We start from the raw sequence: 68,325 nt of genomic DNA on the forward strand, positions 1-68,325 counted from the left end.
AGGCAAATGGTCTGAGGTGCCTGACGTCCAGGCATTCTTTTACACATCAGTCCCTTCCTAGTCTCTGTGCCCAGTGCAACTCATCCCAAATCTTCCTTCTTTCCCTCCTGCCTGTCCCCTCAGTACCAAACCCAAGCGTCGCTGAGTCTTTCTAATCTTCCTTTTCTACAGACCCATCTGACCTCTCCCTTCCTCCCCAGGCTGCTCCTCGCCAGGCCGAGCTAGGTCCCAATTCTTCCTCAGCCTCTGCTCCTCCACCCTATTATCTTTTTATCACCTCCCCTCCTCACACCTGGTCCGGCTTACAGTTTCGTTCTGTGACTAGCCCTCCCCCTCCTGCCCAGCAATTTACCCTTAAAAAGGTGGCTGGAGCTAAAGGCATAGTCAAGGTTAATGCTCCTTTCTTTTTATCCCAAATCAGATAGCGTTTAGGCTCTTTTTCATCAAATATAAATATCCAGCCCAGTTCATGACTTGTTTGGCAGCAACCCTGAGACACTTTACAGCCCTAGACCCTAAAAGGTCAAAAGGCTGTCTTATTCTCAAAATACATTTTATTACCCAATCTGCTCCCAACATTAAATAAAACTCCAAAAATTAAATCCAGCCCTCAAACCCCACAACAGGATTTAATTAACCTTGCCTTCAAGGTATACAATAATAGAAAAAAGTTGCAATTCCTCGCCTCCACTGTGAGACAAACCCCAGCCACATCTCCAGCACACAAGAACTTCCAAACGCCTTAACCGCAGCGGCCAGGCATTCCTCCAGAACCTCCTCCCCCAGGAGCTTGCGACATATGCTGGAAATCTGGCCACTGGGCCAAGGAATGCCCGCAGCCCGGGATTCCTCCTAAGCCACGTCCCATCTGTGTGGGACCCCACTGAAAATCGGACTGTTCAACTCACCTGGCAGCCACTCCCAGAGCCCCTGGAACTCTGGCCCAAGGCTCTCTGACTGACTCCTTCCCAGATCTTCTCGGCTTAGCGGCTGAAGACTGACACTGCCCGATCGCGTCAGAAGCCCCCTAGACCATCACGGACGCCGAGCTTCGGGTAACTCTCACAGTGGAAGGTAAGCCCGTCCCCTTCTTAATCAATACGGAGGCTACCCACTCCACATTACCTTCTTTTCAAGGGCCTGTTTCCCTTGCCTCCATAACTGTTGTGGGTATTGATGGCCAGGCTTCTAAACCTCTTAAAACTCCCCAACTCTGGTGCCAACTTAGACAATACTCTTTTAAGCACTCCTTTTGAGTTATCCCCACCTGCCCAGTTCCCTTATTAGGCCGAGATATTTTAACCAAATTATCTGCTTCCCTGACTATTCCCGGACTATAGCCGCATCTCATTGCTGCCCTTCTTCCCAATCCAAAGCCTCCTTTGCGTCCTCCTCTTGTATTTCCCCACCTTAACCCACAAGTATAAGATACCTCTACTCCCTCCTTGGCGACCGATCATGCACCCCTTACCATCTCATTAAAACCTAATCACCCTTACCCCGCTCAACGCCAATATCCCATCCCACAGCACCCTTTAAAAGGATTAAAGCCTGTTATCACTCGCCTTCTACAGCATGGGCTTCTAAAACCTATAAACTCTCCTTACAATTCCCCCATTTTACCTGTCCTAAAACCAGACAAGGCTTACAAGTTAGTTCAGGATCTGCGCCTTATCAACCAAATTGTTTTGCCTATCCACCCCATGGTGCCAAACTCATATACTCTCCTATCCTCAATACCTGCCTCTACAACCCATTATTCTGTTCTAGATCTCAAACATGCTTTCTTTACTATTCCTTTGCACCCTTCCTCCCAGCCTCTCTTTGCTTTCACTTAGACTGACCCTGACACCCATTAGGCTCAGCAAATTACCTGGGCTGTACTGCTGCAAGGCTTCACAGACAGCCCCCATTACTTCAGTCAAGCCCAGATTTCATCCTCATCTGTTACCTATCTCGGCATAATTCTCATAAAAGCACACGTGCTCTCCCTGCTGATCGTGTCCGGTTAATCTCCCAAACCTCAATCCCTTACAAAAGAACAACTCCTTTCCTTCCTAGACATGGTTAGTGCAGTCAGAATTCTTACACAAGAGCCAGGACCACACCATGTAGCCTTTCTGTCCAAACAACTTGACCTTACTGTTTTAGCCTAGCCCTCATGTCTGTGTGCAGTGGCTGCGGCTGCTTTAATACTTTTAGAGGCCCTCAAAATCACTAACTATGCTCAACTCACTCTCTACGTTTCTCATAACTTCCAAAATCTATTTTCTTCCTCATACCTGACGCATATACTTTCTGCTCCCCGGCTCCTTCAGCTGTACTCACTCTTTAAGTCCCACAATTACCATTGTTCCTAGCCTGGACTTCAATCTGGCCTCTCACATTATTCCTGATACCACACCTGACCCCCATGACTGTATCTCTCTGATCCACCTGATATTCATCCCATTTCCCCATATTTCCTTCTTTCCTGTTCCTCACCCTGATCACGCTTGATTTATTGATGGCAGTTCCACCAGGCCTAATCGCCACACACCAGCAAAGGCAGGCTATGCTATAGTACAAGCCACTAGCCCGCCTCTTAGAACCTCTCATTTCCTTTCCATCATGGAAATCTATCCTCAAGGAAATAACTTCTCAGTGTTCCATCTGCTATTCTACTACTCCTCAGGGATTATTCAGGCCCCCTCCCTTCCCTACACATCAAGCTCGAGGATTTGCCCCCACCCAGGACTGGCAAATTAGCTTTATTCAACATGTCCAGAGTCAGGAAACTAAAATACCTCTTAGTCTAAGTAGACACTTTCACTAGATAGGTAGAGGCCTTTCCTACAGGGTCTGAGAAGGCCACCGCAGTCATTTCTTCCCTTCTGTCAGACATAATTCCTCAGTTTAGCCTTCCCACCTCTATACAGTCTGATAACAGACCAGCCTTTATTAGTCAAATCGGTCAAGCAGTTTTTCAGGCTCTTAGTATTCAGTGAAACCTTTATATCCCTTACGGTCCTCTGTCTTCAAGAAAAGTAGAACGGACTGAAGGTCTTTTAAAAACACACCTTACCAAGCTCAGCCACCAACTTAAAAAGGACTGGACAATACTTTTACCACTTTTGCTTCTCAGAATTCAGGCCTGTCCTCAGAATGCTACAAGGTACAGCCCATTTAAGCTCCTGTATAGACGCTGCTTTTTGTTAAGCCCCAGTCTCATTCCAGACACCAGACCAACTTAGACTGTGCCCCAAAAAAACTTGTCATCCCTACTATCTTTTGTCTAGTCATACTCCTATTCACCATTCTCAACTACTCATACATGCCCTACTCTTGTTTACACTGAGGGTTTACACTCTTTCTCCAAGCCATCACAGCTGATATCTCCTGGTGCTATCCCCAAACTGCCACTCTAAACTCTTGAAGTAAATAAATAATTTTTGCTGGCAGGACTATGCTGAATCTCCTAAGCACTCTCTAATCAGATGTCCTAGGTCCTCCCAATTCTTAGACCTTTTATACCTGTTTTTCTCCTTTTATTCCATTTAGTTTCTCAATTCATCCAAAACCGTATCCAGGCCATCACCAATCATTCTATACGACAAATGTTTCTTCTAACAACCCCACAATATCACCCCTTACCACAAGACCTCCCTTCAGCTTAATCTCTCCCACTCTAGGTTCCCACACTGCCCCTAATCCCGCTTGAAGCAGCCCTGAGAAACATCGCCCATTCTCTCTCCATACCACCCCCAAAAATTTTCACCACCCCAACACTTCAACACTATTTTGTTTTATTTTTCTTATTAATATAAGAAGGCAGGAATGTCAGGCCTCTGAGCCCAAGCCAAGCCATCGCATCCCCTGTGGCTTGCGCGTATACGCCCAGATGGCCTGAAGTAACTGAAGAATCACAAAAGAAGTGAAAAGGCCCTGCCCCGCCTTAACTGATGACATTCCACCATTGTGATTTGTTCCTGCCCCACCTTAACTGAGTGATTAACCCTCTGAATTTCCTTCTCCTGGCTCAGAAGCTCCCCCACTGAGCACCTTGTGACCCCTGCCCCTGCCCACCAGAGAACAACCCCCTTTGGCTGTAATTTTCCATTACCTTCCCAAATCCTATAAAACGGCCCCACCCCTATCTCCCTTCGCTGACTCTCTTTTCGGACTCAGCCCACCTGCACCCAGGTGAAATAAACAGCTTTATTGCTCACACAAAGCCTGTTTGGTGGTCTCTTCACACAGACGCGCATGAAAAGAGGGACCTTGTGAGAGGTAATTGGATCATGGAGGTGGTTACCCTCATGCTGTTCTCATGATAGTGAGTAAGTTCTCATGAGATCTGATGGTTTTATAAGGGGCTTTTCTCCCTTTGCTCAGCACTTCTCTCTCCTGCCACCATGGGAAGAAGGACATGTTTGCTTCCCCTTCTGCTGTGATTGTGAGTTGCCTGAGGTCTCCCCAGCCATGCAGAACTGTGAGTCAATTAAACTTCTTTTCTTTATGAATTACTCAGTCTCAGGTATTTCTTTATAGTAGCATGAGAACAGACTAATACGTCAACCATTTCAAAAGACCACCCACTGATATTAACCAACCACCTGAAGCTGCCTTTCCTTTTACCAGTTTCAGCACAACTAACCAGCATTTCTTCAGGAAGACTGAGTAAGGAAATGTGTTAAAGAAAAAATTATCTTGACACTTGTTAAAATGATAAGGAATATGCTATTCAGGACTATCTTTTAATAAGGAGAGAAATGAGGCTCAACTCCATTACAACAAGTGGGAATGTGCAGCCAAGAAGCAGATTGGAGGGAGTCAGATGGACAATTACTAAGAGAAGACATCAAGAGCAGGGGTTCTTGCTAAACTGACCTAACAGGATTCTTGCTGAGGGCAGGTAATATTGTTTGGATATGTGTTCCCACCTAAATCTCATGTTTAATTGTAATCCCCGATATTGGAGGTGGGGCCTGGTGGGAGGTGACTGGATCATGAGGGTGAATTTCTCATGGATGGTTTAGCACCATCCCCCTTGATACTGCACTTGTGAAAATGAGTGAGTTCTTGTGAGATCTGATGGTTTAAAAGTGTGTAGCATCTCACCTCCTCCTGCACTCTCTCTTGCTCCTGCCATGTAAGATGTGCCTACTCTTCATTCACCTTTTGCCATAAGTGTTTTGAGGCCTCTCCAAAAGCTAAGCTGATGTCAGCATCATGCTTCCTGCATAGCCTGCACAACCACGAGCCAATTAAACCTCTTTTCCTTATAAATTACCCAGTCTCAGATATTTCTTTATAGCAATGCAAGAATGGACTAATACAGCAGGCCAGGGTAATCACATATTAAGAGTAGAAGGATTCTCTCTAAACTAACTTAGCAGGATTCTTGCTAAACTGAACTCTTCAAGAGTAGACACAGAAGTCCAAGGACGAGGCTAAGAGGAGAGTTCAGAGGGGCCTGATAAAGTTTGGTTGAAGAGAGAGCCCTCATTACTGAACAAGGGACAGGTGATTGAGGCCCAAGCATTTAATATGAGCATAAAAGACAAGGATGGGAATTGGAGTGTCTGTATTCAAGAATTCCTTTCACTATTAAATTGTGAGCTGCCCTAAGCAAAATATTCTCTTCTATGGGACCAAGTTTTCTTATTGGTAAAGTAACTGTAATAAAACACAATCAGCATAACAAATAAAAGTAAGATAAATATGTGAAAACAATTTTTTAACTTGATATAAATTGAAGAATAACAAGTTTCAGAAATTTGGAAAGGGGAGCTTTATTCTCAGAAAGGATTTGCAGCCTTCAGGTTGGCCATTCTGACCGGCTGGGAAGTTTAGCCTCCAGCCAGAAGCCAGAAACAGGCACTTCAAAGGAGGGGCAAAGGGAACAGAAATTTATGCTGGGAAGGGTGGCCAAATATACATATTTCATAAGCTGCAGGAGAAGTCATGAATATTTATCAAAGGAGAAAGATGTACATAAGAGCTTCATGCCCATTCACAGGTCCCCTGTACAAGAAAATAAAATAAAATAAAAAAAGGCTGCATTAGCATGATTTGAGGGTGGAGTCTTTGGCTGTCCAATATCAAAAGGATAAGCAGAGGACACAAAACCCCTTACTGTACATGCTCCATGGGCTGGCCAGAACGACTTCTCTGCTTATTAAAAGATAATCCTGAATAAAGGTTTCCTTACCATTTTAAAAAGTGTCGAGATAATTTTTCCTTTAACACTAGTTTCCTGCCTCAGCCTCTACCTTGCTCCCTGGCTCCAAACATTCTACTTCAGGGTCTCTGTAGGGCCTTTTGCTCACGTTTGATTTATCTTTGGGCTTTCAGTTTTCAGCTTTCACTGAGAGCTTTTATCCAAAGCTCTCAGTGGCCATGTGGAACTGACCATGGGAAGGACACTCTGCAGTCCAAGAGGGTGACCAATGGCCCACAGAGGTGTGAGGACAGCCCTGCCTAGATCCCAGGGTTCAAATGGGCCCTGCCGTAAATGCAACAGCCTTGACTTAGCGCAGGAAGCAGAAAGCCACAGTGAGATGGCTGCTCCTCTAGTAATGGCTGTGTTTATCTTACCTTTTAATTCAAAATGTCTTTACTGAGTCAATATATAGACTGGAGTAACCCAGATTTTATAGTTGGACAGAAGTGAGTCTAAATCAATGACTACTTTAACTGTGAGGCCTGGAATGCATTGCTAGGCTTTAGTTTCTTCACATGTACAATGGAGTCAATGATATTTGCTTCATAAAATTATTGTGAAGATTAAATTATCAATGAATAATAACTAATTCTTGAGGGCCTGGGACATACAGTGAGATTCTGGGGGTCTGGATCTCACAGGGGGAGGCAAGAACACCACCTAAGAATGCCCCATCTGCTGCTGAGCTGTTGATCCCTGGGGCCCAGCACGAGGCAGCACAATAGAGGAAGACGTGTGGGTTCTAGGGTCTGCTTGGGGAGACGTGCTGCAGAGTGAAAGGACAAACGATTGGGTCACATGATTTGGTTTCAAATTCTGAATTATTTCTTTACAATCCAGTGACCTCATCTCTTTGAAGAACTGTATTTTTGCTGGGCATGGTGGCTCACACCTATATTCCCAGCTACTCTAGAGGCTGGAGCAGGGGGATCTCTCGATTCCAGGAGTTGAAGACTGCAGTGAGCTAGGATTCTGTACCACTTTACTCCAGCCTGGATGGCAGAGTGAGACCTTGTCTCTTAAAAAAAAATTTTTTTAAAAGAGGAACTCTATTTTCCTCATTTACAAAACTATGGTGATAATACATACTTCAATGTACTTTTTGCATAGAATAAGCAAGTAATATATTCAAAGATGACAGGTAAATGGTGCATAGTAGGCAACCAGTAAATGGCTAAAATTAACAATAGTTATTTAGAAATAACCAAGGGAAAAGTTTGCAGAAATATTAAACTTAAAAGAGCCAAAATATAATGGAGAAACTGAACTCCCCAGGCCTTAGAGGCTGTTTTCAAGCTCCGAGGCTGGGTTGGAGATGTTCTGACGTAGATGTAGAGTTCAGGACACACACTAGACCTGCAAGGCACCGCCAGCAGGAAAACAGTGACAGGCCTCTCCTTCCAGCACCAATCTATTGTTGATGAGACTGAAAATAAAAATGTGCCTCCCTCAAAAATTAATAATTGTTCAGCAAACCCTCTCCCAACACTCTAAGAACTAATTAGGTCTTTCTTATGCAAATCTAAGTTCTGATGAGCAAAATAGAGAATATTTCAGTCTGAAAGGACAATTTAAACAAACTTATCAACCCCTCCCTCCCATGTATTAGATATAGGGAAACTGAGGCCCAAAGAGACGAAAGGACCTGCCAGGGCCAAAAAAACAATCAAATGGAATTGGAGCTTCTAACTTCCAACTGCAGTACCCATTATGTTGATGGTTACAAAGGCCACCTTTATGATTAATTTTTTCTGGAGCACATGAGATTAAAAGAAAGCTACAAGGAAAGAAGGAAGAGAGGGAAGGAAAGGAGAAGCAGGAGATCAGGTACCTCTAAGAAAAAAATGCTAAGTGTAAGTATTTTTGCAGAGGCTTTCAGCAGGAGAGAGCTCCCAGAAGATAGCAGCCTACAAAGCCTCTTGTCTTCTTGTTCCATATTTTGCTCTCTGATTTCATCTCCTGCATGCACCCTTCCTCACCTTCTGCTCTGTTGGCAGCTCCCAAAATAGACACTGCTACCTGGCTTTTGCACATGCTGATCCCTTGCAGTGTTCACCTAGATCATGACAATGGACCTCCATGTCTCAGCTTAGGCATCTCTGCCTCCCCTGTGCATCCCAAAGGACTCTGGGCTTCAAACCCTTAGCACTTTCACACTGAAGCATAATGATCTGTTTGCTTGTCTTTCCCACCACTAGACTAGGAGCCCCTAGAATGCAGGGCTGTGTCTTAATATCTTTATTTCTCCGGTGACTGCCACTTTAAAAAGTTTGCTTGGTTAGATGAGTGAGTGAATCCATGTCAAACACGAAGGAACACTTATTTCAAAAATGTTCTTGCTAAAGTCTTACGGGTATCATCTTAAATCCTTCATACATAATGCAATGCTCATTACATTAAGAAGTTCTATCCTCAGATAAGACTTCACCTATATTATCCCATTAAATAAAATAGTATTTATAAGTTATGGATGAGTAGTATTCATACAGTACAGAGATTGTTACTATGTACCTGTGATAGGAACTACTGAAAAATAAACATATAACCTCATTGGAGGCTACAAGGCCATGCTGGATTCTTACCTTTGCTCTCTCCTCCTCTCCTCCTCTTTCTCCCACTCCCAGTCCTTCCCTCACTTGAGCATTCTTCTCCTTCTCTCTCTTTACTTATTCTTGACTCCCTTATTCCCTGTTCCTCCCTTTTCCTCTCGTTCTCTCTCCTCTTATCAGTCCTCCCTCTTCCCATCTCTCTGCATACTCACCGTATGCAGTCTGGAAGCCAATACTGTAGCAGTAGCCAGTGGCCCAGGTACTGTACTTTGAATAGTCCTACTGGGGGTTCTGGACTCTGGACTGAACTCTCAGAGACATACTTGGGGCTGCCTGCTAGCTCTTCCTAAGAGGTACTTTTATAATTGATCTGTGATTTTACCATCGATGCCCAGGAGGAGGTGGGCTAAGCAGGAAGAAGCTTTCCATAGCCCTGAGGGAGTATGAGGCTACTTATTGGGCTCATAGCCATAGATTTCAGCATTTTTGAGAAACCTTTACGTAAATGAAACACTTGTGAAGGCATATCGTAGACTGCTAACCAATCATAATAGTACCATTATTTTTTCACTACACTGTAAACCTCTTTGCAGGAGGGACCTCTCGCTCATTAATTTTTGAATGCTTAGCATGTGGCTTAAAGTAAATCATACTTAAAACATGCATTAACAAAGCAATGAATGAGAACATGAAGAGTTAAGAGCTAGCACGAGCCATGAGTAAGCACCATGATTTAAATGCAACAGCAACACTTGGCCTGGCACTCGGGGCCTTGTATGACTACCAGTGGTCTGCAGGTGTGCAGGCTGGGCTCAGGAAGCTATCCTGGGGAATTTTTGTTTTAATTGTGTGAGAAAATGATTAGGCTTGATTATAACCTGTCTTTAGTTAAATAAGGCAAAAAATGAAAGTTATCAGAAGACAGAGCTAAAGAGTATGTTGTGTTCTTTTATTCTAAGATACGTATTTTCTGATCCAGGATTTTTCTGATTTTAGCACTAACATGCTCTGGCATTCAGTGACACAGAGCTCCACACGGCTGGTTTTGATGGTTTGCCAGAACAGCTGAGTAGGGTCCATGGGCCTGTGTACCAGTATCTTCAGGATCTCACTACAATGAGAACTGAGATTTATCTCAGAAAAGACAAAATATTGGCCAGGTGCAGTGGCTCACACCTGTAATCCCAACACTTTTGGAAGCCCAGGCAAGTGGATCATTTGAGGTCAGGAGTTCAAGAGCAGCCTGGCCAACATGGTGAAACCCCATCTCTACTAAAAAATATACAAAAATTAGTTGGGTGTGGGGGCATGCCCCTGTAATCCCAGCTACTTGGGAAGCTGAGGCAGGAGAATCACCTCAACCCAGGAGGTGGAGCTTGCAGTGAGCTGAGATTGTGCCACTGCACTCCAGCCTGTGCAACACAGGAAGACTCCATCTCAAAAAACAAACAAACAGGGCCGGGCACAGTGGCTCGCACCTGTAAGTCCAGCACTTTGGGAGGCTGAGCTGGTCTCAAACACCAGAGGTCAGGAGTTTGAGACCAGCCCGGCCAACATGGCAAAACCCTGTCTTTACTAGAAATACAAAAATTAGGCAGGTGTGATGGTGCGTGCCTGTAGTTCCAGCTACTCAGGAGGCTGAGGTAGGAGAATCGCTTGAACTGGGGAGGCGGAGGTTGCAGTGAGCCCAGATCTCGCCACTGCACTCCAGCCTGGGCAGCAGAGTGAAATTCTGTCTCAAAACAAACAAAGAAAAGAGAAAACATCAAGACAAAAGAGGACTGCCCTCGCTTCCTGAGCTGCACAGGCAGGTGCCTGGATCGTCTTCTGCCTCCCTGGGCTTGCCACTCTGGGTTCTGGAGCTAAAATCACAGATTCGTATTGGCTGTAAGAAACTACCTCAGGCTTTCTAGGATATGAGAACATCCTCGCACAGCACTGATTGTCCATGACAGAGGAAGAACAGCCCTCAGGAAGTTGCTGGATAGGGGAGGGGGGAGCATGGCCTTGGTCTGACATTTCAAGGTTCGTGAGAATCATGTATAAAGTCTGCAGCCAGGAGCTCCTGCCCCAAGCTCCTACTTTCTCGATGATTTGAACAGCAGGATACCAATTACGGGTTATTTGCAAAACTCCTTAGACCTCACTGTGTCTCTGTAGGCACTTACATTTTATTTGATGACAGTGACATTGATGCATAATGGTTTCCACCCCTGCAAACAATTATAGATTCTATAGCTCATATAGGAGAGAGATTTGCTGCAAAATTTAACAGTTTACACTAGAAAAGAAACGCTGTCCCTCGTGTGCAGTTTGTACATTCAAGATCTTATACCTCATTCCTCCATTCTATTCTCTTTATTTTATTAAGTGATCAACATTTAGGGAAAGGCTGTCAGGAATTTTGCTGTAAAACTCCATTCATCCTCTTTCCATCTGGAATACAGAAACCAGAAACAATATCAGAGAGTCACTAAACAGGTAGTACATGCTGTAGTCCTCACCACGCACAGAAAGTGTAAGTAATGTTTCCAAGATTGCACAGCTGGAGATTGATGGAGGCTCAGATTACAATACAAGCAATTTGTAACCATTGCACCAGAGTCCAGCAGGAGGGAGAGTAGTTTAGGCAGCAGGAGAAGCACTAGGAGACGAAACTCCTGGATCCATTATCAACTCTGCCTCTAATGACCTGAAGTAGCTAGGGGCACACCACTGCATTAATTTGCTCAGACTTCCATAACCAAGTACCACAGATGGATGGCTTAAGCAACAGAAATTTATCTTCTCAGAGTCCTGGAGGCTGGAAGTCCAAGATCAAGGTGTTGACAGGTCTGATTTCATTCTGAGGATTCTCTCCTTGGCTTGGAGATGGCCACCTTCTCATTGTGCCTTCACATGGGCATCGCTCTGTACATGTCTGTGTCCACGTTTCTTCTTCTTATAAGGATACCACGCATATTGGATTAGGGCCCACCCTAATGACCTCATTTAACCTTAATTATCTCTTTAAAGACACTGTCTCCAAATACAGCCACATTCAGAGGTACTGGGGGTTAGGATTTCAACCCATGAGTTGGTGGGAGGGGACATAATTCAGCCAGTAACACAGGCTAAAATCAAGGTGTCAGCATGGCCGCATTGCCTTCTGGAAGCTATAGGGGAGGGTCTGTTTCCTTGCCTCTTCCAGCAGCTAGAGGCCATCTGCATTGCTTGGCTAGTGGCCCCTGTTTCCGTTTTCAAAGCATTGCACTTTAACCACTGCTTCCATCGTCCTTCCCTCACCCTAGCTCTGTTCTTCCTTCCTTAAAAAGACCCTATGATTTTAATAAGTCCACCTGAATAATCCAAAATGGTCAAAGCCTTTTACCACATAAGGTAACATATTTACAAGTCCCAGGAATGGGGGGTCTGGGGGGTACAATGCAGCCTGTAATAACCACTTTATATTTCCAGGCCTTTGTTTGTAAATCTATAAAATATGAAATAGCCAGCCCTGCCAATCACGTAGTCCTCTTATAAGGATAAAATAGTATATTTACTATAAAAATGTTTGGGGCTATCAGGGCCACCACATATGTGAGGTACAACTAATCACAAATGTTTATAGTTTTCATTTCTGTACCCTCTGACTGTCCTATACCTTGTACAGATTAGAAACACAAGTATTTAGTAAATTAAATGCATATAATATTGTTTATTAATTCTCTGAACACTCAAAACAATGTAACAGAAGTGATGCAGGTATTTCACAAAAGCTTATTAATTTGGTTTATGTACCCTTTTCTAGCCAAGAACTTCATTTTTGCTCAACCGGTACTTCATTTTTGTTTACAACAGTGTTTGCAAACAGTAGGTGCTCTCGTCTATGGAACCCCATTCTCTAGCAAGCTCACCACTTCTGAGTGCATCAGAGAATCAGCAAAGAAATGCACACAGTCACTGAAGATCCAATGTGGATCACAATTTTCTTGCCCTTTACCCAGAGCATTACATTTAAGTGACCATTTGAGACTTATTTAATCTTACTTTATTATCTATGCTGTTTTGCTTTTCTGTTGTTACATAACAAACTACCCCAAAACTTAGTGATCTAAAATAATTGCTTTCTTATATTGCATGATTTTTTAGGTCAGGCATCCTGGCAGAATGCGATTGACTAATTCTGTCCCCTGTGCCACCAACTGGACTCCCTGGGCAGCATTCAGCTGGTGGCTGGCCTCTTTGCTGAGTCCAAGATGGCTTCATTCTCTAGCCTGGGGCCATGGTGGGCTGGCTGATGGTCTGAGCTCAGCTGGGATCCTCCTATGATACAGGAAGTCTCTAAGGCTCTCCTCTGTCTCTCTAGCAGGTACGTGGGCTTCTTACCTGATGGTTTAGGGCTTCAGGAGAGCTACAGGGAGCAAAAACCATCACTTAAGCCTGTGCCTGGAAACTCACATGGCCAGGCCTGCAGTATTCTAATGGTCAAAACCATCACTGATGATGTCCAGATTTAATAGGTAGGGAAAGAGACCCATTTCTTAACGTGAAAAGCATCAAAGAATTATCAGCTTTATTTAATCTGCCACAAATGCTAACAAACTTGTGTTCCTTTTCCTCTACTCACATGAGATCAAAGGCAGATAGTCAGAAAGGAAAAGATACTGTCACAGGCAAAGCTGTTCAATATTTTGATCATTAGTCCTACCAGGCAAGTCAACTGCACAGAAAAAAGACATGACTGGAATGATCATGGGAGAAGCAAGAAAACTACCAGAAGGTGACACAGCATTTCCAAAGGGACAGCCACCTGAAGCTGGCATGTGTAGGGTCAGCTAGCCAGAAGAAGGCTGGGCAGCCCTTGAGGGCACAACAGCCACAGTAGAGAGTGATAAGAAATGCTCAGCCACGTATCCATTTATTCAACTTAACATTTACTGAACATCTACTGTAAACAAAGCACTGAGCTGGTCATTCTAGACATAAAGATCCTTGTCTTCCAAGGGCCTAGAGGCTCCTGGGGAGGAAAGATGTGGCAATTGTTAAATACAGAGTAAGATGATAATGCTAAGAATTACATTCTCGGTGAAGACCTTCAGTTAGCAAAATTACATTGTACTAACCCAAATTACTTGAAAAGTGCAAATAAATAAATAAAAATACAAGTCTTATATCTAGTTACCTTTGCAATGACTCCTTAAAATATATCCATCCAAGGGAACTTAATTGCTGAGTTGCCCTAATCTGAGAAACTCCAATATCAGAAATCACATTTTTGCAATGCATATTACTATTTACCAGTGGATTTTCCTGTCCCGTTCATTACCCAATATGGATTGAGGGCCCATGATGTCCCTGGCACAGTGCTGGGAGCTTGTGTTACACATATGACACAGTCCCAATCCCGAGAGCTTGTCCTATTTGGAGAAAGAGACACAAGTCAACTCCTCATCCATTGCTTTGATGTCCATCTCATATCATTCAACAAATGAGAGCCCTCTGTGTGCCACGTGCCATTCTAGGCAGCAACAGACAAGACATACTGAGTTCCTTCCCTCTTAGAATTTATATTCCTGGGGAGGCTAATAATAAAGAAGTAGACAAGTTTGTAAATAATAGGGTTTCAGAGAGCCATAAGTGGTAAGGAGAAGGAAAAGCAGGGGAAGAGGCCAAGGGCACAAGGGGCAGAGAAGGTGAGCTGAGGGACCTATTCTAGATGAGGTGGTAAGGGCAGGTCTATCTGTGATAGTGACATTTGCACCATTTTTAAATTCCCTGGGTCAATAAAACTCATTATATACTTAGCCTAGAGCTTGAAACACCCGACATACTTAACATTACAATGTGTAACCCTCACCATAGCTTTCCTGATATAGTGGCACTCATAGAATTGTCTCCTACTAGTAGAGTAAGTGCATTATGAAGGCAGAGACCATGGCTAATCAGCCAATAAAACATAAATGGTTGGTGAAGTGTTGCACCCACCCCTCCAGCCCTGAGCAATGTTCTAACTCTGGGGCCGCAGAGTGCCTTAAAATTACAAGAAAGGAAGAGTTGGGAATAGGTGCCCCAAATCTTTTTATCTAAGATTTTGCTTGGACATGTAGAGAATGTGGCAGGGAGAGAACCTACACTGACAGAAATTTGATTGTCCTCCTAATCTGGTCACTGTTTTGTTTATTTGCTGGTTTTGAGGTAGGAAGTGTTAATTAAGCAGGAGCACCTATGCAATTCCAAGGCTGACTCATATGCTTGTGTAAGGAATTAACTCCTCAGAAACAATTCAGGACTTAACCTGGGGTGATTTGGTACTAACTGTCTTAATCTGTTTCGTTCATATATTTAAATAGCAAAGAATTGTCTGCACTTAGGAGAGAGGGGACAAGGGTTAGAATTCTGTCCATGGGAAGAGAGTCAGAGCTTCATTCTCAATCACAGACCAGCCACGAGAAATAGCCAAACATGTGCTGACCATGTACTATGCAGTAGTTTCTATTAGCTAATTTATAAGTATAGTTTCATTACATGTTTTGAGAACCTGAAAGACAGTTTTCATATCTAACAGGCAACGTAACTTGTTCAATATCACACAGCTAGTGGGTGACAGCCTAGACTTGAATTTAAGGCTGTTTGACTAGAATATGGGTGTGTTGTTTATTTGCTTCCATTTTACCAGCAGCAAAAGCTGTTTAGTGAACACACAGCTTGACTGCACTTCATTTCTGTATTAGTCCATTTTCACACTGCTGATAAAGACATACTTGAAACTGGGCAATTTACAAAGAAAGAGGTTAATGGACTTACAGTTCCATGCAGCTGGGGAGGCCCCACAATCATGGCGGAAGGCAAGGAGGAGAAAGTCACATCTTATATGGATGGCAGCAGGCAAACAAGGAAGAGAACTTGTGCAGGGAAACTCCCCTTTTTAAAACCAACCGATCTCATGAGACTTATTTACTATCACAAGAACAGCATGGGGAAGACCTGCCCCCATGATTCAATTTCCTCCCACTGATCTCTCCCACAACACATGGGAATTCAAGATGAGATTGGGTGGGGACACAGCCAAACCATATCAATTTCTTTGAAAATTAGTGATCTGTGACTGTCCAGTTAGCTTTTGCTGCATAAAATACCACTCCAAAACTAAGAAGCTTAAAAGATGAATGTTCTATTCATCTCATGGTTTTGTGCATCAGCTGGTGGTTCTCAAGGCCTGAGCCAGTTCAGCTGATGTTCACACCAGGTATTGTCAGGTACCTGGCTCTGCTGGCAGGGTAGGGCCTCTCAGTCCTCTGTTTCACCACTCAGCATAACAGTGTGGCTCAGGTCATTCCCATGGTGGTCTGAGAGTTCTGAGTGAAGAGGGAGAGGGGAATCCTCTATTAGCCCTGCAGAGATGACTGTGTCATAGTCACTATCGTCCCACAGGCCATGACAAGCCACACAGCCAAACTCAGTGTCAGTGTGGGGAAAGTCACCCAAGAGCATGGATACTAGGGAGAAATTACCATGGCCATTTTTTCATGCAATCTAGCACACTGCTTTTGGCAGACTGTGTTCATTTATTCATTTACTCAGCCAACTTTAGGAAGTGCCTCTGTGGCCAGGCTTATTCTGGACAGAAGCAGACTTCGGTCTATAGTTTCCAACCTAACAGGAGAGACAAGCACATGAAAATATGGGCCATGCATCATTGAGTATCATGTGAAGGGGGTGTCCTAGTCAGCTGGGGCTTCTAAAACAAACCACCTTAGACTCAGAGGCTGTGAACAACAGAAATGTATTGTTCACAGTTCTGGAGGGTGAGAAGTCCAAGATCTAGACATGTGTAGGTTCTGTGTCTACTATGGGCCTGCTTTCTGATTCATAGATGGCATCCTCTTACTGTGTCCTCACAGGATGGAAGGGTTGAGGCGCTTGGGCCTCATTTATAAGGACACTAATTCCATTCACAAGGGCTCTACCCTTACAACCAAATCACCTCTCAAAGCTTCCACCTCCTAATACCACCACTTCAAGGATAGAATGTTAACATGTGAATTTGTGGGGAGACACACAGATTCAGTTCATAGCAAGGGGTAAATAAATTTTCCAGGTAGTCTAGACAGCCAAGAAGTTCCAGCAGGAAAAGCTCGTGAAGGAGGTGACATTTATCTGGACCATGAAGAATGGGTCTGAGAGAAGGAGTGACATCAGTAGGCTACCTTCCAGTTCCTTGCCTGAAAGCGGGGAGCAAGCTCTTAACTTTCCTGTAGATTCAATGGCTTTACAAACTTGCACTCTCATGTTTAATACCCTGCAAGTTTCTAGAGCCCTCTTCTTTTAGAAATTGTTGAGTTTCTCATTTCACTTTCCAGCTACATTATCTTGGCACCTGGGATGTTTTCCAGGCATTAATTTGGCGGAAATTGAGGAGGGAGGAGGAGTACAATGTTTTAAGTAAATTGTTGATCCCTGAGTTTCTAACTGTAACTCAGGTCCAGGAAGACCATTTCCAAAAAAAAGGACATACCAGAGCAAGATGAGCCAGGAAAGTGTTGATTCCAAGGAGGAAGAGATAAAAATCAACAGAAAGGAGATACTCAGGAGATACTGGAGTCAAGGAACAGCAAGAGTCAAAACTGACTCTGAGATTTCTCACTGGGAATAGGACACAGGGGGAGCCATTGACAAGGCAGGAGGGTGAGGCAATAAGCCTGGTTTGGGATGTGCTGAGTTTGATGTCTTTGTGTCACATACAGAGGAGCTATCTAGTCTGTTGTTGGACATTTACATCTGGATAGTGGGGAAGGTTGGAGACTGGATCAAGAATCTTCAGCAAGGGAGATGGGTGGGGAAATCATGGGTCCATGTGAGATAACCAGGAAAGGAAGGATTTACCAAAGAAAGAAGAGAGAAAATAAGGAGTCTTCTAAGTAGCAGAAGAGACAGAAAAGGGACAGAGGGAGGGAAGCACTAAATATAGTAGCTAATGCATCATCGTCACACATCTGTCTAAAACCAGCCATGATTGCACATCAAAAGCTCAGGGTTGGAACATCATGAGTAGAGAAACTATGTTAACTGTGATTGAGTAAGATTTCCTAAGTTTTTAGACTATGTTCTCTTCTGGCTGTGAGTGGCGGCATGGTGCGATGATTAAGAACACTGACTTTGAAATCAAAACTGTGAATTCAAGTCTTGGCAGTTCTCCATGACTTCGGGCAAGTCCCTGAGCCCTTCTTTGTTTTCTTGGTAAAGTGGGGATGGCTCCCACCTTGGAAGGTTATCCTGAGGGTTACCGGTGTTAATGTAAGTTAGGTCCTGAGACCTGCATCTGACATAGAATAAGTGTTGTGAAAGTGTTAGATATTTATATTTATGGATATACACCCAGATGGAAAGAAAATGATTGGAACATTGTGCCACCTCATGCACAGTCTGGATAAAAATGGCCAGGATTGTTGACTACACAACGGATGTTCCAATCAAGAAGTTTGAACAGACAGGGACTCAGGGATTCATGGCACATGCTGGCTGGGTGAGGTGGAGGTCACAGTAATATGGGGAGAGATCTATGTGGTGCAAATAAGGTGACATACATGGAGTGTGCAGGCTGGGGAACTGGCGTCTCTCAGGCTGAAGGCAAATGCCAAGTGCAGCTAGGTTTGTAGCATTAACCAGGCATTGGCTGAGATGGCAAAGAAATTAGTCACGCAGGACAATGGAGCCCCTGCAGTGCAAATAGCACATGACTTGATGCTATAAACGAAAGAAACAGAGATGATGGATTTGAAGATACTCTGTGTTGACTGTGTTCATCTGCTTCTAGACACCCTGGAGGGCTGACTACCTCTGCCTTTTTCATGCAGGGAAACTGTGAACACTCCGCAGAATTCTGTAACACTTACGTTGCAGGGAGTGTATGGAAATGTAGTCCCTAATGAAGGCCGCAACTGACATGCAATGTCAGTAAGTGCTGCTGAGCACTACTCCTTGAGACTTTATCACACACATACACATACAAACACACACACACACACACACACAGTCTTACAATGATCTCTCTCTCTCCCTTTTAATTTGTGCATCTGATTCCACATTGCCAGTGGGATAGAGTCCCCCCCTTAGTATGGCATTCGAGGCTTTCCATGATTCAGCCCCACTCTCCTTTCATTCCCCAACTCCTGTGATTTCCTCAGCTCTGTCCAGCAGCTAAATAGATGCCAACTCATTTCTTGAGCATGTCACAAATGCTTATACTTAGCTACTTTTAATAATTTGTTTATTTAATACATTTTGAGGAAGTCAATTAATTTCTTCACCTTTTAATTTAATTTTTGGTAAAACAGATACAGTAATACATATATAATGCTAGGCTTTGTAAGGAAAGTACTTTAAATATAGATCTCTTTCTTATATCACCAAACGTACTGTAAGCACTTAATAAAAATAAGTAATATTTATTTTATCATTATTTCTGTCATCAACAAAATTGTTGTTAATTGCAAGAGTTTTTGATTATTATGAAAGTTAGGAAAATATAAAGAAGAAAATTAAAATGTCTCCAAATTCTATCTTTCTAAAATATTCTGATCATTTTCTCAATCACATATATAAAGAGATCTTTCCACAAATTTGTGAGTTCATGCTGCATATAATTTTTGTAGTTGATGTTATTGTTTTAGAGACAGAGTCTCACTCTGTCACCCAGGCTGGAGTGTGATGGTGCGATCATGCTCACTGCAATCTTAAACTCCTGGGCTCAAGCAATCCTCCTGCCTCAGTTTCCCAAGTAGCTGGGACCACAGGTGTGCACCACCATGGCTGTCTAAGTTTTTACTTTTTGTAGAGATGGAGTGTTGCTATGTTGCCCTGACTGATCTCAAACTCCTGGGCTCAAGGCACAATCCTCAAAGTGCTTGCTGGGATTACAGGAGTGAGCCACTGCATGTGGCCTAATTTTGCTCCCTGATTTTTTCACACAGAATTATATCACAAATATTTCTTTATGTTACTAAAAGTTTCTCAAAAATAATATTTTTAGCTATTTTTGTTCTACTTAATAGATTTACTTATTTACTTGATCAATCCCCAAAAGTTGACTACATAGGCTCTTTTGAAAATTTTCTGCTATAAATAAAGCTGAGATGTGTATACTGTTCAAGAGAAAAAAGAAAAAACTTCTTATGCTTTTAGTATTCCCTTCGGATGAATCTTAGAAATTGAATTAGTGGATTAACATGTATGCACATTTAGAAGCTGTTTATACATCCTGGAAACTTGTTTTTATAGACTCAACACTGATTTTACACTCACTCCCTACCCCTGGCAGGGTTTAAAGATCCCTTCTTGCTCCCTCTCCTCCAGCCCTGAAACCTTGGGAGGACATATATTCATACTTGGAAATTATAACCAAGAGCCGTGCCTTTTATGAGAGCAGAGATAAGCCCTTCCAGATGCACGGACAATGGCAATGACTGAAAATTCTTAAGTTGCAGCTTCCTACATCCCTGCCAAGGATCCCCTTTTCCCCAGGTGGCCCTGCCCGCAGCTTGCATAACTGATGCTGGATTGTGATGGCCATGCAATGGTTAAGAGTACAGGCTCTCAGCCAGATTGCTTGGATCAAATACCGACAACATCATTTCCTCATCCTGGGACCTCAGGGCATAGGGCATCTTGCACAACCCATGCACTTCAATTTCCTCATCTGTCAAATGGGGATAATCCTGGTATCTCCCCTATAGAGTTTGTGGTAAGAATTATGAAAGCAAATAAATTGCCTCGTTTAAATATGGAATGATTAGAACAGCTGCATTTTCTTGAGTTCGGTTATTTTGTTGCTCAGTTGATACTCCTGAAAATTGCCACAACAGAATGACTTTCTAATGGCGCACCCTTGTCACAATAGCTGCAGCAGTAGACGAATGTCACAAGCCAAACAAATTCCACAACTGATGAACACAAAAATTGCCTGCTATCAGACAGGCTGTGCAGTCCTGGAAGGAGAGGCAGCTGTGGAAGCTCTGTGGCAAGCCCCGTTCCACTGCTCTTTGTTCCATGAAACAAGGCTCAGGTTCTAAAATTAAACCCTTCTCCAGTACCCCAAACTGCCATGTGCATTTGAGGGTTTTTCTTCTGATCTCATTACCATGGTTACACCTCGAAGAGTAAAAAATATATGGCTGCAGCTTTTGTGAAATCAGGCCCACTTTCCCTTGATTCTGGCCCTGCTGTTGCAAAGCAGTTGACGGCTGCTCCCCAGAGGAGCATACAGAGATAGCATGTGGAAGACTGCAGACTGGGGAAGGCCTGCCTGCGCCCAGGATGCACATCAGCTTCCTAGCTCAGAGATCTAACTCTGACTGGCAATGAGCCCTCTGATATGACAGTCAGCCACTGGCATGGTCTGACACAGGAGTTATTTGGTAGCATGCGATGGTGGGTCTGCAGCCACACATGATGACGTATCTGTCAGTCAGACCCAGAATGCAAGCCTTGCCCTAGGGTCCAACAAGGACACAGACACACAGAACAAATGCCTGAAGGCAACAGGAAAGACCGGGGCTTGGGAGGCTCTAAAGGAGCACTCCTCCTCCCCTTCCAACTCAATCTCTGAATCACTAAGATACAGAAATAAGAATCAAGCAGATAGAAACCTTTTTATTGATAAGGTGGTTTGAAGAGTTTGACCTAAGTCTACTGAAATGTGGGCTCCTGAATACATCACTAGACAGACTGATGCCATCAGTGTAACACTGGAGACCGCAGGCCCCTTCCTGGCTCCACAGAGACTCTTACCAAGAGGCTCCCAGAATCTGTGCTCCCTGCAGGCAGGAAATCCCAGAGAAAGGGTGGAGTTGAGCATGCCTTGCTTTCTTCCAAACTCACCATTAAAAAGAACTTGCTCTTCCAATGGAGTTTATTAAGAGGTCAACAGTTTTACTTTAGCCCAGGGGTCTGCAAACTTTTTCTGTAAAGGATCAGATAGTAAATATTTTAAGTTTTGTGGGCCACATATCATGTGTTGCATACTCTTTCTTCTTTTCCCTCACAGCCCTTTAAAAATAGTTTGAAAACAACCACACACACACACACACACACACACACACACAAACATTCTTAGCTCATGAGTCATGAGCCAGACCTTGGGCCATTCACTTCTCTCACCTCTTCCTATTCAAATTGGGGTCCCTGAACCCACAGCATCGGCATCACATGACAGGTGATTAGAAATTCAGAGTCCCAGGTTCCATTCCCAACCCACTGAAGCAGACTCTGCATTCAGCTTGATCCCAAGTAAAAATCACTAATCTGGAAAATTTCACGTGAGGAGTTGGGAACCAGTGTTTTTCTCTAATAGCAAAAGCAAAAATAAGACAACAAAAAATTCCATGGAAACTTGTAGGTACTGAATGAAGTTCCCCCTTGGCAAGTTATCCATATTTTTGTCTCAACACATATTCCAAGCTGCCTGAAAATAGACTTTCTCTGTGTGGCTGTCTCTCTCCCTCTCACCAGATACAGAACTCCTGGAGGATATGGAACCTGAACTTGGCTACCTCTGAGTTCTTAGTTTCTTGGACTTCTGTGCACAGGGGAAAGAGCAGCACAGGGACTTTCTGTGTTTGCTTTACTGGGAAAGAAACCCCTCCATGTCATTTGCTATTAATCTTTTGAGGCCTTAGTTACCTTCTCTGTAAAACGAAGCTCTAAGTCTCTTTCTTCCAGGAGATTGAGAGGATCAGACTCTGCACGTAAAGGGCTTCTCCCAGTGCCTGGCTGGTAACCAGTACTTAGCAAGCAACAGCCATTACAAGGGCAATAGGTCTTGCTTGCACAAGGATCCCTGAGAAGGTCTGTGGCATTACACTGGGAAGAGGACTCTAACAAAAGGGGCTGCAGAGCCACTGGGGCACAGGGAGTCCCCCCCCAATATACACTCAGTCCTGGCACGGGCAGCTGACATCCGCAAAACAATGATCTCAAGTCCTTCTCCAGAGGTAGGAATTTTGGGGGTACAATTATTCAATTACCAGCATGGCTAAGTCACACAATGGTACCAGAGCCATCTATCATTCCTCATATGACAAAAGTAGCAAGACAAAAAAGCACCAAGACTGAGAGGCTCAGCCCTGTGCCAGCTACGGCGTGACTTGTTGGGAATGAGCACCATCTCCTGGACACAGTTAGAAACACGTCGAAGATTATCAGAGAATCATTTCCCAGACACCTGAGCCAATGTTCATTAAATGACTCAATGACTCTCTCCAAGAAGAAAAAAAAAAAAAAAAAGAAGAAGAAAATAAACTGACCATCTAACTAAATATGTGTGATTTATCACTAAGTTGCATGCATTATAACTTTAGTATATTATTCACTGAATGTAAAATATAGCTATTAATTCAATCAATTCTTCAATAAATATTATGTAGTGAATTGATTGAGTTCCTGGTATGTGCCATGCATTATGTAAGGGAGGTTGAGGGTAATTGGGGCAGGTTGAGAAGATAATGTTTAAATATGACCTGAGGAGGTGACAGAGTCAGGCACGTGGGTGTTTACAGTTCAGGCCCCTGGTTACAGGACACAGCCAGTGCAAAGGCTCTGAGCAGGGTGTGCCTGCCATGTTTGTGGAGCAGAGGAGACCTCTGTGGCTGCAGTGGAGTAAGCCGCCCCTGAGGGAAGAGAGGAAGTCAGAGAGGACACAGAGGGACAGATCGCATTGGGCCTTAAGGACTTTGACTTTAACTGGGTGAAATAAAGTCATCAGAAGACTTTGAGAAAGGTGTGGCTTAACCCTACTGATGTTTTAAATGTATCCTTTGTGCCTGTGAGAGAAGATGAATACTGTGGGGCAGGGGGCAAGGGCAGAAGCAGAGCCTAGTCAGGAGCTACTGCCTTTATCCAGGTGAGAAATGGGAGGGGTTCAGAGCAAGGGGATGCTTGTGCCATTGCCGATGCCACACCCATTTCATTTTTTTTTTTTTTTACATAGTGGATGAGATAAAAAATATAATTACAAGTTCTAATGTTTGTTTGCACCCTAATGGATCACGAGAGCAGGCTGCACTGGAGATCAAACATCCAGGCATTGGGAAGTATTGCCTTCGATCAAATATTAAACACCTGCATATCAAATAGTGAGTGCCTGTGTCACTAAACTCTCATACCTTATAGGAAAGGCTCCATTTTGGAAATTTCAGCTTTAGAATGGATCCCAAAGACCTGCACTTTACAAGATGCATAGGCAACTTGAGGACATACATGGGAAAAAAATGTTCAAAGCACAAGAGTACAAGGGAGCTTTCTCTAAGGTCATCCAATTCTCCTGTCCCCAGAGGTGATCAGCTGCAGAGAGCAGAAAGGGGCCCACAGAGCTGCAGGCACACTTTTGCATCTATAGCAGGGCTCATTCTTCCTGCAACACCTGTGATACTGGCAGTTATATGAAGGCAGGTGGGGGAAGCCCATTCTTGACAACTTGTAACACTGATGCAATGATACTATTAATGATCTCACATCCTGTATCTGCATAAGTGGTCCCCAAACCTGGCTGTCCATCAGAATCCCCTGTGGATTCTGGAGGATCTGTGCTATTTAAAATACAGACTTCCTGACCCATCCCTGACAGCTTTGCAGCAGAATCTCCATCAGGCATAGCAGATACTCTGCACTTACTGATTAAACAAAGATTCAAGGTGATTTTGATTCAAGTAGTGCATTTAGAGGCCACGTGGTTGCCTATCATTTTTTCTTTTCTTTTTTATTCTTTATTCCCTTCTTGTCTTCCTTCCTTCCTCCCCTCCTTCCTTCCTTCTTCCCATTTATCTTTTCTATCAGCAAGCACTTCCTAAGCATTTGCTGTAGGCCAGGTCCTGTGCTAGGTTCAGGGAGCACAGAGCTGAAGCTGACATCCTCCCCTGCCATCTAGGAGCACACTGTCTCCTGTGACTGGTCTTGGAGATGGGGATGAGACAGTATCATTGTCATGGGGAGAAGAGGTGCTGGGGAGAGGAAACATGAAGCAAACAGTGCAATTACTGTTTTCATAAAACAAAATATAGAAAACTAAGCTCGACAGTTTTTCATAATTAAAAAGAAAAAAGAGTCAGTTAGAATTATAGGGTCATGCTTTTTGAAAGGATGAGAAACAATGAACTATGTAACCTATGTCTCCTGTGATTGAAACATTCCTTCACTCACTGCAATGTATGAAAACATTTCTTATATTAAAGGCCCAGATCAAACACGACCTGTGGCCTGAAACCTTCCCAGATATCCCCATCTAGAAACAACCTCTCTCCTAACGGAGCCCTGGACCTCTCTCTCTCATCCAGTTATGATAGCAATGCGGGGTATGCCTGTGCCTCCCCTGTCACCCCCAGGGGAGACTCCCTGGAGAAGGAGTTGCCTTGGTCCCAATACTGCACGTCCACAACACCTAGCATGCTTGGTATACAGCAGGCCGTCAGAGCGGTGGTGATTTGAGCTCCACCTGCTTTCAGAGCTCCACCAACTGCTTATTCAACCAGAAATAAGAATCTGGTTGAATCCAAACACCACCAACTTTAGAGTTGGGCTTTTTTCAGCCTATGCCCAGGATACCTTTGGATCCAAAACTCAATCATCCCTCAGTAGAGACTGTAAGTGACCCTGAACCACAAGTAGAATGAAAATTCTTACTGGAAGCCACCTCTGTGTTCCCCAAACATTTTTTCCTTCCAGAACGTAACCCCTTAGGAGCCTGTGCTGTCATTCCTTTCGCTGCCTCTGACAGATACACCTTCAAGGGCAGGGCTGGTCCCTGAGCAGCCTCTTCCCCAGGCTTGACTCAGTGACTTCACAGAGCAGGTTTTCCATATGCAGACCATCTTCATTATTCACAGATTGCATATTTGCAAATTTGTCTACTTGCACAAATTTACTTGTAACCCCCAAAATCCACCTTTGCAGTGATGTTTTGGTAATTCATGGACTAGAAGAGAGTTGAAAAAAATGTACCCCATTCAATGCGCCTGTTCCCAGCTAAGGTTGAACAAGGCACCCTCCCCTTCTTATTTCAGCTTTCAAACTATAAACAAGTGTCTTTTGTGTGTGCGGTCTATTTAATGCCTTTTTTTTTTTGTATTTTCGTGCTTTTTGTTGATAATTTTGCTGTTTAAAATGAACTCCAAGCATGGTGCTAAAGTGCCATTTAGTGTTCCTCAGCTCACGGAGACTGTGATATACCTTTTGGAGAGAATACATGTTAACTAAGCTTCGTGCCGGCCTGAGTTACAGTGCTGTTGACTGAGTCCCATGTGAATGAATCAACAACAAGATACATCCAGAAAAAGGAAGAGGAAATTTGCAGATCCACATGCGAGGCTGCTCCAGAAGGTGTTGAAGTAGCATGTAGTCCATAGTGCATGATGAAGCTATGGAAAAGACGGGGAAGTGGCTAAATGGATGGATTCATGAGACGACAACTAATTTAAAAATAATTTAAAAGGGGACAGCATTGTTGTGAGACTGAAAGCCAAACAAATTTATGGTCAGATAACCCACGGTCAGGAAAATGTTACACTCTTCTTGGCTGGTGCTGGCTGGCTCACATGATTCAAAAGGCAATGCAGTGTGAAAAATGCTCAGCTTGCAGAGGAGATGCATTTCTGCAGATCAGGAGACTATGGAAGAATTTTAAAAACACCTGCTAAGTATTATACAGGAAAAGGGCTAAGTGGAAGAGCACAATTTTCAGCACTGATGAGACTGGCTTGTTTCACAAGAATAATGTTGACAAATAAACCTATATAAAGCAAATTTCCCCTTGAAGCAATAATTCAGTACCCACAAATGCATGTTCATGGTATCTTTATAGAATATGACTATCAAGAATAATGAAAATGAACTACATATTTCTGAGTGCAAACATGAATAAGTCCATCCATTTCTGGATACTGTAGTAGATTGATTGGTAAATAGACCCAATTTTCCCTCCTTTCTTTACTTTGTGACTTTACAACTTCTTCCTCTAAGAGGTAGAGTCTATTTCCCCACTCCTTGAATCTGCACTGGTCTGTGTCTTGCTTTGGGGACAGAATGTTGGAAAAGTGATGTGGTGCCATTTCTGAGGCCAGGCTTCACGAAGCCTTGCAGCTCTCTCTCTCTCTCTCTCTCTCTCTCTCCCTTCCTTTCTCACCCCTGAGATCTTCATAAAAACATGCCCATGGAACAGAGGCATCATCAATCAGCCAAAAGCCTGCCTACCACCGAACAAGTGAGTAAGCCTTGGTTCAAACCAGAGCTTGCCAAACAAACTCACCAAGAGCAGCAGAACAAAACCACTCTGTTGACCTGTAGACTCATGAGCAATAGTAAATGTGTCTTCTTTTAAGACATTACCTTTAGGGCAGTTTGTTACACAGCATTAATGTGTTAATAGATAACTGACATAGATGCTGAGAAACTATCTCGAATTTCTTTGATATTTTGTCTCAGATGTAACCTACAATCACATTTTAGGGAGACTAGAGGAAGAGGCAAGATTAGCTTCGATTCTCAAGTATTTTATGATCCTAAGTTTTTGTATGTGTTGGATCTGGTTTTCCATAATAGTTCCTATTGCTCAGGCCTTTATTGCAGCTAGGATGACAGGGAACACACCTCATGTCAGAAATAGGTCTTGGTGGTGTCATCCTAGTGAATAAGCAATTAACTTACATGTTTCAGAAAAATATCTGTGCACATAGTCCCCCGATAGGCTTATAGTTTAGATAAGTAACACACATGTTTCTTCAATAGTGAGCACCTGTTCAACAATCCTATGTGTGTAACCCCAGGGCATTTTTATCTCTGACAATGGTAAGCTAAAGGAGTTCAATTTTGTGGTATGAATTTATGTGCCACGAATTTAACTGAGTAATTATTCATGCTTGTTTTTTTTTCTGTCAGAAGCCCTGCAAATGCCCCAGCTTTATGATGTAATTTTAGTGAAATTAGACTTGAACATCTCAAAGTTGTGTAATTAATTATATTCAGCTTCAATAAAGATCACTAATTGATTCAAGCCACCAGCAGGACACCTGGAAGTGTCAGTTACACATTACGAGTGGCCTCATGGGGCCTAAGTGTGATAGCTAATTAGATTTCCACATTTTTAAAAAATTAAATTCTGTTTGGCTAGGGACAGAGAGTTTACATTTAGTTCACAGTTGAATGTTTAATGCCCAGCTTTAAGTTAATATTCATTAGAAGACTTAGCATTATAGAACTAAAAATAATTAAGAGCTAAAATGTGTTAAGTATATTTCTGAACCTTGGTAATAAGGAAAAACAATAATTGTGTGACCTTTTAATTTCATCTTAGAGCATTTTATAACAAGGCTGCTTAGGGGTCATGTAACTATTTTAGGAACTATAACTTGGTTTGACTCATTCCCTGTTCATAACTGATAAAGGCTCACACATCTTACCAAGTTGGAGGTTAACTCAGAGAGAATTGATAACATCAGCCTTTACTATGTGGTTCTGTTGTCATAGACATTTACAGGTGGATGGGCACCAGAGGGTTGGAAAGAAAACATCATAGAGAATGTGGGGCTTTGTAATGGGCACAAAATTTTGAAAGTCAAAATGAAGAAGGAGGAGGCTCCCAAGAGGAGTTACAACATGAGAAATGGCATGGAGGCAGGACGTGAGAGATGCACATCAAATCTCCATATGTCTTATTCCTGCATGATTTCAAGCTCATACTAGGAACTCAAATCCATGTTGAATAAATGCTCTCAGTGAAAATCACAGAGAAGAGAAGATGTCCACCTGGGAGGAGTAGCGCAGGCGAAGATCCCCTTATGAAATGCTTTGCCCCAGCCATGGATGGAAGGAGAGACCTAGGACAGAGGATCACAATGTTATGTCAGCACCTTGGTTTCTCATTCAAGAAAATGGGATTTTTTTTCTTACTTCTGTATTATTTCATGACTACAGAAGGATTTACTAGACTTATTACACAAACTTGCAAAGTAGAAATAATTTACCTAAAATGAAAAGTAACAAAAGTATTCATTATCTCTTGCTGTATAACAAATTGCCTCAAAATGTAGAGGCTTAAACACACACATTTATTTTCTCATGGATTCTGTGGGTCAAGAATCTCAGCATTATTGAACTGGGTCCTCTGCTTCAGGGTTGTCTGCAAGGCTGCAATCAAATTGTCAGGTGTGGCTCTGGTCTCATCTGAAAGTTCAACCGTGGAGGATCCCATCTATGCTCACTGATGTGGCGGTTGGCAGGACTCAGTTCCCTGTGGCTTTGGGCTGAAGATCTTAGTTCCTTGCTGGCTGTTGGCTGAAGCTTGCCTTCAGTTCTTTGGCAGGTGGAATGCTCCAATATGGTGGTGTTTCATCAAAGAATCCAAGCTAAGAAGGCGCAGCAAGATACAGAGTCCTAGAAAGACAAGGTCAAGGTGATTTGTAACATAATCATGGAATTTGCATCCCATTACATTTGCCTTATTCTGCTTCTTAGAAGCAAATCGCTAGGTTCAGCTTACACTCAAGGGAAAGGAGTCACATGAAAGGTAATGAGTATATGTAACCCTCACAAATGCCAACAAGCATGAGTACCATGAGTATGTTTGGGGGCCATCTGAGGATGTGTCAAACACAAAAACGACCCTAGTGAGATGAATCTCCTCACATTATGCTGATAAAATTATAAGTGCATACAACTCTTTTGGAAAACTACTTGACAATATGTGTCCAAATAGCAAATGTGAGTATTTTATCATCCAAATATTCTAACACCAGGATTATCTTAACGAAAGAGTCAGACATGCACAGTAAAAATTTAAGGACGGAGATCTTCATTGGGGCCTGATTTGGAGAAATTAAGAAAAGGAAGCCACATAGCTGACTTCTGCTAAGGTAGTAAGTAAGTAAAACAATGTATTAATTTGGGGATGTTAAATCGTAATTGAAAATGAACTTTATTCACTTGATGATATATCTTAGAGAAGATTACACAGCAGAACATACAAGCCTTCCTCAGTCTTATTAAATACCTCAGTGTTGTTAATATCTATACAGTCAAATGTTAATTTGACTGTTGTTAACAGTGCTGGGTTAAGTAATTATGTAATATGTATACAGTCCAACTGTTAATTTTGACTGAATAATTTCATTACTTAAGTGTTGGGTTAAGTCATTATGTAATATCTATACAGTCAAATCAATAATTGGAATGTATAGATGTTACGTAATGACTTAACCCAACACTGATATAATGAAATATTTCTGTCATTCCCGGTCTTCAGCTTTTACAAACATCCTTGTAAGTTTTCTGTGGAGTATAAATCTCTAATTGGGGAAAATATTGGGGCAAAGTTATGTATTTTGAGTAGTATAACCACATTGAGTGTATGATAATATCACACACATTCACATAGAGTAGGGTGAGGGCATGCATCTAATGTGTGATGGCAAGTTGAGACCGTGTTTCCTTCCCAGCTCACCCAGATTCCTGAAGGAAGACTGAAGGAAAAACAACAATCCCCTTATGCAATGCTTTGCCCCAGCTGTAGGTGGAAGGAGGGACCTGGGACAGGGGATCACAATGTCACGTGAGCAACTTAGTTTCTTATTCAAGAAAATGAAAATATATTTTACTTCTATATTATTTCATGACTACAAAAGGACCTGCTAGGTTTATTAACAAAACTTACAAAGGAGAGATAATTTATCTAAAATGAAAAGTTAAAAAGCATATTTATTATCCCTTTTTGAAGGGAGGCTATGCTGGAGGATGCAAATGGAACTGAACAGGCAAAAGTCACCCATGGAATGCGGGTGTTTCTGCACACACAAAGGGAAGGGGGCGTCTCGTTGATGCCTAGTTTTTTTGTGAGACACGCCATCTGCTGACGCACAGTGGTGCCATTGAGTGTTAAGAAAAGGCTCACAGGAGAAAGATGTAGCCTTCTAGGTAGGAATGGACAACAATGAATCATCAAGATCCCAGTGGTGCCCAAGCAGTGTGGGAGATGGTTGCTTTAGGGTTCTGGAGCCTGCATAGAAGGCAGAAAGAGTAGGTAGGTGTGGAGGACCACTTTGTGAGGTCAGGGGAATGCTGACACTGTGTAACCAGGTGGGAAGCATACTGACAATTCACACCAATCTCTCCAGGGAATCCTAGATGCCAAGGGAGCTACACAAGCCAGCTCTGAAACAAGTGAACCTGCAAGCCAACCCCCAACTCCACCCCCACCCCAATTCCGCATCTACCCACCAGCTGCCTTGGCTCCTCTAACAAACAGGAGAAGACTGCAAATGCCCCTTACCTCCTCCTTTAGCCTGCTGACCAAAGCAAAAGCACAAGGAGGGCCAGGAGAGGGATACAGAGAGCAGGCCTGTCCCTCTACGCTCACATGCACTTGTGTTTGCAATCAACATTTCTGGAAGAATAAAAAAGAAACTGGCATTACTGAATGGGCAGGACTCACTGAAATAGGTGGATGGAGAGTTATTTTTTTCTCTCCATTGTTACAAAAGCTTTTCTGGTCACACTCACAGAAAGAAGTGTCCTCAGCTCACTTTTGCACATGAAAGCAATCTCATTTTGGTTATTAAAAAGGTCACCCAAAGTATTAATGAAAACCTCAAATTCTTAACCAAGTTCAATATGTGCTTGTGTCTCTGTGCGGGCCTCACCCAGACTTAGAAGCCTTGATTGAGTGAGTAAGGGCTATGATAGGGGTACGCACACACACACACACACACACACACACACACACACACTTACATACACATACATTTATGTGCATGTGTATATGTTTGTATGCATAAAGGACCATAACAGATGTATGTGGAGATACACAGATACAGATATAGATGCATGTATGTGGATTTTTGTTTAGTTTTATTTACTTTTCCAGACTTCCGCCTCTCACAGGCTGCTATTTCAGGCCCCACTAGGGTTGGAAGCCCTGGAGAGGAGCGAGGAGGCAGGAAAGGTCTTACCAGGCTGTGACCTGGCATTGAGCCCTCTAGCCTTGGCAAACATCTCTCCCTCTTTGGTGGATGTTTTGTGGGTTTCTCAGAGAGTCTTCTACTGAGGACCTCTACCCATATCTCTCTTGACATGACAGAGGCCTCTATTCCCTAGACACTGCACAACCCGCCACTGTGCTGGATCCCACTGAGGCAGAATAGGGTGTGGAGGCCGGGAACCTAAGGGCACGCTGACTTCCTGTAACTCAATCAAAACGAAAACCCCAACTTTCCATACCTAAGTAACAAAAGAACTGGAGGCTACTCCCTTTGCACCCCCCCCCCCCCTTTTTCTGATTGGAAAAAGGGGGTTGCTGTCTGCAACCAATCAGACATTTGCATTGGAGGGTAACTTTGTAATTTCAGCCTCTGATTAGTTACTTTCCACAACCAACTATTTCCACAACTGACCGGTTGCAGAAAGCAATCAGTCAGACTGATTGTGGGCCACTACTTCATTTACACAGGATGTATACCAAGTAACCAATGGGAAACCTCTATAGCATATTTAAATCCCCAAAATTCTGTAAAGGGGCTCTTGAGCCCCTGTGCTTGGGCCAGCTCCTACCCTGTGGAGTGTGCTTTCGTTTTCTATAAAGTTCTGCTTTTGTTGCTTCATTCTTCCATTGCTTTGTTTGCGTGTATTGTGCAATTCCTTGTTCAAAATGCCAAGAATGTGGACACCTTCTACTGGTAACACCACCACCCCTACCTCCTCCACCAGACAGTCTCCCTGCACATAGCTCTTCCAAGGGACTCCAGCTTCTCCATCCCATGAGTCCACTGGTCCTTGGAAAGGTCTCTCATCTGTGCCCCAGCAGGTGGGAGAGCAGTTTGCTCCCTGGACAGCCCTGGCTTTCTCACACCTCCTGCTTCAGGCACAGACTGTAACCTTTGCTCTTACGTTTCTCAGGCATGTTTCAGACCATAGTCCCCTCTGTCCTTCAAACTTCAGGGAATGCAAATAAAGCTCTTCAAGTAGCCCTGAAGCCAAAGCCTCTCACTTAAGGTGAGAGACAATCACTTCTTTGCCTCTTGTTGGGACAAGCAGGGAGGTTGATATTGACAACATTCTGACCCCTCTCTTCAACTCCCAGCTTGCCCAACTCAACTCTTCCAGGCTGGAGGCTGGGGTTGGTCTGTCTTGGCAGAATCAGTTTCACAATCTATTTGCATGCCCTGCACGGGAGAGTTCACACCTGGCTTTAGGCGGGAGGCACTCTGCTACTACGGTACTGCTCTCAGCTTAGGGCCTGTGCTAAAATGGACAAAACCCCTATTCTAGCATCCTATTCACCATTAGTACCTTATTCACAATAACTTTCAAGGAAGACTGGGGATCTAGACTGAGAGTGAAATATACTTTACACTGTATTATGTGCTATTAGATTTTTTTTTAAATCCATTTATCTTTCAATAAAACAAAGAAGAAAAATTAGTTTCATAAAGAATAAACTTTATTTAACAAGGGAAAATGCTTTGGATACAACTGTACTTTTTAAACTTTATTTTAAAACAGAAAAATTTTGAAAAAGTAAATGTAAAAACATTTTAATATACATACAACTATTTGCTAGGTAAAAATAAATACATAAAATACTAGAAAGAAACGATCTACAATGTTCAGGTTATGATTTTTTAACCCACTATTTTGTGGAGATAGGTTTCATAATGTAGATAGTTTATTTTCTCATGTTTTTACTTATAGAAACTTCTAAATTTTATTTAATTTTATTTTCTTATAACTAGAAAATCCAGGTTACAAAATATCCATGGCCTGAAATAGATCCCAGTCTACTATTATAACTCAAGGGACAAATCAGAAACTTTAGGGCAGAGTCAGTCACCCAAGATGAACTTCATTCTGAAACGATTATGTGTAACACGATGGTACCCTCTCTCACTGGGCCTGGAGGCAGATGTCTGCTCCTCTCTGCCCTGCCAGAGCTTTGGTGAATCTATCTATCTTATCTAGCTTTGGGGCATCTATCTAAATCCCCTTGGGTCCTGCATGGCTGCCCTAGGCACAAATCATGAATAAAGTAACATCTCATTCAGTGCCAAGCCTTTCAGTCTGGGAACTTGGTCACATGGTGAAAAGCAGGGCTTTGGTAAAATTCCATCTAAACTGTGCTTGCCAAACCATTGAGTAGGAAAAATTATACCAAACCTGGTCTGGGAAGGAAATTTTTTTATTGTTGCATAATATTTGCATGTATTGATGGGGCATATATGATGTTTTGTTACATGCATAGAATGTGTGATGATTAAGTTGGGTTATCATCTTGAGTGTTTATCATTTCTGTGTGTTGGAAACTTTTCCAGTCCTCTCTTCTAGCTACTTTGAAATATACAATATCATGTTAATGATCATCACCCTACTGTGCTATCTATCATTCGAACTAATTCCTTCCATCTAACTACATCTGTACCCACTAACCAGCCTTTCTTCATCTCCCTCCCCAACCCAAACTTCCTTCCCAGCCTCTGGTACCTATTATTCTATTCTTTACCTCTGTGAGGCCCAATTTTTTAGTTCTCATATCTGAGTGAGAACGGGTGATATTTGTCTTTCTGTGCCTGGCTTCTTTTACTTAACATAATACCCTATGGTTCTATCCATGTTGCTGCAAATGACATTTCATCCTTCTTTATGGCCAGAAAATATTCCAGTGTGTGTGTGTGTGTGTGTGTATGTATACATATATATATATACACACACACACATATACACTGTGAAGATGTGATTATATATGTATATACACACATATACATATATATATATCGCATTTTTCTTTATCTACCATCTGTTGATGGACGTGTAGGTTGATTCCATATCTTTGCTATTGTGAACAGTGCTACAATAAATATGAGAGTGCAGGTATTCCTTTGATATACTGATTTACTTTCTGGGAAAGAATGTTTTTATATAAAGTTATTTGTATCTTTCTTCTTGGAAGAAATTAGAATTTCTGACAAAATTGTTGAGTAATTTTCTAATAAACTTTTGTAGGACTAAGAATTTTCTACTCTTGCAGCAAATTCATTGAAATAAAAATATAAAGCTCATAACTGACTTGTTTAGAAACTATTTTTAACAAGCTTTAACCTTTCTGTAAGGGTCCCTCTGAATCGTGTCTATGAAATGTGCTTTTAATTCGGAGGGGAATGGGTGTGCCCATTTGCTATACCAAGAGAACTGAACTCCACATTGGTTGAGAAACACAATCAGTAATTTAGTAACTGAGGAATAAAAACCACAGAGAGAGAAGAGAAGAAAACAAGAGGAAATGTTAGGAAAGGGAAAGGGAAGGAGCAAATTATTACAGCTCCCAGGAAGCCCTTGGACCCACTTGTTTGCAGAGGTTCATAAGGCTTACTGAGGGCACAGGATGGTGGGAATGCAGTGAGGAAGGAGATGTGAGAAATCAGAGAAGTGCCCAGAGTCACATCTCACAGGGCTCTAGCGACCTGGAAGGACCTGGGCGTTTACTCATCTCCTGGGTGGAGAAGAAACTGCGGAGGGGCAAGTGTGGAAACAGGGAGACCACCTAGGAGACTGAGGCTCAGGGAAGCAATCCCGGGGAGGGGGGATAGTGGCTGGACCATGGCATTGGAGGCAGGGAGATGGGGCAGCCTTGTGCTGGATTTTGAAGGGAAAGACACCAACCCAAATAATGAAAAATCAGAAGCAACATGGGCAAGCACAGCTGAAGGCAGACGCTTTACTTCTGGAATTTCAAGGTCACTTGGTTGTGACAGCAGTCAACTCTTCCAGCGAACTAGATTGTGCTTTATCATAACAACCTTGTAAAGTACTGTACTTCTTCTTTGCTTTGCTTGGTTTTACATGTGGGTTCTGTTTTTACATAAAACCAAATGTGGAACTTTATTTCAAGAATTCTTTTGTCACTAGCCCTGGTGTAATGTTCTTTTCTTTCTTAGTAAGATTTCAAATCACGTTTTTGTTTGTTATTTGTTTTGTTTGTTTGTTTGTCTTTTTGAGACAAAGTCTCGCTGTGTCACCCAGGCTGGAGTGCAGTTGCATGATCTGGGCTCATAGCAATCTCTGCCTCCCGGTTTCAAGCGATTCTCCTGCCTCAGCCTCCACAGTAGCTGGGATTACAGGTGCGCGCCACCACGCCCCGCTAATTTTTGTGTTTTTAGTAGAGACGGAGTTTCGCTATGTTGGCCAGGCTGGTCTCGAACTCCTGACGTCGTGATCCGCCCACCTAGGCCTCCCAAAGTCCTGGGATTACAGGCATGAGCCACCACACCCAGTCTTCAAATTACTTTTTAGAGCAACAATAGCAATAGTAACAATAACTGCTAACAAAATTATGGGCCAAGTGTTCTAAGCAGTGCCAGTCACCAGGAGGCAGGTACCACTGTCACTCTCATCTTACAAAGAGGAATTGGGCAAAGAGAGTTGAAGAACTCATATAGGTCCCAGATCTATGAATGGAAGTCTAGGGATCAAAGCCAATCCTCTAAGCTCCGGGTCCTGTGCTCTTGACCACCAGGCCCTGCTACTTCCCAGCACAAGCCTGCCTGTGTTTGTATCCTTGCAATTTTGAAAGAGGGCAAATTATAAATTCAAAAAGTATAAGCAAGTTCTAATTTAAACACGATAAGGGAAAGCTTGATAGACACAACTACAATGCAAATTTCAGTCTTCAATCTGTTTCTGAAAATATTTCTTTTTCAAATGCCACTTTCATTTTATTGCTGTTTATCCTCATCACATTCAAAATTTAAAGGCTAGCGTACCCAGGTCCTTTTCTGATCTGAGAGTAGCCACCAGAATCTGCTTGAACACCATTAATAGCTTCTGTGGGCTTAGCCCTTTGGAAGGTAATGGGGATCGTTACCTCCATTTTGGGGTCAGGGTCTGAGAAAGACATTGTAGTTCCATATTTATGGTGTTGTCACCTAGAGCTTAAAACTCACACCTTTGCACCCAAGAGCCTAGTCCCCTACCAGAAAGCTGGGCCTCATATGGACAAGGCAGATGGCTGATGGCAGAATTTCTGACACCAGTATGATCGTTTAGGGCAATACATTTGCTCTAAGGCCAGCTGTTACCCATGGTGCTGCGGGGTTAAAATCAAATTAAAACAAACAAAACTAGAAAGAACAACCTTGGATGTTGAGTGAAACAGACCTATATTTGCATCCTGGATTTAATACTTAATAGCTGGGTCACTTTGCAAACTACCCTTTCTGAGCCTGCCTATAAAATGAAGCTAAGAACAATCCCTGCCTCTTACATTTGTTGGCAGGCCAACTCTTTCTTCCAAGGCCAGAAACTGTATCCCGGAATAATCTTCCCTGTGTAGTCCCATATCCCCATTCAATGAGCAACGCACACCACAGCCAGAGGCCCTGACAGACTCTGGGACCAACCTTATTAATGGCAGGCCTGAGAAAACACCCAGAAATGATATCTATTATTTATAGAGTAATTACATAGTGCCTGCCATTGTTATGAGATTTTTTTCATATATTATTTAACTATAATAACGGTCCAATGCAGCAGATACTGTTAGCCCCATTTTTCGGATAAAGAAAGTGAAGCAAAGACATGCTGAATGAATAAGTTGTCCAAAGCCACACTGCTACGAAGTGGTAGAGCGAGTTTTTGCATCTCAACAGTCTGTTTTGGATCTTGACTTTGTACTGCTATCTCTCTGAATATGGGATTTACTTTCCAGTGAAGTAAAAGACATATAAACAGTTGATTCAAAAGCAAGGTGGTAGGCCCAGCGATGGAGGCATGAAGATGTTAACGCAAGGAGTCGGATGAAGGACACCTTCCTTAACTTGGTGGGTGAGAAAAGACTTTCTGCAGGAGCCGAGGGATTACATCAGGAGTTCCTAAGCATTAGTGCACATGCGAACCACTTAAGGTATACATAAGATCATGCCACTCTCCGCCTACGCCTACTGATGACCTCCCATTGCAAGCAGCATACAAACCCAACTAGTCCTTCCAGATCCAGCCTTCCCTGTCTTTTCTGATCCCATCATCTTCGACTTCTGTCTTGTCCGCTAGCCGGCTATCTCTCCAGCCTTCTCTGTGTCTCGGACCTGCCAACCTCATTCCAGTCTTGGGTCCTTTGCACTTACTGTTCTTCTTGTTTGGAGTGCTCTCCCCTCATAATAACCACCTTCTCCCTGTCCTCCACAGCTAAGCCCTCTTCAGACCAGCCTCCCGTTCCCTCTAGCTGACATAGCTCCGTTCCAAGCCATTCTTTATCACAGTGCCCTATTTATCATCTTCAAAGCCCTCGTTAGTACCGGAAATTATCCATCCATCATTTCTGCATCTATCTGTCTGTCTGTGTGTTTGTCACTTGTCTCTCCCCACTAGACTGTAAGCTGCTGGGGGCAAGGCTGTGTCTGTGCACACCATATCCCAGAGTCAACTTCGGTCCCTCTGTCAGTATCGGGTAGATTGCCTGGGAGCTTCCGAAGGAGGATTTCCAACTGCTCAGGGAAAACTTCCTGGAGGAAGGAAGACTGGTGTCGGGACCAAGTGATATAAATTTAGGAAAGAGAAAGAAGATGTATACGGCAGTGGGGGGTTGGCCTTCTTTTTCGTCTAAAGCAGCAATTCAAATTAAAAAATAAAATAAAATAAAGGACGGACATCACCGTGAGGTGCTCTGAAGTGCTATAATGGAGGAGTATCAGACAAGGAGCCCAGAAACCTGTGTTATTGCTCCACCTCTTCAACTAATTTATTGAAAGACTTTGGGTAACCTCTGTCCCCTCTGGACTGCAGTTTGCCCATCTGAGAAATGAATGGTTGGGATTGTATTGGTCTCTAAACCACCCTTCAGCGCTCAGATTCCAGAAGGATACATTTTGAGCATCCTTGCCCAATCACTGCCTCTAGCCAGGGACACACACTCAGCTCTGTCACCACGGAACAGATGTGTCAGCGGCAGCAGGAATTGTTTAATCTGAGCCTCCACCTGGTCCCTCCAGTATGCTCTAGGCTTCCTCGCCCTAGAATGTGGTTAACTCCGAGTGACCACCAGGTGGCGCCGTTCCCCAAGGCACTGTGCATCCTCCAGAAGGTCATTTGAATGCCCTTGGAGCTTGATGACACGCAAATAACCCAGACCGATGTTTAGTAAATATGTTGGGGTGCTAGCTCTCAGGGGATGAGAAGGCATTGCTACATAACCAGATGTAGAGAAAACTGAAACGTGGGAAAAGCTGAGAAGAGCAGCCTCCTCTCCGAGTTTATACAGCCAGACCTGAGGGGGTGGAAGGGGTAGGGACTGCGTTTCTCCGTGGGTGCTCATTCCTGCCCTGTGGTCCCCACGTCCCCACCCGGGCCTCTTGACCCCACCGTCACCTCGTGAAGTTTCTTTCCACAGCTGTGAACTCGAGGCCACGAGGATTTTGCAATCTTCGTTTTTGGAGAAAACACAAGGCAGTTGTTGCTCTGACCCAGGGGCTCTGGCCTGCGGGCCCTGCAGCTGTCTCTACAAGAGGCACATGCAGGCAGGGGCTGGAGAGAGGAATGAGCAGGGACCATCGCTCTTGAGATTTGTTCTCGCTCTCTGACAAATTCAACAAACATCCACTTAACCCTTCATCTGTGCCAGGTGTCCTGTGCCTCAGGCAGAGCTGATGCCGCCTTCGGGAATTCTCTGACCAGCAGGCAGACAGATAGGTCCATAAAAAGGGGTGACAGGGCTCTACAGGAGACAGGACAGTCTAAGGAGGGTCCACCGAGGCTGGAGTGGCTCAACCTAATTCCCACAGAGACTCGGGCCGGTCAGGAAAGACTCATATAACAACTGACACGTGAGCCAAGCATTGCTGGAGGACACTAGGAGGATGAGGGCTCTATCCACGTAGGAGGGCAGTGGGAAAAAGGCATGGCCATGAGAGAGTCGGGGTTTGGAGGGCTGAACATGTATTGGGGTAGCTGGGACTTAGATTTTAAAAGAAGAGTTAGATACCACAGAGGCAGGGAGGAGCCGGGGAGGTAGGAAGCACATAGACCCGGTGTATGGAGTGGTCCGTAGCTCTGCATTATCCCAGAGCAATGATAGTTATCTGGTCATCATGGGGCTTTCAGCTGGAGAAGGAAGGGATCAAACAGCTTAGGAGAGTGGCATGGCTGCACCCTGATGCAGAGATGGGTTGGGAGGCTGCCTGGGATCAGACCAGAGCCAGACTCACAGGTAGGAGCTTTGCCGGAAGTCGATGCAGCCTGACTTAGGGCCGTGGCCACAGGATAGAAAGGAGGCAGCAAATGAGGATCACCGCCTGGCAACAATATCAACAGAGGAAAAATAAGCCCCATTGGTGGTGACAATTATTTTTTTCGTAAATCCGCAGGAGAGAAATCCTCAAGATGTAATTTATGTGTAAATCAGTTTGTATTTTCACTGGCTAACAGTGGAGGATATTTGAAGATCTTGTCTTCCTATTTCTTTGTTCACTGATTTTTTTCTGTTGAAATTGTTTGAAAATCCCATGTTTAATATGACTCGGGATTGTCCCATCTTCAGCTGTTTGCATAGTGTCATTTCCTATTTCTCAGGAGTAGCTGGCTTCAACGAAGCATCCAAAACAAACAGATGAGATGAAGCCAGAATCAAAAGGCTGAAAAAAAATGTGATTATGAAGCAGCGTGGGTCGTGGGACCAGTTTCCCTTCACAGTTGTTTTTACTTACTGTTTGCATCAATTCTCCAAGCGGTGTAGATCGCCCCCTCTCCCCACCCACACTCACTCTAACCAGAGACACAGCTCGGACTCAGGGAGACAAGCCAGCCGCTGGACACTTAAGAAGGGCTCCTTCCAAGTCCCATCACTCTGCATCTGCTGGATCCATCTGGGCCCTGAACTCTTTACAAGACCATTGCACAGGCCACAGCGGCTCCTCCAACTAGCAGAGTTCTCCCGGGAGAGAAGGCAGTTCCTATCTGAAGAACAGGATTGCAATGCCCACCTCTCTCTGCAGCTCCATCACGTGTGGCCATGTCCACATCTCAGGAAGGGACAAAGGGCTGAGCCTGGCCCTGAACACAGGGCTCTGTTCTTGGTAGGATGTAGGATCCCAGGGGTGTCTGTGGACAAAATGCTACTGAGAAAATTTCCCCAAAATGACATGACAGGAACAGGAGATTATATTCTTTGAAAGCCCTGATTAAGGAGCTAGTTTGAACCCTGTGAGGATCCCTGTGATGACCTGGAAGTGAAGACTATTGGCTGATAGTCCCAAATATACTGCCAACCAGCGATGCAAATGACAACCAGTGACTTAAATTATCTTAGCCTCAGGACCTTTATTCCCACTCTCCACCACTATAAATGAAGGGGGTTAACAGGATGGTCTTGAAGTTCCTTCCACCTACAGTAGGATTCTCTGATTCCATCGAGAGTATTTTTACCAGTAGGGTCAGTAAGGTTGTTGGGGTGAGGGCAGAAGATTCAAACTAGAAAACAATCAGCCCCTGCCCTCAAGGCATCCACAGCCCAGGAGGGAAAGTGTGCAGACAGACAGCAGGTGCATCACAGAAGCGATGGCCTGCAGGCCCCACTTTGAAGGATGAGGGGGGACTCCAGGCAAGACACAGCAGGCAGAGGAAACAGTGGGTGCAATGACAGGGACATGGGGAAGAGTCTACTGTCTGAAAACTGTGGGATTCTTCACTCAGGGCATGAGGATGAAAGAGGAGGTGAGGTGGCAATCACACCTGAAATTTTAGGCAGAGTCAGGATCCTGGAGGACCTTGACTGTCATACTAACAAGTTTAGCACCAACACTGAGTCTTACCAGAAAGGAGCTCTGCCTCCATCTGCATATGGCCTTCTCTCCTCTTGTTTGTAAGAACACTTGGCACTGAATTTAGGGCCCACCCTAATCCAGGATGATCTCATCTTGAGATCTTTAACATAATCACAATGGCAATGACCTTTTTTCTAAATAAAGTCTCATGTGCAGGTTCAGATGTACATCTTTTATGGGGAGCACCATTTGCGGTGGTTAATACTGAGTGTCAACTTGATTGGATTGAAGGACACAAAGTATTGGTCCTGGGTGTATCTGTGAGGGTGTTGCCAAAGGATATTAACATTTGAGTCAGTGGGCTGGGAAAGGCAGACCCACCCTTAATCTGGGTGGGCACAATCTAATCAACTGCCAGCATGGATAGAATACGAGAAGGCAGAAATATATGAAAAGAGAGACTGACCTAGCTTCCCAGCCTACATCTGTCTTTCTCTTGTGCTGGCTGTTTCCTGCCCTTGAACATCAGACTCCAAGTTCTTCAGTTTTGGAACTCATACTGGCTCTCCTTGCTCTTCAACCTGCAGATGATGGCCTTTTGTGGGACCTTGTGATCGTGTGAGTTAATACTTAATCAACTCATATATATATATTCCATTAGATTAGTCCTATCCCCCTAGAGAACCCTGACTAATACAGATTTTGTACCAGGAGTGGTTCTAGAGGAACAGAATATTAAGGATAGGGTTCTTTCATTGGTTTTGGGGTTTCTGGAGTTGGCTACTTAATATGATTAGACCCCAAAATGGTAAGAACTCTACTTCTAATAGTATGGAGAACACTGATAGTCCTTGGCTTGAACTCTTTGGAGAGTTATGCAAAATAAATCCATTTGACACTCCTGATTCATCACTCATGAGAGACAAGGAGTTTAGTGACTCTGTACATAATACATTTGACCATATGTGGAGAACCAAGGAACAAAATGAAGCTGATTGGTTGCTCCTAAGTTCAGCGGACAAAGTGACGAAAGAAAATGAGGAACTCAGGGATTCTGTCTCCCGGCTTCAGAAGCAAATACTGAGCCTCAAATCTGCAAAGATTGCTCTGACTGAGAGTCTTATCTCCTATAGAGAAAGAGCTGAAATTGTGGGAAAACAGACACAAGCTCTAATCATGTGAGTGTCTGACCTGCAACAAAAGGTGCATGTTCAGCCTCCCCAGGTGTCTACTGTTAAAGTGAGGGCATTGACTGGAAAAGAATAGGACCCTGAAAGTTGGAATGGGGATGTGTGGGAGGACCCTGATGAAGCTGGGGACACTGAGTTTGTAAACTCTGATGAACCCTTTTTGCCGGAAGGAACAGCTTCCCCATCCCCAGTAGTGGCAACCTCCCCTCCCCTACCCATCAATCTTTCCACCTTTGTCTGAGGAGATAAAGCCTGTGCTGCCTGAGGCAACAGTGATGGCCTCCCCTGAGGCAGTTGCCAGGTAAGATAATGTTGACTCTCCTCAGGAGCCACCCCCAACGCCCCTGTTTGCTTCTAGATCTATAACTAGACTAAAGTCCTGGTAGGCCTTTTGAGGTGAGGTTGAGAGTGTGACCCATGAGGAAGTGCACTACACTTGAAAATAATTGCTTGAGTTTTCTAATTTATATAAATAGAAATCAGGAGAACAGACATGGGAATGGATATTAAGGGTGTGGGATAATGGTGGAAGGAATATAGAGTTGGATAAGGCTGAATTTATTGATTTGGGCCCATTAAGAAGGGACTCTGCATTTAATGTTACATCTCAGGGAGTTCAAAAAGCTTCTGATAGTTTATGCGCTTGATTAACTGAAATATGGATTAAAAGATGGCCCACTGTGAGTGAGATGGAAATCTCTGATCTCCCTTGGTTTAATGTAGAGGAAGGGATCCAAAGGCTGAGGAAAATTGAGATGGTGGAGTGGATTAGTCACTTTAGACCTACTCATCCCAGCTGGGGGGTCCAGAAGATATACCCTTGACCAATGCCTTGTTAAATATAATTTGTGAGGGCAGCACCTGCATCTTTGAAGAGCCCTGCAATTGCTCTTCTGTATATGTCAGATCTAACGGTGGGAACCTCAGTCACTCAACTAAAAAAATTAAATACAGTGAGAATAATTGGATCCTGAGATTGCAAGGGCCAAGTGGCAGCACTCAACCATCAAAGGCAAAGGTGGGCATAACTACTGTAATGATCACCAGAGGCAAAGTGACAATCAGAATAGTCCAACTTGTGTAGAACTCTGGCATTGGCTAATTAATCAGGGTGCTCCTAGAAGTGAAATTGAGAAGATGCCTACTGCATTCCCATTTAATTTGTACTAGCAGAACACTTCTAGGTCAAATGGACAAAGAATAATTTGAATTATAAAACAGAGAATCATGGCCTCTTAATCAATTGCCAGACTTGAGCAAGTTTACAGACCCAGAACCCCTTGAATGCAGGGGAGGCTGGGCCCCCTTGAGGAAAGACCCCACTACATTACTGACAATTTATGCAATAAATCTTTCTCCCATCCTTTCCCAAGAAGACCTCCAGCCTTTTACCAGGGTAACTGTGCAATGGGGAAAGGGAAATAATCAGACATTTTGGGAACTACTGGACACTGACTCTAAGCTGACGTTGATTCCCAGGGACCCAAAATGCCCTTGCGGTCCTCCAGTAAAAGTAGGGGCTTATGGAGGTCATGTACTTAATGGAGTTTTAGCTCATATCTGACTTACAGTGGGTCCAGCGTGTCCCTGGCGTCATCCCGTGGTCATTTCCTTAGTGCCAGCATGCATAATTGGCATGGACACACTTAGAAACTGGCAGAACCCCGACATTGGCTCCCTGACTGGTGAGGTGAGGGCTATTACAGTGGGAAAGGCCAAATGGAAGCCATTAGAGCTGCCCCTATCTAGAAAAATGGTAAATCAAAAACAATATCTCATCCCTGGAGGGATTGTGGAGATTAGTCCCACCGTCAAGGACTTGAAAGACACATGGGTAGTGATTCCCACCACATCCCCATTCAACTCTCCCATTTGGCCTGTGCAGAAGAAAGATGGATCTTGGACAATTACAGTGGATTATCATAAGCTTAACCAAGTGGTGACTCCAGTTGCAGCTCCTGTACCAGATGTGGTTTCATTGCTTGAGCAAATTAACACACCTCCTAGTACCTGGTATGCAGCCATTGACTTGGAAAATGCGTTTTTCTCCATTTCTGTCCATAAGGCCCACCAGAAGCAATTTGCCTTCAGTTGGCAAAGCCAGAAATAGACCTTTACTGTCTTACCTCAGGGGTATATCAACTCTCTGGCTTTTTGTCATAATCTTATTCGGAGAGACTTTGATCTCTTCTCACTTCCACAAGATATCACACTGGTCCATTACACTGATGACATTATGCTGATTGGATCCAGTGAGCAAGAAGTAGCAAACACACTGGACTTAATGGTTTATGCTAGAGGATGTGAAATAAATCTGACTACAATTCAAGGACCTTCTACCTCAGTAAAACTTCCAGGGGCCCAATGGTGTGGAGCCTGTCGATATTCCTTCTAAGGTGAAGGATAAGTTGCTGCATTTGGCCCCTCCTACAATCAAGAAAGAGGCACAATGCCTAGTCAGCCTATTTGGATTTTTGAGGTAACACATTCCTCATTTGGGTGTGTTACTCTGGCCCATTTAACAAGTGACATGAAAGGCTGTTAGTTTTGAGTGAGGTACAAAACAGGAGATGGCTCTGTTAACAGTCCAGGCTGCTGTGCAAGCTGCTCTGCCGCTTGGGCCATATGACCCAACAGATTAAATGGTGCTTGAGGTGTCAGTGTCAGATAAGGATGCTGTTTGGAGCTTTTGGCAGGCCCTCATAGGTGAATCACAGCAGAAGCCTCCAGGATTTTGAAGCAAGGACCTGCTATCTTCTGCAGATACTACTCTCCTTTTGAGAGAGAGCTCTTGGCCTGTTACTGGGCTTTGGTGGAGACTGAATGTTGGACTATGGGTCATCAAGTCACCATGTGGCCTGAACTGCCTATTATGAACTGGGTGCTTTCTGACCCATTGAGCCATAAAGTGGGTCATGCACAGCAGCATTCCATCATCAAATGGAAGTGATATATAGGTGACTGGGCTCAAGCAGGTCATGAAGGCTCAAGTAAGTTACATGAGGAAGTGGCTCAAATGCCATGGTCTCCACTCCTGCCACCCTGTCTTATCTCCCCCAGCCTGCACCTATGGCCTCATGGGGTGTTCCCTATGATCAGTTGACAAAAGAAGAGAAGATTAGGGTGTGGTTCACAGATGGTTCTGCACGATGTGGAGGCACCACCCAAAAGTGGACAGCTGCAGCACTACAACCCCTTTCTAGGACACCCCTGAAGGACAGTCATGAAGGGAAATCTTCCACGAGGGCAGAACTTCAAGCAGTGCACCTGGTTGTGCACTTTGCATGGAAGGAGAAATGGCCAGAGGTGCGATTACATACACTTTCACGGGCTGTAGCCAGTGGTCTGTCTGGATGGTCAGGGTCTTGAAAGAAGCATGATTGAAAAATTGGTGACAAAGAAATTTGGGAAAGAGGTATGTGAATGGACCTCTGTGAGTGATTGAACACTGAACATATTTGTATCCCATGTGAGTGCTCACCAATGAGTGACCTCAGGAGAGGAAGACTTTTCTAATCAAGTGGATAGGATGACCTTTTCTGTGGACACCACACAGCCTCTTTCTCCAGCCACCCCTGTCATCACCCAATGGGCCCATGAACAAAGTGGCCATGCTGGCAGGAATGAAGGTTATGCATGGGCTCAGCCACATTGACTTCCACTCATTAAGGCTGACCTGGCTACAGCCACAGCTGAGTGCCCAAGTTGCCAGCAGCAGACACCAATATTGAGTCCTGGATATGGCACCTGGTGGCAGGTTGATTATATTTGACCTCTTCCGTCATGGAAAGGGCAGAGGTTTGTCCTCACTGGAACAGACACTTACTCCAGTTATGAGTTTACCTATCCTGCACACAATGCTTCTGCCAAGACTACCATCCATGGACTCAGGGATGCCTTATCCACCATCATGGTATTACATACACCATTGCCTGTGACCAAGGAGCTCACTTTACAGCTAAAGAAGCGTGGAAGTGGGTTTTTACTCATGGAATTCACTGGTCTTACCATGTTCCCCATCATCCTGAAGCAGCTGGATTGATAGAACGGTGGAATGGCCTTTTGAAGTCACAATTTCAATGCCAACTAGGTGACAATACTTTGCAGGGCTGAGGCAAAGTTCTCCAGAAGGCTGTGTATGCCCTGAATGAGCATCCAATATATGGTACTGTTTCTCCCATAGCCAGGATTTCCAGGAATCAAGAAGTGGAAGTGGAAGTAGCACCCCTTACCCTCACCCCTAGCAATCCACTTGCAAAATTTTTCCTTCCTGTTCCTGTGACATTGCATTCTGCTGGCCTAGAGGTATTAGTTCCAGAGGGAGGAACACTGCCACCAGGAGACACAACAACAATTCCATTAAACTGGAAGTTAAGATTGCCACCTGGACACTTTGGGCTCCTCCAATCTTTAAGTCAACAGGCTAAGAAGGGAGTTACAGTGTTGGCTGGGGTGATTAACCTGAACTATCAAGATGAAATCAGTCTACTACACCACAAAGGAGGTAAGGAAGAGTATGTGTGGAATACAGGAGATCTATTAGGGCATCTCTTAGTATTACCATGCCCTTTGATTAAGGTCAATGGGAAACTACAACAGCCCAATCCAGGCAGGACTACAAATGACCCAGATCCTTCGGGAATGAAGGTTTGGGTCAGTCCACCAGGAAAAAAACCGTGACTTGCAGAGGTGCTTGCTGAGTGCAAAGGGAATACAGAATGGGTAGTAGAAGAAGATGGTCATCAATACCAGCTATGACCACGTGACTAGCTGCAGAAAGAAGAACTGTAATTGTCATGAGTATTTCCTCCTTTTTTGTTAAAAACATGTTTGTGAATGTATACACTTGTACTAAGAAAATATCTTCATTTTATTTTCTTTCTCCTTTATTATGTGATATAAGATTTATTGACTTCACAACAGCATTGAAGTATTGTTAACTTTATGTAATGGTATTTGGGTTGGGAATTGGTGCATTTCCAGTTGAACAAAGGATAGTTGTCTTATATTAGGCATAATTATGATCCCATTACTGTCTTTACTTGAAGATTATGTATGATCTCAGGAGATGTGTATGAGTTCAAGTTGACAAGCGGTGGACTTCTGATGGTTAATACTGTCAACTTAATTGGATTGAAGGATACAAAGTATTGATCTTGGGTGTGTCTGTGAGGGTGTTACCAAAGGAGATTAACATTTGAGTCAGTGGGCTGGGAAAGGCAGACCCAACCTTCGTCTGGTTGGGCACAATCTAATCAGTTGCCAGCATGGCTGGAATATAAGCTGGCAGAAAAATGTGAAGAGAGAGACTGGCCTAGCCTCCCAGCCTACATCTTTCTCCAGTGCTGGATGCTTCCTGCCCTTGAACATTGGACTCCAAGTTCTTCAGTTTTGGAATTTGGACTGACTCTTCTTGCTCTTTAGCCTGCAGATAGCCTATTATGGGACCTTGTGATCGTGTGAGTTAATACTTAATAAACTCTCCTTTATCTATATGAATGTATTAGTTTTGTCCCTCTAGAGAACCCTGACTAATACACCATTCAATTCACTACACCCACCAAGGTTGAGAACACAGAAGGAGAAAGATGTCCTAGGTAAACCACAATGAGTTCCATTTTTAGTATGCTGTGATTGATGTGTTTGTGAGATTTCTGAGTAGAAATATCCAGTAGGTGATTAATGTAGTAATCTAAAGCCGTGTGTGAGCCATCAATGCTGGGAAATCTAAAATCTCCCATAAGGAGGTGGAGGAAGTGCCTCATGGGGTGGAGGACGTGCCCCCAAACACATCTTGGGACAAAGTGAAGAAGATCAGGGACACAAAATTTAGGTACAAAAGAGAATGAGTTCCTAAAAAAAAAGCCTCAAAAGAAAGGGCCAAACTGTCTTGAGACTAATCTGGGGAGTAACACAAAAGAAGAGAGGGGTCAAGGACGAAGGGATTGCATGCAGTGATGAAAGCCACAGTGCAGCCAGCAGGTCCTGAGCAGTGGCTGCAGGGTTTAGCTTCATTGAGATGTTTGGGGTCTAGTGAACGCAGTTTCAGGTTAGTTGTGGGTGAAACCCAGATGGCATAGACATAGGAGAAAGAGAGATGGGGCTGTACTCAGAGTAGATAAAGAATGGAAGTGACTTGAGCTAAAGGGGATGCTCCAGGAAAAGGAAAGATTCAAAGGCAAGCCAAAGGGAGCAGGATCAAAGGGCAAGGCTTCGAGAAAGTGCAAGAGAGAGGGAATGGAATCTTAGGCAGAGGTTTTAGACTGACAGCACAGGGAGAAAAAGTTTTTTTTTGTTTTTGTTTTTGTTTGTTTGTTTGTTTGTTTGTTTTGGCTGTAGGGAGGGAATTTTCAAAGGATCGGAATGGATGTCAGAAGCTCGTAGGTGTGAAGGCAGGAAGTAGAGAAAGATGATATCTGCTGCTACTTATTTTCTCTGCAAGTAGAAGATAAGGTTATCTGCAGGGAAGGAGTGGGAAGTGGTGGGTGGGAACTTTGAGAATTGTCAGGAAGGTTTTAAATAGCTACTATGGGTAAGAAAGTTGACTCCAGAAACAGAAGGATTGCTCGACAGCTTCAAGTTGAGGCCATGAATGTTCTCAGGCAGCAATCCGCATAGTGGTATGAATTTCTCCAGAGGTCCTTGTGAATCTCAGAGACAGTCGCATCAATGCAGAGTTCAGGCTGAGGAAAATGCAACAAAAAAATTAACAAGAGAAAAACTTAAGGACATGACAGAGATGCTTGAATGGATGGACCCTAAAGCCCAGGTTGATAAAGGAAGAAAGAAGGAAGGAAGGAGGGGGGGGAGGGAAGACGGGACGGAGGGAGGGAGAGAGGGAAAAGGGAAGGAAAGAAAAAAAGAAGGAAGGAAGGAAGGAAGAAAGGAAGGGAGGGAGGGAGGGGAGGGGCGGGGCAGGAGGGAGGGAAGGATGGCAGAATGGGTTTCATAAGGGTAGCAGGGTCAAGGCACAGTTTTGCTGCACCCAACGATGAGGGGTGGAGGAAGAAATGAGACGTCTGAAATGCAGAAGGCTGTGGGCTAAGAGTTGTGTGTTTGAATTGAGAACTTGAAGGACAGAAGCTCCAACTGATGGCAATATCCAAGTGAGACTAACTGTGACCCTGAGGGGCAAGGAGGATGCTGTCTTAGTTGGTTTCCCTAGAAGCACAGCCTGAGACCAGGACTCCTAGGAAAGTGATTATTGAGGGAGTGCTCTCAGGGTAGTGAATCAAGCAGGATGGGGCTTTGCCTGGACCCAGACTTCAGTTCCGGAGCCCAAATTGTGCCATGAAATGGGCACAGTTGGCTCTGAGGCAGGGACAAGCCTTTTGCAGCCCCACGTCAGCCCTCTGTCAGTCACTGCCACAAGCTGGCCCCGTGTGGTCAAGGGAAGTTCTGGAGAAAAAGGGCCAGCTCTGAGTAGTTGGTGGCCCACACTTACAGCACTTTGGGATTGTCACCCAGTGTGGAAAAGGGATCTAAGCAAGACACCACCAGCGTCTACCACAGATGCAACCCACCCCTAATCTGACACAGGTGGGTTCAGGGAGAGTCAGCAGATGCCACAAAAGAAGCAGCTGGAAGTTGTGTCTTCAGGGATAATCAGGCTTGACCACTTCAGGAGATAGAATATTCCATAAAGAATCCAATGGGTCTGGGAAATTGTTTCCCACAGGTCAGCAAATACAGAGGGGAGAGAGTCATTGTTCAGTAGAAGAGGAAGCAGTGAGGTGTTGAGAAGGTGTCTTATTCTGGTAAGAGAACCACGAAATAGCAGAGACATTTGAGAGAGGACAGGTGACTCAGAGGCTCTGAGCTTGGATAAGAAGAGCCTGTGGTTTGCATGGTGCCAGACCTCTAGCTGAATTTTCCCCAGCCAGGCCTGGTAGCAGAAGAGGACTGCACCTCTGTGCTGTGAAGACGTCGATCTGCTCTTGAGGGACCATGCTCGGAGGGGGCTGTCATCCTGGCGAGCAGGAAAATGAATCAATGGATTGGTTCCAGGACTGCTGCCCATGATATTTCATTCCTAGGAACCACTGCCGAGCCTAACACTCCACACCCCCAACATCCCCACCAGCCAACACCCACCTAATGCCTGGAGGCAGGTCCTCTGGAGGGAGTCACAGATGTCTCAGGCCACAGAAAGAAAACTGTGGCTCCAACTCCACCTGCCAACTTTCCAACCCCTCTCTCTGGCTGAGCTTGAGCAAGGCCTATCTTCTTGGGGTCAATTTAGACAGCTGAAGATTTGTGTTCTAGTCAGGCAACAAGAGGTGGCAAGAAGTCATCCTGAGGAGCCCACAGTGCACCAAATGACAAAAGTGCCATTAGATGTGCCAACCCAGTAAGCTTCATGCCCGTGGAGCCCAGCCAGGCATGTGAAGAGGCACAGGTGTTTAGAGGTTTGTTATAATTTTTCTTTTCTCAGCATATGAACCTGTCGCTAAAATTTGTGAGCGAGTGATTTCTAAATCATCCATAGCTCCAGGATCCCTCAGTGTTGGGTTAAAGAACGGGCACTGTTCTTGGCCTCAAAACAGTAGGGTACATTGGCTTGGCTTGTGCTATTTAAAACTAATGAGGTGGCTTTGAATAAATTCTTTACCCTCTCTGGATACCATGTTCCTCATTTATATGGTGAGGGATACTGCTACCAACCTTCCAGGGCTCTTGCATTAAATTAAGGGCAACAAGAAAATCTTCCTGGCATAGGTCCTAGCAATACCAGGTGCTTAGGCAATGTGCCTGCTCATGACTGCAACCTTGAAGGGATCCTGGAAAGCTGGATGCCTTTGCATCCTGGCATCATGGCTGGAGGCACCAGTAGAGGGAAGAATTTTGCTCTTCTGCTGCATGTGTGGCTGTGACTGTGGATGTGGACTTCACAGTACTGGCTCCAGTTCAGCCTGGTCTCTGAGCAGAGCAAGCTTGTGAGACACCCCTGAAATCAACCAGACCAAGCCTCCTCGTCAGCCACTTGGAAATGCAGATTATTTTTTCTGGAAACTTCTTTCCCCTTAGAAGCACTCTTTGGGCCTAGAAAGAAATTGTTTGGAAGAACTCATGGAAAAATACAAATTCTGTTTGTTTGCATATCTCATCCCTGTTTTATTGGTTTATTTGCATTTGTTAGGTAAGTGAGTAGATGAATGAATGGAGATTGTGTATCAGGTGTCATTGTGATGGATGGAGTAGGCTCTGTGGCTCCTTCTAGCTCTGGACATTGTGGAAAGGAGTGAAGAAACTCCAGGGAAAGCATTATCAGAATCAGCGAGCAAGTGGGGAAGGACTTTGTTTTAGGTTCAGTTTGGTTTGAGTTGGTGACTTGGTGGCTGTAGGCTTGTCCATCTGTCCTAAACTACCACACCACAGGCAGCCCCCTACTTCACCTGCCACCATGACCTGCCTGGGCATTGACTTCCAGTCCTGAGATCCAGGGGAAATGGCATGAATTTCTATGTATCTGAACCCAAAGTACCAGAGCAACCAGGATCCAATAGCCTCAATGCAGATAAATGAGTGATGACTGTAAATGGCTTTCACTCAAGAATGGATGATAAGGAGTGAGTTGTGGAGGATATAGAGAAGCAGCAAAACCTCAAGTCTCTTTAAAGACCCTAGAAATATTATTTTGCAGAGATCCTTGGAGGGACTTCACCTCTCTTCAGGCCGAAGATACAGGCAGCTAGAGTCCCAAAAGAGTCATAGCCATATATTAGTTTGCTAGGGCTGCCATGACAAAGTACTGCAGACTGGGTGACTTAACAGAAATTTTATTACAATTCTGAAGGCTACAAGTCCAAGACCAAGGTGTCAGCAGGATTGATTTCTCCTGAGGTCTTTCTTCTTGGCTTATAGATGGTCATCTTTTGGTATCTTCAGTTTTGGTCCTCCTGGACTTCACAGTATCTTCCAGTCCAGTCTTGTCTCTGAGCAGGTTTTGTGAAGTCCATTGAGGCACTGAGGAGCAAAGCTACATAGTCTTCCCTCTGTGTGTGTCAGTGTCCTAACCCCCTTGTTTTGTTTGTTTGTTTGTTTGTTTTGTTTTATTGAGACAGAGTCTCACTCTGACTCCAGGCTGGAATGCAGTGGCGCAATCTTGGCTCACTGCAATCTCTGCCTCCTGGGTTCAAGCGATTCTCCTGCCTCAGTCTCTTGAGTAGCTGGGACTACAGGCATGTGTCACCACACCCAGTTATTTTTTTTTTTTGCATTTTTAGTAGAGATGTGGGTTCATCATGTTGGCTAGGATGGTCTTGATCTCCTGACCTTGTGATCTGCCTGCCTCAGCCTCCCAAAGTGCTGGGATTACAGGTGTGAGCCACCGCGCCCAGCCCCTAATTCTCTTTTCTTATAAGGATACAAATCATACTGAATTAAGACTCACCCACATGGCCTCATTTTACCTTAATTGTCTCTTTAAATACTGTATCTCCAAACACAGTCATACTCTGAGGCACTGGGGGTTAGAACTTTAATATCTAAATTTTGACAGGACACAATTCATTCCCTAACAACCTGTAACCAGTTTATTGAATGGGCTGGCACCTGTACGGTACAAACAGAAAGCCACTTCATCCTTTCTCATCATTTCTCTTTAAGACTAGGAGACGCAGCTTTCAGCATCTGTGCATTTCTCCTTCTAGCACCACCCTGCATAAAGTCTCAGGCTAGCTTCAACTTTTCCAGTGTTCTTCAATAAATAAACCAAATAAAAGCTTATTTAAGTCTAAAACAAAAGCTCATGGACTCTTTGTGGAATTTACAACTTTTCCCCTCCTCTCTATGTTCTTTCTCCTCCCAGCCTCTCCCTCAGCCCCTGCCCCATCCACCCACCCTACAGGCTGCAGTATCAGCCATGATCTCTATTCTGAGTCAGGTGCAAGTTCTTATGGTTCCCTCAAATTCCAGAGGGTCATGGATCAAGCTCCTAGTGGGTTTCTTGATAATCCCTTCCTTGGTTTTAGGTAAGTGGTGGGAAAATGGCCCCTTTCTCTCTCCCATGAGCTGGGAGTGATATTCAGCCAAATATCTCTGCAAAGAAATTGCCCCTGGTCACTTCCGTAGGCTAAGAACTGAAAAACTGAATCTGCAATTTCTTCATATGCCATGCATGGTTGCTTGCCACCTAGTTTTTTGGTGTCATTCTTCGGAACCTCAGCAAAAACTAATACAGAAAATCTCAGTTTAGCATCCTTTAAGATTTTCTTTTTGCATAATTTCAAAGCCAACTATCTGTTGGCTCCCTTTCAGAGAATCTGATAAGCCAAGTCTCTGGAAGCAGGGCCTGGCCTGTGTCTCCCAGGAGGAGACTGACTGAGGCAGGGTCTGTGTCCCAATGTCATTCCTCCTGCACAGGCTATGGTCTTCCCAATATGCCACAATTACATTGTACCTAAATTGACAGGGTTTCAGACTCTTGCTTTCCCAAGTTGAATAATGCGTTAAACATATATTAATGCAATACATTTATGGTTAAAAAATACCTCCAGCTCTGTATGTTGAAAGCTTTTGTCTCCATTTCCCTAGGAATAAATCATTATTGAAATCAAAAAGAAGAGCTTGGCTCAGCAGCAAAAAAGAAAAATAAAAAAACATGCCTTGTGGTTTGTCCCCAACATTGCAATCTATTCCTAGGTTAAGGATTTTGTAACTTCTTTCTGACTCTCTTAGGTTTCTTTCCTCTCCTTCCCTCATTCCCCACTTACCTCCCCCCAACACAAGGATGTTTAAGTTCTGCACATAGTGCTCCCATCTGCTCACGTCTTCTCCTATCGCCATGGTTACTGGCCCAGAGTGGTCTCTGTGGAGACAGAGGCAGAACAGTAACCAGGGACAACTACATAGCAAGAGGCTGTGAAAGTGAGGATTTTTTAACCCCCAGTTAAACTGGCATGCCTATACTCATGCGATTTCTTTTTTTTTTTTTAAGTGGCATGTCAGATTTTAAAATTCTTTTTCAGAAAAAAAGATAAAATATGAGGTGTTTGGTTATGACTATTTTTTAAAAAAATCAAATTTAGGGTGTGCTCCATATGAAGTACTGGTGTTAACAGTGTGGAAGGTAGGAAGGTGGTGGCCAGATCTCAGCCCATACCCCATGAAAGGGGGCAGACCCATGACAGTCCAAGGTTACTGAAATTAACAGGAGTTACTGAATTTAATACAAAGGACAATGGAATAAGCCTTTGAAGCTTACATTTCCTGATCCCCAACCATTGGGTTGTGCCATCACAAATAGCCTCAGTGACATCCCAGGTCCTGTGGCTGCAACAGACTGAATGTTTGTGTTCCCCACAAACATTTAGTTAATCCCAATCACCTCCCAAAGGCCCCACCTCCTAACAGCATGGCATTGGGATTGATGTGATCTTGTTAGCAGGGGGGGCCTTTGGGAGGTGATTAGGTGATGAGAGTGGTGCCCTCGTGAGTGGAGTTAGTGCCTTTATAAGAATAGGCCAGACAGCAAAGTCACTCTCTTTTCACCATGTGAGAATGTGGTGAGAAGTCAGCTCTCTGCAACCAGAAGAGGGTCCTCACCAGAATCCAACCATGCTGGCACCTGGATCTCAGACTTCCAGCCTCCAGAACTGTGAGAAATAAATTTGCTGTTTATAAGCTCCCCAGTCTATAATACTTTGTGATAGCAACCCATGCTTATGGTGACGGTGCCCAATAGTCTTCATTTTATTTTTCTCCAACCAGGTGGGATTTTATTTGCTTTGCTCTGGGCTCATGTGCCAGAGGAAGGTGTAGATGCCTGATATGATCAGCGGGGAACTCCTGTTTAGTAGAATCGAGTATGGGGTTTAATATCATCAGGGAGTCTCCTCTAGGCTAGGCTTTGCTTCTGACTACTTGGGGACTGACACAGGTCATTTCTTGTTCTATGAAATGGGGTGGCACAGCAGTATGTTGGATTACAACAGAGTATCTCAACCTTGGCTGCACTTCAGAACCACCTGGGAGTGTGTCCAAAATACCAATGTCCTGGCACAACCCCTGTACCATTAAATCAGACACCCTGAGAGTGCAGCTTAGCAGTATTTTTAAAACTTTCCCAGGTAAGTTTAATGGGAAGTCAGGTAAAAGTCAATGACCTGGACGTGCTCCAAGGTCCCTTCCAGCTCTGCAAGCAAATGAGAACATGCCCAGCGTGGACTGCACACAGGTATGGCTAGTTGGCAGGAGGCACCACTGCAAGGATTCCTCCTGGCTGTGTCACCAGCTGGGCACCTCCAGCGTGGGCACAACCAAGGTTGAATGAAGCCCAGACTGGCACTGAGAGGCCTGGGCACTGACCTGATTGGTCATAAATCAGCTGTGTAACCTGAAGCAAATCTCTTTCAACTGAATGGCACAGTTTCTTCATCTATAAAATGAGGAAGGCAATATTTTGAAAGGGTTAAAATGCAGACTCTGGAGCCTGTGTAAATTCAGACACTGACTATGTACTAAACTGCTGTGTGACCTTGAGCAAGTTACTTAACCTCTCTGGGCTTCAGTTTCTTCCTGCATAAAATGGAAAGAATAATAGTACACAGTTCAAAGTACTGAAGGATTCACTGAACTGATTTACGTAAAATGCTTATCAGTGCCTGCCTTTAATAAATACTCAATAGATGTTGGAATTTACAAATCAACATTACAACATTACAAAGTAGAGGGGTTGGACTAGACATTCTCTGGGGAACTTTCTCTGTCTCTGATGCTAGGTCCTGGGAGACAAACGGTGGCTTTGGCAGATAGAAGTGGGAAGGGCTTTGCAAACAGAGAGAAGGGAGGCAAAAGAAATCTGAGCATGCATGGGAACAGTAACTGGAGTGCACAGACTATTGGGAATGGGGACTAGAGCCAAGGGAGAAATGGGACCATTAGACTAAAAAGTGGGGAAAGGTTACAGAGGCCCTGAGCTATCAGGGTGTGGAAGTGGGGCTTTCCATGTACACTAGTGATTCCAAACATTCTTCAGTAGTGGATTTCAGCTTCAGACAAAGTTTTATAAGGAATCTGATTGTATACAACAAATAAAAGTAGAAATTTTTGAGTTGCAGCCCAGATGGGAGTCTAGAATCTCTGGTCTTGTCCGTCTCTTACCATGGCTGGCCCTTCAGTAGCCCCTCTAGTGCTCTAAGATTTCATGGAGCAAAGTTAATATTCTCTACTGTAAATAACTAGAAATTATTGGGACACAGGAGCTGATAGAATTTGAATATTTGTTCCCTCTGAATCTCACGTTGAAATGTGACCCCAGTGTTGGAGGTGGGATCTGGTGAGAGATGTTTGGGTCAGGGGAGTGGATCCCTCGTGAATGACTTAGTGTCCTCCCCCAAGTAAGGAGTAAGTCCTCACTTCATTAGTTTGTGCAAGATCCGGTTGTTAAAGAGTCTGGCACCTCCCTCCCCTCTTCTCTTGATTCCTTTCCCACTGTGTGATGTACCAGCTTCCCTTGCCTTCTGCCATGAGTAAAGGTATCCTGAGGCCTCACCACAAGCAGGTGCTGCTGCTATGCTTCTTGTACAGCCTGCAGAACCATGAGACAAACAAACCCCTTTGCTTTGTAAATTGCCCCATCTCAGGTATTCCTTTACAGTGATGCAAAGTGGACTAATACAGGAACCAACTTTTAAAGAATTTTTCATACTCTGTGCTATGCACAATCTGTAGGCTAGATGATAAGGGTGAGGAGGGTGGGAAAAAAACACAATTATTGGGATATCTATAAAGTCAGAGACAGAATCTTGAGCTGCAGAGTTCATGAACCTGAGCGACTAATACATTTTCTGGCTTGTTTTCATAATGTGCCCCATCCCCCAAAGCAGTTAAGGTGCTTACATGAGTTTACCTATGACTGAAAGCAAAGGTGTATTATTTAAATACTGCTGTAAGAGTGCCAGGTAATACACAATCACAAAAATCTCACTGGCTTATTAAAACAAATGTTTATGTCACATTTACAGGTGGACAGGCCAACAGTGATACTATTGGCACCTGCTGGGTTGGCTGAGCTTGACTTTAGAAAATGGGCTGGATTTAGTTCCACCTCATATATCTACTCATTCTGGACTAGCAACTACCTGGGATGCTTTATTCTTGTGGTGAAGTGAAGAGTAAAACACCAGCAGAGCTTTGCCATGACTCTCCAAGTTTCAGATCAAAGCAGTAACTGTCACTGTCACCCACATTGCATTAACCCATGCACATCATATGGCCAAAGCCAAAGTCAATGAAACAGACAACATTCTACCCACAGGGAGGACTTGGCAATAGAAGTAGAGAAAGAAATATGGGTCAACAAATAATACTACCTACTACAGGTGGGGGTGATGGGGAAGCTGAGTAGTCACCAAGCCAGAAGCTTATCTACTCCTCATTCTTTCATATCCAGCTCATATTCTATCTCCCCCAACAAGCATTCCCAGTCCAGCTCTCATTCTCTGACCTACTCCAGGTGGACTTTGACCCCTCTGTGAGCTCTCTCCTGTGTGAGATCATCAGGTGGTCATGAACACTGGCTTTCCCTTGGTGCCCAGCACAAGTGGGCACATAGTGGTTGCTCAGTCAAGATAAACTGCTTGATGTATAGATGGAGGAAGGATCCAGGAAACTTCCCTGGAAGAGTGAGGTGGGATGATAAATTCAGGGGGCATTCCACTTTCTCTTTTCATACCACCAGCACTGCCTTTGAACATGGCAATGTGAAGGAAAGAACAAAGGCTTTGGAGTCAGAGAGACTCAGGCTGAAATTACAGCTGTACATTCACCAGTCCTGTGAGCTTAGATGAGTTGCTTTGCTGTACAGTGCCTCTGATTTTTTATCTGTAAAATGAGGATAATAGCAATTACTTTGCAGGATGATTACCATTTTCAAACATACTCCTTGCAGTCCTGCCTCAAGACCTTGGCAGTTGCTGTCACCCCTGCTGAACACAAGGTTCCTCCATTTATCTGTGTAGCTCACTGTCTTATCGCAATAGGGTCTTGGCCAAAATGTCATCGGATCAGTGAGGCCTCTCTTTATCATTTTATATAAAATAGCATACACTCCATTATCTCACTCTATCTTCTTGCCCTGTTTACTTTCTTTGTTGTATTTATCAACACTCAACAGTTATCTGTTTGTTGTTTACGTGCTTCATTATTGTCTGTGTACCTTCCAAAACATAAAGTAGACTCTGTGGGGAACTAAGGCTTTGTGTTTTAAGTATTTTAACAATCTCTGGATCTCATTGCCCACAATGGTGACTGGAAGCTGTTTAGTGAGTATTTCTTGAATGAATGAACTGTGAGTATTGAATAAGATTGCATCCGTAGAGTCCCCGCACGGTGCCTGGCTCACTCAGTAAATAGTAGCAGTTATTCTGAGTGGCCTCTTCTAGCCTGTTCCATTGATCCCAGCCTGTATATTTCTGCTCAGGGGCCAGAGGACATAGCTAACCAGAGAAGAGCACTGAGCCTCTGGGCACCTGCCTGTGTGCAGACTCAGGCACATAATTAAGAATTTTCAAGGCTTTTCACTCTTCTTCCATCCTTAGCAAACAGAAGGGCCTTGATCTTGAGAGGCCTAGAGTGTATTCCATCATCTCTACTTCCTCTGAGGGCCCTGGACATATCATCACCCAGATTCACCATGTGAATCACAAGCATTCAGCTCATTCCTAAATGCCCTCCTCTGTGTAAGGCAGACAAATCAAGCCGGAAAACTGAACTCTAATTAAACACATGCATGGTCTCATTTTATTCTATTAGAAAAGACTCTGGAGTAGAATGTATTGACATGAATTGTGCGCCTGAAACTCTTTCACACGCATAGAAAAAAAAAACCCACACTGTGCTGACGACTTTGGCCCCTGTAATATGAGATTTATACAACCTCTGAAGAAGTGAGATAATGCTGGGAAAATGAGATATTAAAGCATACACAGTTTTGTGAAAAACATTGAAATACAGCTTAAAGTTCAAAAACCCCGCTTCATTGGTGTTTTTTAGATGTGAGGCGCTTTGCTTAAAACCAGGAGTGATGAGTCCATCCTGTTGAAGTGAAATGAGCTCAGGAGTAACTCATTTATTGATTCAAGGTTATCCTGGATCCCACGTGCTGGTAGTGGCCTGGATCCTGAGGATACACTTAAACAGAGTCTGTGCCCTCAAGGACCTGCTCTTCCATAGGGTCTCAGTCGTTCTCACAGTGGGGGCCCCAGTGAACGGGCTCTAATAGAGAGAACCATGACTTGCCACAGCTGTGATCCAAGGAGGGAGTGAGTAATGGCCAGAGAGAATAATCAAGCAAACATTCATTGGAGCCACTTGGGTTGCATCTTACAACACACGCAGGTGTTCAACACACAAGACAAGAAAGGAAATATATTCTGGGCAAAGGGAACAGCATGCAGGAAGGCACTGCGGGGACAGAAGACAGCAAAGTCACTTTGGGGAACTGTGTGATATTTAGTAGGATGGGGAAAATGGGACTTCTCTAAGAGATTGTTCTCTCTCTGCTTTCTTGAGAACAGTACCAAACATTGCCAAATATGATATCACAGGACAAAAGTTTTTTAAGTGTTTATTTTCACAGGAGTTTTGAGAGACCGTACTGTGCAGCCTCTGCTCCTAAAGCTGACTTTGTCAGAGGCTGTGCCTTGCAGTCCCATGGCACATCCATGGAAGAAAGTTCACTGGCTTTCAAAGAGGCCCTGGTGGAGCAAAACATGCCCAGAATATACTTGTGTGCACACAAGCGCACACACACACACTCACTCACTCTTACTCCTTGCCTGATTCGATTAATACATGTATTTTCCAGTCTTTCTAATCTGAAATCTGATCATCCTCTTCTCATTTTAAAGTCCATAGATCCCTACTGTCCATCCAGGATAAAGTCCATGCCAGTCAAGTGACCCATGAGACTCGTCACTGTCTGGACCCATCCACCTCTCCAGCTCTATCTCGGACCATTCCTGCTCGGTACTTTTTGCACCCACGTCCAGCAGCTTCTGGTTTTCTGCACACAGGCTTTCATTTCTTACTTCTTCATTTCTCAAGTTGTTTTCTCTTCCACAGGGGACTTTCTACCTCTCTTTGCCTGTTCCATACCTACTCAGCTTCAACACTTGGCTTAAGCTTCACCATGAAGTCTCTTCCCTGGGCAGGGTAGCACTTCTCACTGCATGCCTCATTGAGTTGAGAAACCCTGCTCTGGGGTCCCAGAGAGCACTGTGCTCCCACAGAGCTCCTTTGAAGGCTCACTTGCCGGTTTCCATAGGTATAACCCCTCTCCACCTGCCCAGGGCTGACTTTTCCATTAGGTACAGTGCCTGGGACCCATGATACTTTTAGAAACTAATAAAAATGTTTTAATCTCCTTTAAGATCAAAAGACAAACTGAACATAGTAACATTAACGAACATGTAATAATGACTCATGCCCAGATTGTGTTCATCTTTATGCCAATGTAGTCATAAAATATATGATGATTTTCAATTTTTAAATTTTTTATTTTAACAGCAGAAGGAGCCCATGAAGGCAAGAGTGCCTAAGGCCTTGGAATTCATAAAGTAGCCCTGTCTTGTCTCCCCTACTAAACCAGCTCATGAGGTCTTTGGGACCCTTCTCTGGTAGCTCCCTTTCTCCCAGTGCCCAGCTCAGCACCTGGGCGTGTGCTCACTAGAGGTGTGTTGAAGGAACTGGACCATCTTGGGTAGAGAAAGAAGGGAAGGCTGCTGTCAGTGTCTCCACAAGGGAACAGGGCATGAAGTCCTAGGAAATCAATGACTATAACCCTAAAGCTCTATTTGTAAGAGCTGAGGGAAGAGAACTGAGGACAATTTGAAATATCGAAGGAAGTCTACATAAAGCAGCCATCCAGACCTAGTCTGTTCCAAGATCTCAGAGTCAATTGAATGGTTCTACACTGTAATTATATGGAAGAATTAGTTCTGGCCAAGTCTTCAAAAATAATCATTTGAAAATGCATGATTCTCGAGACAATTCTAGCAGACTGAAAAAAGTAGGTAAGCCTCTACATCCACAGGAAAAATGAGTAATGGGTGATATATTTTTATTTTGGTATGATTTTTAATGTATGGCTCCTGAAATAATACTCACCTAATGTCTATAGGCAAACTACTTAGTAACAGATTCAAAAGATGCAAGTACATTATTTTTAGAGGAAGATGGAACGCCTTACTGGAAATTATTTTGTCAGTTTCCAAAGAAGATAAATCATAGCCTATAGTACAATCGGGAAGTAAAACATTGTCAGTCACAGAATCCTAGACTTGTTAAACTAGCAAACACCTTAGAGAACATTCTGTGCCCTACCTCACTGAATAGATGAGGAAACTGAGGTCTCCAATGGGGAGCAACTGGCCCAAGGTTACTAAGCAAGGTACCCAGCAGTGACAAAGCTGAGAGTCAGTGTGGCCTCAATTCCTGAGTTCCAGTGCTAACATCACCTTGCCATGCTGCAACACCATTCCACTGGAATAAGAGAAGGGATCATGCAAATGTTCATTTTCCTTTTGAAGTTCAGAGCTACTTGGAATTCTTTGGTTGTGGGCAAGAGGTAGCTGTGGGAGCATAGAGAGCTGTTTCTGAGTATTACAATGTGAGATCAAATGAACGGGCTCACAGCTTCACTGGGGTGACTTTATGTCCAATAGTTCGTGAATTAATGCAGCCAGGAGAGTCTCAGCCAGGCCTGCTCTACAGTCTGCAGATCAGTAGGCTAGCCTAGAGTCCTCTGATGGGACTGTGGAGAAGAAAAGGCTAGGACCAGAAGCAGTTACATCCCTCACCTTGAGATAAAACCAGCAGGGTAGGCAGGATCCAGCCAGGGCTCCCCCTTCACTCCAGGCTCAGATGTCCATGCGGTCTCACGGGAGGCTCCTGGACCCCTTTAGTGCTACCCCAGAAGATTAAAAGCACCTGCTTATCGGATCCTGCCTCTTCCCCTTGCTGCCTGTTGGACTCACCCCTTCCCACACATTCTCTGTAGTCCCTCAGGGTATGCAACATCCAAGCCAATTAACTCTCAGCACGGTTTTCCAATCCCATAAATCCTCCAGCAAATTCAGAATTTTTGAAAGAAGACCTTCATTTATTCAAATATCCAATTTATAGTAATCAACCTGGAATGTGAGGGTAACCAACTTTAATAAATTGGTTCTGTTTGGTACAGAGAAAATCTCCAGTTGCTGGATTATTGGTTTTCAAAATGTGCTATTTTGTTCATGCAACTTTGATTGATTCCCTACTTTGTATCAGGCACTGGAATTAAAAGATGAAGCAATCACAGTTCTTGCTTCTAAGAAGCTCTTGGGGAGAGTCAGATAAGTAAACCAGATATTTGTGGCAATTGTGATAAGTGTTAAGACTGAATAATTTTCAGGATAGGGATTCTATTTATGACAACATGATAGATTAGATACACAGGAAAATCACTTAAGCACAGTTTAAATGCTAGCTAAATTAAAAATATATATGTTTGACCCATTGCTAAGGTAGATAGAAAGGAAATTCCTCAGAAGCCAGAAATGACAAGGAAGTTACAAGCACTAATCCGCAGGTGAAACTAGTGCAGGAGCCAGGTACTTTGAGGCTGTATGCTGATATCTGGGTGCTTAGAACCTGGGTCTTAATGAGTATCAAATAAGACCAAAGACAAACCTTGGCCTTTAGCAGGATTGACTGAATCAAGGATACCCACAAAAGCCAGGCCGCTTTGAGGAGCAACATTTAGAATGTTGCTCCTGAAACAAGGGGATAAAACATACCCTACAAAAGCACACAGTGTTGCTATGTTTTAATTAAACAAGAAAGAAATAAAAACCAAATTCTTTCATAATTTTTAAACTTGTGTGTATACTCCTGTAGGTCTGTGATCAAAATTAAACTTATCTATGTAGCAAAAAAGAAAAAAAATCCAAAACCAAAAATACCCTCTAGGCTTTAGTTCTTAATAGGCCTAGATTGCTACTGCTCCAAAGACACCAAGGGCAAATCCTCTCAGCAGAAATGAATTTTAAACCAAGGCTTCAAAGAATTCCCACAGATAAAGAACTAAAGAGCATGAGCTCACAATTAAAACTCACTCAACAGAAAAGGAGAAATGTCCCTAGCAGAGGTGGTGTAAATCATATAGAATTACAAGGGAAAAGGCTGCAGGTATTTCAATTATAAGGAAGAGAATATGAAACAAATATCTGTAATGTTTCCAGAAATATAAAATGGAATCAAAAGTATAATGAAGAAATAAGATTCTAAATTGATCAGACAGATGTAAAATAGAAAAAATAAACAAATATAAATTCCAGAGCTAAAATAAAAGTGTATATGTGTTTAAAAAATGGCTACATTTAATTACTGATTTTATTGGAGATAAAATTTATGACCTGGAGGATTCATCTGAAAAAAATTATCCAGAATGTGCCCCCTACCAAAAAATAGAAAGACACAAGTAAAGAGACATGAACAATAAACTGAGAAGGTATTAATATGTCTAATTAGAATCACCAGAGGAGAAAGAAGAAAGACTGAAGTCAAATCACTGCTTTAAGAAAAAAGGAAGAGGTACAATAATTTCAGAAGGAAAGTTGAAGACTACAAATGGAATAGTAAACAAATAAAATGTTAAAAATGTGAGTAAATGTAAAAATATCTATTGCATTAAACTATTATAATATGTTTAGTAAATTCACACACCTAAATAAACAAGAAAGAGCCAAAATTCAGGACAACATTAGCAAATTATTTAGAATTGAGATGATCAGAGTTAATGTGTCATAAAATTTTCATACTGTTTCGAAGAAGTTAAAGATACTGACCAAGTTCAGAATTTAACTTGTGTGTGTGTGTGTGTGTGTGTGTGTGTGTATGTATGTAACTTCCACAATAGTTGAAGAAAATTAAAGTATGAAAGAGAGATATAAATCAATCCAAAAGAAGTCAAGAAAGAAAAAAGGTAGGGAGTGGTGGCTCACACCTGTAATCCCAACACTTTGGAAGGCCAAGGAGGGTGGATTGCTTGAGGCCAGGAGTTCGAGACCAGCCTGGCCAACGTGGCAAAACCCTGTCTCTACTAAAAATACAAAAATTAGCTGGGCATGGTGGTGGGCACCTGTAATCCCAGCTACTCAGGAGGCTGAGGCAGGAGAATCACTTGAACTGGGGAGGTGTAGGTTGCAGTGAGCTGAGGTCATGCCACTGTACTCCAGCCTAGGTGACAGAGAGAGACTCCATCTAAAAAAAAAAATAAAAGAAGAAGAACTAAAGAATAAACGAAAGACAAAAAACTTGGAAACTACAAATGGTAGTAAAGGAAGGATAAATTGGTATAATGGCTTTTGAAAACAATTTTGCATTGCCTAAAGGAATGAAATTTGCATTTTTGACACAACACTGTCATTTCTAAGTACATAGTTTAAAAACTATATTTTTAACTTGCAATCTACACTAAGAGAAATGTTCAAAAATGTTTATGAGAATTTCTTACAAGAACAAAAAATAATACTCTATCATCAGGAGAATGGATACATAAATTGTGATGATTTATACAGTGGAACCCTATATAACAACGAAGGAACTCATGGACATTGGCCTTACGCATCATCATGGATGGATCTCGAAGATATAATGTTGAGTGAAAAAAGCAAATCAGAAGAATACGAATTGTAAGTCATTTGATTCAATGTACAGAAAGTTTAAATATAGGTAAAGCTGTAATGTGTTGTTTACATATGATTGCAAATGTGGTCAAATTCTACAGAAATAAAAAAGATAATTCAAAAATTCAGGAAAGTGGTGATCTGAATTTTTTCCCTAGGGAGGGGAAGGGAATGGGTCAGAGAAAGGCACACAATGTTTCCAAAAAGTTGACAATCAAGCCAGGTGGTAGGTATCTGGGTGTTCATTTTATTATTATTCATTAAAGTATATGGCTATATTACACACACTCATTTGTAAGTTTTGAAATGTTTCTAAAAAATAATAGAGAGAATAGGAGAAAAATGAATGCCAGTAGTGCCAAAAAAAAAAAGTGATGGTAATCTCATCCTTACAGCAGCAAAGTAGTGTTTCAGTTTCCCAGAGGACAAGATGCCTTTTTTTTGAAGAATGAATGGAAGATCTCCAGATCAAGGGGATGCCTGCTCAGAGGCAATTCAGAGCATGGACAGTGGAAAAGTACAAGTGACTGTGTCTGTCTGAGGCGTGGGGTACACTGGGGGCCTGGCAGAGGCAAGGCTGGAAAGTGAGGCAGGCGCCGGAGCTGGTTTAGAGCCTTGTTCATGCTCATGTCACGATCAGGAAGGCATTTAGCTGACTTGGAATTTCCTCTCGGTGATGGCCTGAGATATTATATTTTATGTGGGTGACAGGGATGAGATTCATTTTAAGTGAAGCACACATAAATCTCTATTCTGAACGGCCTTGCAGCACTCTCTTGCTGGAGGATGGGATGTGAGCCTCAACCCAGAGGCAATGGGAAGAGTCTCTTGGGTAGGAAGGAGATGAATGCCTCAATAGACACACACTACCAGCATTTCAGCAAAAACAAGTGTATGAAACCATTTTCTCTATGGTTGGAAAATTATCATCATCATGAGTATATTAAACTTTTTTACTTAAAATGTGTTTTTGGCTATTAAGTGCAGTATATTTTTTGATGTTTAAAATTCAGACAGAGAAATTGTGGCCAAGGAAATTGTCAGGTATCATTCACAGTAATTAGAACCCAGAACTCCTGCAAGCAGTTAAAACCCAGGACTCCCGAAAGCTTAAAAAGTGATGATGAACTTAGAAAATGAAAGTCAAGAAATGTTGAGTACAAACATTCGGGTTGACCCTCTCTGCACTGTGAAGTTGCAGGCAGAGAGGCAGAACTTTCATTCTGTGATCACTGGTGCTTGTCAGATACGGAGTCCACGTCATATGATGACTTCAAGAAGGAAGAAGAAATGGGTCCAATGAGAAAGGAAGATGAGGAGAGAGCACGCCATGACACAGTTTTTCTAGTGGAAAATGACTAACACTGATTTCTTCAAGCATCTAAGGCATCAACTGCCTTTCAGAGAGCCTGAGACACTGTGCAGGGAATATGCAGGCTAGTGCCTTTGAAAGCAAATTTCTCCAATTTACCGGTTGTCTCAAACCATGATCAACTCTCATCTGACATCTTATTACCTCATTCTATAGACAAAGAAAGATGCAGTGCCCATTTATTTTTCTTCTAGACATTCTGCCCAGGAATCATATTCACTTGTATTCAAACTAAAGATGCTCTGGGCTAAATTTCTCTCCTTAGTTTGGGCTACAGGTGGTCTCAGATCTATTTGGGCTTTGATGTTTATAGCTCTTTTATGTTATGAGAAAGGTGGCTACATGTGCAAAACGTCTCTCCCCTGCAATAATGTAGAACCAGTATTTAGTTTTGCATTGTTCTACAGTGTTTCCTCAGATGTAGCAGAGTGAAACAGTGACTCTTAAAATAGATCATCAACTCAGAGAGAAACCTGATGAGACACAGTCAAGAAGGATGAAATGATGCCCAAACAACTGGCGGAGTACTACGTGCAGAACAATCCCGTGCTCTGCAGTAAGTAAACATGCAGGAAACAGACCCCTCTGTTGCCTTTAACGTTGCAAAATCATGACAGGAGAAAACCTGCTTCTTAACCTGTTTTCTTAAGTTTAAGAAAAACAAACAAAACCTGATGTTTTATGGAAAAGTTACCTTGATGCTCATAGAGTATTGGCAGTGTTATTACACACTTACAAGGTATGAAACTCATAGGAATTGTGGTTTTGGTTTTTCTTGTTTTATTTTCCCTATTTCATAAGAAAAAATGGTCAAAACAGAAGTACTTTGAGAAGATAAAACACAGTCAGCTGAGTTGTTGAAATGCCCCCAAATTCTTATATAAGGATAGAGATGTATGTCTCAGCCTCTCATGCTGGCCATTGTAATGGGAAAAGCATTTGAGAGTCAGTGAACAGTTGGCTGCTTAATTCCAAGAAAATTGTTATTGGGACAGCTACAGAATACATAAAGCTGAGAATCTGGGTCTTTTTACACAAAATATTTTCTTATATAAACACTACTATTTGTATTATCTTGAACATTAATTTAATGTTAAAATTATTCCCAAGGTGTGTTAGTCCATTTTCACACTTCTGTAAAAATACTACCTGGGACTGGGTAATGTATAAACAAAGGAGGTTTAATTGACTCACAGTTCTGCATGGCTGGGGAGGCCTCAGGAAACTTACAGTTATGGCAGAAGAGAAAGCAGGCACCTTCTTCACAAGGCGGCAGGAGAGTAAGTGAGGGGGAGAAGCACCAGACACTTATCAAACAACCAGATCTCATGAGAACTCACTCACTATCACGAGAACAGCATGAGAGAAACCACCCCCATAATCCAATCACCTCCCACCAGGTCCCTCCCTTGACATGTGGGAATTGCAGTTTGAGATGAGATTTAGACACAGAGCCAAACCATATCAGGAGGATAGGATGTATGAAGCATTCTTAGGAAATATATTCCACACTCCTCTTTGTGTTGGTAAAAATACTTTCCTATATTCCTCATACCCATGTCAATCTCCAGACTTGTGTTCTC

At 43.4% G+C, this 68,325-nt stretch overlaps 1 long non-coding RNA gene across 1 annotated transcript; it reads right to left on the minus strand.

The window, feature by feature from the left end:
• Window positions 1–31,115: 31,115 nt before the first annotated feature.
• On the minus strand, window positions 31,116–58,128 carry LOC134756723 (uncharacterized). The gene is made up of 3 exons (XR_010129825.1): window positions 58,015–58,128; window positions 54,415–54,509; window positions 31,116–31,156 (listed from the first exon to the last, which is right to left on the minus strand). It is a non-coding gene; the product is annotated as an uncharacterized lncRNA (long non-coding RNA).
• Window positions 58,129–68,325: the final 10,197 nt, after the last annotated feature.

Source organism: Gorilla gorilla, chromosome 12 (genome assembly GCF_029281585.2).
Source record: "Gorilla gorilla gorilla isolate KB3781 chromosome 12, NHGRI_mGorGor1-v2.1_pri, whole genome shotgun sequence".
NCBI classification, from domain to species: domain Eukaryota; kingdom Metazoa; phylum Chordata; class Mammalia; order Primates; family Hominidae; genus Gorilla; species Gorilla gorilla.